Below are 61,985 nucleotides of genomic sequence, written 5' to 3' on the forward strand. Positions count from 1 at the left end.
TCAGGCGACAAAGTGCGAACCAGCCTCACCCTGGCTGGCACACAGCCGCCTGTGCCACCCCCACTGCACAGCCACTCTTCAGGGCTGTCCCAGAACCCCCAGCCCTTCAGAGGCCACTTGAGGAGACACACCGGAGCCTCTGGCTCTGCTGGGCGTGCAGTCATTGTTAAATTCCTGGGCACTACGACCAGGGACGGTGCTCATTCAGGGTTTCATTTTTTCACCTTGACAATACTGGTATTTACTTTTCCTTTCCTTTGTTTTTCTTTCTCTTTTAAAATATTATTTACTTGAAAGGCAGAGTTAGAGAGGAGGAGGGAGGGAGAGGGAGAGAGAGAGAGAGTGAGAGAGGGAGAAAGTTTCTTTCATCTGCTGGTTCATTCCCAGTTGGTTGCAATGGCCAGAGCCAGGAGCTTCTTCCGGGTCTCCCAAGCAGGTGCAGGGGTCCAGGGACTTGGGTCATGTGTTACTGCTTTCTCAGGCATCAGTGGTGAGCTGGATGGAAGTGGGGTAGCTGAGACCCATATGGATGCCGGCGCTGCAGGCAGCACTTGACCCACTACGCCACAGCGCCGGTCCTGTAAGTTACATTTTCTGAGAAAATTGCCCATTTCAACTAACATTTGCAAACTAGTGTAATACAATTAATTCATAAAATCCTATTCTTCCTCCTCTTTGTTAAAGGTCTACAGATTCCTGTGCATTCCTGGTCACAGTTGTCTGTTTTTGGATCAATTTTCTACCAAGGGCTGTCAATACACCATCTTTACATAAATCAGTGTTGCTGTTGGCGACCTCTGCCTCACTTCAAGGGGGCCTTCGGTTACTTTGTTCTCGTTCCTAGCTCCTTGCAATGGGTGCTTTCTCTCTTCTGAGCTCCAACCTCCACACCCGCACGGCTCAGCGGGGCTTTAGCTCTCCCCCATCACTCAACACACATTTCCAGTCACACCAGGTAAACACTTTACAACTGCCATTAGGAGTTTTTAAACTCGACCAGTTATTTAGCAATGCACGCTTCTTCCACACGTAGGGAACTTCGCGGGTTCTCTCCCCTCTCTCTCTCCTCCCCCGTTCTCTCTATCTCTCCCTCTCCCTCTCCCTCTCGGGTTCTCTCTCTCTCCCTCTCCTCCTCGGGTTCTCTCTCTCTCCCTCTCCCTCTCGGGTTCTCTCTCTCCCTCTCTGGTTCTCTCTATCTCTCCCTCACTGTTCTCTCCTCCCCGCATCCCTCTCGGTTCTCTCGCTCTCTCTCTCTCCCTTCTCTCGGGTTTCTATCTCTCTCTCCCTCTCCCCTCTCAGGTTCTCCTCGCTCTCTCTCTCCCTCATCGGGTTCTCTCGCTCTCTCTCTCCCTCACCCTCCTCTTGGGTTCTCTCTCTCTCTCCCTCCCCCACCTCCCCCTCTCCAGTTCTCTCTCTCTCTCCCTCCCCCTCTCCCTCTCAGGTTCTCTCCCTCCCTCTCGGTTCTCACCGCTCTCTCCCTCCCTCCACTCTCGGGTTCTCTCTCTCCCTCCCCCTCACCCTCTCGGTTCTCCCTCTCTCCTCTCTCTCTCCTTCTATGTGCTGTGGTCACAGAACGCAGGCCCCATTGCTGCAGGCGTTTGAGACGGCGCTGGGTAACCGCTCCGTGCGTCTGCGCCCCGCCGTCGGAGACAGCGCTGACAGCCAGGTTTACGCATCGTGTTTCTAACCCGCGGACCACTTTTCTGTGTGTTGCCCAGTCCAGCAGCTTTGCTTGGGCAGGCCCCCGTCTCCGGGGCCGTGCCGGCCTCTCGTGCTTCTCGGCAGTGCCCAGAGCCTGCGTTCGACCCGACAGGCTGGACCTTCCGGCACCGGGGCAGCTCGGCCGTCGGAAGTGGCCTCGCCGAGGCCCCCGCCTCCCCGGCCCCCTCTGTTAGCAATTGCATGGTGCTTCCGCCACCCAGCCGGGCAGCTCGTTAGTGCCTCTGGGATGTCTCTTGCAAATTGCGCTTCCCCGGTTCTCACGCGGGGCGAACTCCTCTTTGTATCCAACGGCGGCGTTTAATCCGCCGGCAGCCGCTGAAGCACCGGGCATTTGCATTGTTTCCACCGCCCGCCTCCGGGATTGTTGCTTGGCTTTCTCCATCCATTTCCCCTTCTAATAACCTGGACAAGGGTGACCGCCGTTTTCCCATTGTTTCATTGTTTGCCCGAGCAGTGACGGCTGGAATTCCTAACGCATCGCCCCTCCGGCCCGCCCCCGCCGCGTGAGCGGTCCGCGGCACACGCGCCTCCAGCACCCACGCTGGGCGCCGCGGCTGCGTGTTCCCACGCGCAGGGACCTGGCTTCGCGCCGCCCGCGGGCCGCCCCGCCGTGGACTCCCCGTCGCTCGGACCTGCCCGGCCTCAGCCGCTCCGCCGGCTTCTCCTCTGGGGAGGAAGCACGTTCCCGGGGGTTGCGGCTGCCACGGCCATGCTCGCACCCGCGCTCTGGAGCGCTGTCCCCGGGACGCGGCCCTCCGACTTGGGCACTCGCACGCCCGAGACTCCCCAAGCCCGTGGGCACCGCTCCCGGCTCGCCAGGTGTCCGTCTCCGTGTTCCCGCGGGTCAGGCGTCGCCCTGAGAGCAGGGAGCCACGGGGAGGTCTAGAGCGCGGGGCCGCGGGGCCCGCGGGGCCGGGTCTGCCCCCGCCGCGAGCCGGGGTCGCAGCGCCGACGTCCCCGACGGGGTGGGCGGCCGCCACGGCGGCCCCGGTGCCCGCTTCCTCCCCCGGCCCCGCCGCTTCCGCCGCCTCGCGGGCCGGGGCAGCGTTCGGGCCACGTGAGCGCCGCACCAAATAAGTCCCGCGGGCCACGGCCCGGGAGGGGGCGGGGCTCCGGGGGCGGGGCCGGCGCGCGGGGCGCGCGCCCGCCCCGCCCCCCTCCCCGCGCGCGCGCCCCCGCTCGCTGGCGCCGAGGAAAACGTTGCGCAGGTTCAAAAATGGAACGTCGGCGGCGTGAGGGCGCGCGAAGGGGGTGTGCGCGCGTGCGCGTGCGCGTGCGCGCCCGGGCGAGGGTGACGGGGGACCCCGCTGGCCCGAGCCTCGCGCGCAGCAGCCGCGGCCCCGCAGCTCCGCCCCCCGGCCCGGCCAGGCCCCGGGCCCGCTCGCCCGCCGCCCCGCATGGAGCTGTCAGCCATCGGCGAGCAGGTGTTCGCCGTGGAGAGCATCCGGAAGAAGCGCGTGCCGGAAGGTGAGGCTGCCCGGGGGCGGCTCCCGGGACCCCGGCGGGGTGGCCTCCGGGACCCCGGCGGGGGTGGCCTCGCGGGCCCCGCACCCGCCGGCAGCGCCCGCTCCACGCTGCGGGCGAGGGGCCGGGGAGTGGCGCGGGGGGGGGGCAGGGCGCCCTGGCTGCTAGGCCCGGGCCCCTCCCCCCACGCGCCCCGCAGCCCGTGCCTCAGTTTCCCCGCCGCGAAGAGAAGTGAAAGTTCCTGGCGCGGCGTGCTGGGGGCCGCGGAGCCGAGGCTGGGCAGGGGCCGAGGGGTCCCGAGTGCTGTCCGCCGCCTCCCACCTTCGTTCCGGACCCGGGGCGACTGAGGCCCCGGTGCGGGGCCCGCCTCGCCTCGCCCCGCGCGCTGGCGTGCGAGCGGGGTCTCGAACTCGGGGCGCGGGGCGCCAAGCCCCTCCGGTCGGAGGCGGAGCTGGGGGAGAAGCCTGCGCCGCCGCTGGACTTCGCCCTCCCGCCGTCCCTGCCCCCGGCGCACACCCCTCTCCCCGCTCCCACCCCCCGGGCGTCCTCGGAGCCGCTCCCCCGGCCTGCGCCCGGACGCTGGGGCCGCGCTGGTCCCCGCCTCGGGGCCGGGCCGCGGCGGCCCGCACGTGCCGGCCGAGGGGGGCTCGGCCCACGCGGGAGCCGGGCTGGGGGAGGTCCTAGCGCAGAGTTGCCTTCCTGGCGCGCACCAGGTGGTGTTGCCTCCGCTCGAGTCCGCAGCTCCCCGCAGGGGGCAGCTGGGGGGGCGGGAACGGAACCGGCTCAAGGTCAGCAGCCGCCTGGCCAGAGGGAGGGCAGAGCCGGGGGGCTGGGCTCGGTGACGGCCAGCCCACCACCCTCAGCTCTGGCATCCCGCCGTCCTGAGTTTGCTCCCCCCGCCCCGCTGTGGAAGGATTATTCCTTGCAGGGCAGGTACAGGGATTACCCGCGCTGGGCGGGGGTGGTGCTCCGAACTTGGGAGCCTCCGGGCCCCAGAGAGCACGGGGAGCCCCAGGGACACCTCCTCTCCCTTGCAAGTGGCCGTGCCACTAATGGGGTCCGTGCTGGCTGGTCTGGGCGTCAGTATCAGAAGAGTGGCCAGGACGGACTTGGTCGGCAGGGGCTTCGTCCGCTGAATGGACTTCAGGGCCCCTAGCTCTGGTGAGGGAGACAGGGCCTGGCTCTGACACCTGGGGGGGGGGGGGGTTGGGCTGGGTGCCTGCAGGTGAGAGTTCTACGGGAGCCTCCCCAGAGACCCGGCCGCAGGGCGCTGGTGCACATGGCTGGGGGCAACTCCCTGGGAGGGGAAGGAGCCAGGGTCGCGCACTGGGACTCTGGACGCCGGATCTTCGACCGTGGGGTGCCTGTTCGCACCTGGGCTCCGTCTGCACAGGAGCCCTGGGGACGTCTGGGGCCGGCGCGGGTCCCACGCTGCAGCAGGGAGGGTGCTCTGGGCGGTCGCACAGGGTGGGGGGGCGGGGGGGTGTCTGGGACTGGGGGACCCCTGTCTCTCTCCAGAGGGCTTTTACTGGCCCTCGAGTGGTGCAGGACAAGTGCGTGTCTCACCGTGTCTGTTTCTCTTCCCAGGGCAAAGTCGAGTATCTGGTGAAGTGGAAAGGATGGCCCCCAAAGTAAGGCTCCTTGGTGTCTGTCCGTCTGACCGTTCTGTCCACCTGCCCGTCGCTGCTCCGTAGGGGGCAGCTGACCGCGCTTTATCACCCTCTTCTCTGGGTCTCAGTGGTCCCCCTGCCCGGCAAGGAGTGCCGAGGGGCCACCAGCTCCCCCCTCCCTTTGTCGCCCTGTGCTGGCAGGGGGGAAGCCAAGGGCCATCACCTTGGCTTCGGAGCCGGCGCAGCGCTGCGTGAGTCCGCAGAGCCGCACGGCCCGAGTGCGCCTGCTTTAGGAGGCACTTGGAGTCCAGAGAGTGGGTTCTCAGCCAGCCTTGTGAGGGAGCTGTGTTCCTGAAGGCTCAGAGAGGGCGAGCAGCTTGCCTTGGGTCACACAGCGGGGGACTTGAACTAGGGCTTCCCACTTCGAGGCCCTCTGTGTGCCTCCATAACCCCCCATCTCTGCCACAGAGGCTGGAGGCTGGGTCTCACCCCCTCTCCCACTGGCTCCATCTCTCGTGCCCCAGGCCCAATTAGGAACCTTCCCACGAACCAATCAGGTCCCAGCAGCAGGTTGTTGGGAAAGGGAACGTGCCCTCGTGGGGCCTCCCCATTGGCCTACAGATGCCCCACCCCCTGGAGACCGACTGCTGGAAACCCCCTCTGTGCAGGGCTGTGCTGTGGGTGCCAGTGGTTTTCTGTTGAGGCTGTGGAGCTGGTATTAGGTCCCGGGAGCATTCCAGGACAGCCCCTTCTGCCTCAGTTTCCTCTGTAAAATGGGCTCAGCAGTCCAGGCCCTGCCTTCCAAGAGCACAGGTGCAGGGACCCGCAGTGGCCCTGGCTGGAGACAGGCTTGTTTACCCGCTTCCCAGGTACCCTGGGAGGCTGACACCCCTCCTCCAGGGTGATCAAAGGCATGCTCTGGCCTGGGTGCAGGTGCGGTCAGGGGAGCCGGAGTGAGGCAGAGGCCCTGACTCCCGGGCACCGCCGCCCCTCGCGGCTAAGGCACCAGGGCTCCGGGGACCGGCCTTAGCTGCTGCCGGTCCCCTTCTCCGTGGCCCCATCTTGTGAAAGGTTTGGTTCTCTAAGCAGAGACCCTCAGTAGCACAAAGTTGTTTCTGCCGCTTTGCTGCTCCTGAGCATCTGCCGATCAGAGCCAGCCAGGAGGGAGGGGGAGGAGCCAGCACCGGGCCTGCATGGCTCTTCTTGGCTTGTGCCCGGGCCTTGGGCCCACCGGTTCCCTAGCAGGCAGAGACCACCAGAAGGGGCCTCAAGCCTGCCCTTGAAAACATACGCGGTGTGTTTGGCACAGCGGTTAGCTCGCCTCTTGCGACACTGCGTCCCACGTGGGAATGCCTGGTTCGAGTCCCAGCGCCTTCACTTCTGATCCAGCTTCCTGCTACTGCATCCTGGGGGGCAGCAGGTGACAGGGCAAGTACCCGGGTCCCTGCCACCCACGTGGGAGACCCGGCTGGAGTTCTGGGCCTGGCTTCGGCCTGGCCCAGCCCTGGCTGTTGCTGTTGGCGGAGTGTACCAGCAAAATGGAAAGTTCTTTCTCTCACTTTGTCACTGCCTTTCAAGTAAATAAAAACAAATAAAACATATATATGAATATTTTATTTATTTAGAGGCAGAGAGAAATGGAGCTGCTGTCACTCCCCGCATGCCTGTCCTAGCCCCTGGCTGGGGCAGAAGCCAGGAGCCAGGAACCCAATCCAGGTCTCCACGTGGGTGGCAGGGCCCTGGGTACTTGAGCCTCCACCCCTGCCGCTCAGGAAGCCGGGCCAGGAGCAGGGCTGGGCGTGGAGCGCAGGTGCCTTATATGAGACAGAGGCGCGTTAACCCCAGGGCAGGTGCCCGCCCCGCGCCTGCCTTTCCTCCTGGAGAGTTGGACTGGGTGACCTGGGCACACCTCCCTCCTGCCCAGGGGGGTTAGGACGCTCAGATGATGGACCCGTGATCGGTGCTGGCTCAGCCAGACCAAGAGCTTCCACCCCCGCTGGGGAGCACACGGAGGGACGCAGCGGCCTCTGAGTGTGGGTCCCGGCCTCTGGGTGTGGTGTGGTCCTGTGCCTTCGGCAGGAAGGGGGCACCGGGCATTCCGCCCTCCACGGCGGCTCCGGGCAGCCTCAGGCATGACGCAGCCCACCCGTGTCATTCTGCAGACCGGGAAGCTGAGGTCCCCGGCGGCCGCATGCCACATGGTATCCACTTCACGCTGACCACGTGCCGCCCGTGGGAGACAGGGTCGCTGCCCCGCCCCACCTCAGGCGCGGGGACCCCGAGGTTCAGCCTGGGGGAGGCAGAAGCAGGGCGCGCTGTGCCTTGCTGGGGAAGAGCCGAAGAGGGCAGGAGCGGGCAGCGGTGGCAGCCTCTGCCCGGCCTGGGCGCTTGGGCTGGGCACTGTGGGCACTGCCAGTCTGCGGGGTGGGGGTGGGCGATTCAGGTCGTCCCCTCAGCAGCCACCCCTCACGTGGTGGGGACTTCAGGCCCCTCAAGTTTCCTGTACCCACACCCCAGGGCGGCCCTCCCCCCAGAGCAGGTGGTGCACGGTGGGGGGGGGGCTGTGGGGGCTGTGGGGCCGGGAGCCTCCCCGCCCCCCCCCCCCCGCGGGGGATGGTAATTGCCAGCCACGGGAGCTGCCTGCAGCCGAGACCCCTGCGTGCCTGCCCAGGACCCTGCCGCTGCCCCTGTGGGTCTGCCTGCCTCTCCCACTTGGGAGAGCTCAGCGATGGCATCAGGGGCCCAGCCGGAACCAGGCCGCCAGTCAGTGCGCCCGGTACCAGCCAAGTCTTGGCCATCTAACTGCCCCACGGCAATGCCACAGGCTGCCTGGCAGGACTCGGCCGCTCCCTGGGACACACGGCCCCAGGTGACGGGAAGGAGCCTGTCTGCCGACCTCTTGGCCATTTCGGTGGGAAGTGCTCCGGCTGAGGCTGGCCTGTCTGAAGTGTGGTTGATGGGCCAGCTGTGTGCCTCCATTTCCCCACCCTGGCGCTAGGCCCGCAGGGCCCGGCCGAAGACTGCCTTAGACGAGGGGCGAGCCTGCAGCTGGGGTTTCTCTGCCAAGGCGGGGGTCGGACAGCGGCAGCGGGGTGGGCCCGGCTTCCCGTGGACCCAACTCGCGCTCGTTCGTGTGTGCTGCGTTGCCCACGGTGCAGCCCCGGCTCTGGGCGCCTTCGGGTCAACCCTTCCAGTCCTCACCACAGCCCGAGGCGACGCCCCCACCCCGCAGCGGTGGGGACGCTCGGGGGTTGGGGGAGGCCTGGCTCTGCAGGGTCGCTGGGGTGGCCGCACCCGCCCCGCGGTGCCTGCATCACAGCTCGGCAGCGCCCCGCGCTCGCCTCCCCGGGAGAGCCTGGCGTTGGCTGGACACACGGTTACCCGCCCCCTCCGCGCCCCCCAGCCCCTGTCCGATCGGGCTTGTTTACCCGGCTTGGGGGCGGGGCGCGGCGGTCACGTGGCCGTGTTTATCTCCGAGCCGGCGCTTTGTCCCCGCCCCCTTTGGTTGGCCCGGCAATCGAGGCGCGTGCCCTCCCCGTGCGTTCGTGCGTGCGCGCGGCCGCGGGGGGGGGGGCATGAAACCGGAGCCGCCTCCGGCCCCTCCCACTACGCGCCCGGGCGAGGGGCGGGATGCTGGGGCGCCGGTGCCCCGGTGCCCGCCGTCTGTTCCCCGCCCCCGGCTGCCAGGTGCGGCCCCAGGTGTAGCCACGGGTTGGCCGCTTGCTTGCCCAGTGACCGTGGCAAACCAGGTGCCTCACCTGTGCACCGTGGGGTGCGACCTCAGAGCTCGCCTCCGACCGTCGAGGAGGGAAGGGGTCTTGCTGTAGCTCGCGCACCTGCTGGTACTGTGGCTGCGGCGGGTTTTTCAGAAATGGGGGCCTTGGCCGGCGCCGCGGCTCACTAGGCTAATCCTCCGCCTTGCGGCGCCGGCACACCGGGTTCTAGTCCCGGTCGGGGCACCGATCCTGTCCCGGTTGCCCCTCTTCCAGGCCAGCTCTCTGCTGTGGCCAGGGAGTGCAGTGGAGGATGGCCCAAGTGCTTGGGCCCTGCACCCCATGGGAGACCAGGAGAAGCACCTGGCTCCTGCCATCGGATCAGCGCGGTGCGCCGGCCGCAGCGGCCATTGGAGGGTGAACCAACGGCAAAAGGAAGACCTTTCTCTCTGTCTCTCTCTCACTGTCCACTCTGCCTGTCAAAAAAAAGGGAGGGGGGCCTAGAGGAGGATAGCAGCTGGCCGGGGGTCAGAGGCGGCCCCTCCCGGGGTCTGGCAGTGGCTAGAGAGAGGCACACCCGCGCCCCTGCCTGCCTGCTGGCGACACCTGAGCCCCGACCCGGGGGGAGACCCCGAGGCTGTGGCCTAAGTGCGGCCTCACCCAGTTCACCAAGCCGCTCCCAGAGCACCTGGGTTCCCCTGTGGTTGCAGGAGGCGGGTAGGGGTGGGCAGGGGTGCTACAAGGCCCTCCAGGCCTTCCCTGGAAGGGCAGGGTGCCCAGGAGGAGAGCGCAGCCCGGGCAGATGGCAGAGCAGGCCTTGCTGCTGGTGTTTGACAGACGTCCCGCACAGCTAGCACCAAGATTTCTTTTTTGTTTCAAAGATTTCTTGACTTATTGAAAGAGATCAGAGAGAGAGAGATCGATCTTCCATCTGCTGGTTCATTCCCCAGATGGCTGCAATGGCCAGGCCAAAGCCAGGAGCCAGGAGCTTCTGCATCCCACATGGAGGGGCCCAGGGAGCTGTCACAAGGAGCTGGATGGGAAGTGAAGCAGCCGGGACTCGAACTGGTGGCCGTGTGTGGGCTGCTGGTGTCCCTGGCAACAGCTTTGCCTGCAGTGCCACAGCACTGGTCCCAAGATGAAGGCTTGAGTTCAGTTGACTGGGAGACGACAGGGCAAGTGTTCTGCCCGGCCTCTGTGCCCTAAGCCTCCCATCTCCCATTTTACCCAGCGCAGCTCTGGTTGGGATCATAAAATGCGGATCCTGCTCTTGTACGTGTGTGTGTGCACGCACTGCGTGTGCTTTTTAAACATTTATTAGACAAGGGGGAGAGCAAGCCCCCACTCCCTGCTTCATTCCCCAGATGCCTGCAGTGGCCAGGACTGGGCCAGGGCCAACGCTGGGGGCCAGGAACTGAATTCGGGTCTCTCAGCTCCTCGAGCTGCCTCCCAGGGCCTGCGTGGGCAGCGAGCTGGAGCCGAGCCAGGAATGGAACATAGGTGTGTTCAGCTGAAAGGTCTTTTATGGTTGTATCTGTCTATGGCATATGATACTGGATTTTCTTCATTTATGGAAGTCATAAAGTTTGCTTTTAAAAATAAAATAATTTGATGGGCTGGCACTGTGGCAAAAGAGGTAAAGCCATTGCCTGTGATGCCAGCGTCCCACACGGGCGTCAGTTCGTGTCCCCGCTGCTCCACTCCTGAGCTGGCTTCCTGCTAACGCTTTGGAAGAAGCTACGGAAGGTGGCCAAGAACTCGGGCCCCTGCCACCTCCTGGCTCCCGGCTTCAGCCTGGCCTAGGCCTGGCCATTGCAGCCACCTGGGGAGTGAATCAGTGGATGGAAGATTCTCTCATTCTGTCTCTTCCCTCTCTAACTCTGCCTTTCAAGAAAATCAATCTTTTAAAAATGTTTTGAGCAAAAACATGGTGACATGCTTTAAAGGCAGGTAGTAAGGAAATAAGGGCAGGGGGCCAGGGGCCAGGGGTCATAGCAGGTGTCACAGGGTGGCACCCCAGAGGGCTGAGCTGTGGGGCTGCTGTCTGGTCTGGAGGTGGTGGAAGTAGCGAGGGGCCTGTCCTAGGGGCCCTGAACCACTGGGTCACCAGAATTTACCAGATCCCCGCTGTGTGCCAGGCCCAGAGTCAAGGGGCCTTGAGACCTGGCTGTGATGGCACAGAGACGCCTGTGCTGAGGAGGGAAGGGGCTGGGGCTGGCAGGGGGGTGGGGGACAGCAATGGCGTGTGCCCCCTGGGCTCTGCCCTCAATACCTCCACGCAGTCAGCCAGCAGAACCCTTCATAGGTGGGACGCTGAGCCCCTGAGCCGTGGGTCAGTTGCTCAAGGTTGCCCGGCTGTCGAGGGGCAACCTCGCAGGCCCGTCCTCTCCCAGGCACCGAGGGTCTCAGGCGAATGTGAGGGCTAGTGGATTAGAATGGGATGGAATGAGGAGAGTTTGGTGTCCCTGGAGCCCACAGGAGACCAGGCGTGGGTCCAGCTCTGTGAGCAGGCCGCAGTCACCTTATCAGGAAGAGGCCCAGGCTTGCCAGGGGTGGCTTTGCAAAGCCAGGAGGAGGCCGGCCAGTGCTGACCTCTTGTTCCTGTCCCCAGGTACAGCACGTGGGAGCCGGAGGAGCACATCCTGGACCCCCGTCTCGTCATGGCCTACGAGGAGAAGTAAGGGGTTCCCGCCAGCCGCGGCCGGCCAGCTGCCCCTGAGGTGTCCTGGGGAGCCGGAGCCCGCCGCTGGCTTGCTCTGGGCAGGGGTCCCAGGGGTGGGGTGGGGCTGGAGGCGTCTGACCAGGCAGGTGGTGGGTGTTGAGCCCAGGCCAGCGGAGGCCCTGCTCCCTCTCCTGTTGCTGGGAGGTGTGGGCTGTAGAGTGGCCCTGGTGCTGCCTCCCGGAGGTGCCCCGTGTGCAGGTGGCCAGGTCAGTGATGCTGTGGTGGCAGCCCGGAGACCGTCTCGCGAGAGTCTCTCGCCAGGAGCAGGCTGGGGAGGCCCAGCAAGGCCGGGAGGGAGTGTGGCCTTGGGAGCCGTGGAGGAGTCTGTGCGTCAGCTGACCACGCCCTTCTCCTACGCCCCCCCAGACGGCCTGAGGCTGTCGCAAACCTTCACACAAAACCGAGTTTCCACTTGGCCTGGTGCAGCCGCCTCCTGAGACAGGGATGAAGGTATCACTGGACAGGTGGGGACACAGGCTCTGAGGAGCTCGGGGCCTGTCCAGGAGCCTCCCTGGCCACTGGCACGGTGGGGCTCCGCCTGGGCTCCCTCCAGGTCGCCACCGCGTTCTTGTGGCTTCTCCCCAGGAGGCTGTCTGCTGCTGATTGGAAGACCAAGTTTTCGTTGTCCCTCTTTGAAAGTCAGAGTGTCCATGTCTCACAGCTTCCCTCTGCTTCCTTGGGTGCTTGGCGGGGCCTTGGTCACAAGGGTCATGGCGGGGGGGCTTGGAATGAGGCGAGGGGGGGCAGTGGGCGGCTCTCCAGGGCCCAGAGTAGAGCCCTCCGTCTGGCCTCAGGTGGCGGCTAGCAGGTGCAGCCATTGCCACCAAGAGCCCCTCAGGCATCCCAGCTGGACACGTGGGGTCCCTGAGAGGTGGGGCTGCGGCTGCCCAACTCCTGCTTCCTGGTGGCCTCTCAGGTGGGGGCTACAGAAAGCAAACGGGGTGAACTGAGACAGGGGGCAGAGAGAAATGCGGGGTTCTGCACACATGAGCACGCACACACTTGTATGCAAGCACTGTGTACACACATGCACACTCATGGCACACATGCATACACATGTGCACCCACGTATACACACATGCACACACCACACATGCATGAACATGCACACAATACATACATGTGCACATGTATGAACACGTGCACACATGTACACATATGCATACACACGTGCACATACACACAGCGCACACACGTATATGCATGTATGCACTCGTGCACACATGCACAGTGTGCGCACATGTGCACACACATGTATACACATGTGCACACATACACAGTGTACGCACAGCGCACACGTATACACAATGCACACTCATGTACACAGTGCACACAGCACACATGTATACACACATGGCGCACACATGTACACACATGGTGCACACATGTATACACATGTACATACACAGTGCACACATGCATACACACAAGCGCGCACACACAGTGTACGCACAGTGCACACACGTGCGCACGCACACACTTTGGCACTGTTCTTTGGAGCCTCTGGTTGTGCTGCCTGGTGTGCAGCGTGTGTGGCCCTGCGGTAAGCATCCTCTGCTGGTGCCCTGGTGCCCGTATGTGTGCGAGGACAGCACCGGGCAGGGTGACAGGTCCACCACGCAGCCGCAGATGGTACAGACGGACAGGGGCCTGTCCTCCCCAGGGGCCTCAGATCCCAGGGAGGGCAGGCTGGGCAGCGTGTCCCTGGCAGGCAGCGAGGCTGAGGTGCAGGTGCCTGCGCAGCTGCCCTCGGAGCAGAAGTCGGGGCTCTGCTGGGGGCCAGTCGCAGTGGCTTAGGGCGGAGCCTGTCTGGAACGGCCCCGTGGCTCCTGCCTCAGTGGCCAGTTTATAAGATGGGAAGACTGGGCTCTGCAAGACAGGTGGGGAGGTCTGGGGCAGGTCTGGGGCGGGGCGCGCCTCCCCCTAGATGTCACCAGCATCTCCTTTTCTTTTGCCGCCTGCCTCGTCCCAGGGAGGAGAGAGACCGAGCATCCGGGTATAGGAAGAGAGGTCCGAAACCCAAGCGGCTTCTGCTGCAGGTAACGCGGCCGGCCCCGCGCCTTCTCCCCCTGCCCACAGGCCCCGCCGCCCCGCCCCTCCCAGGCGCTGCAGGGGACACACATGGTGGTGGGGGGCTGGGGCTCAGGAAGACGCCCTGTGTGGACCGACCCTCAGGGAGGGAGGACATGTGGCTACAGAATCCCAGAGGGCTTGAAGGCTTAGAAATCTGCAAACAGGCCTTCTTGCCCAAAGTCCCAAGCATAAAATTGTAATATTTGGGGATCTTACAAACCAGAAGTGAGGGGAATGCGGGGCCCTTAGCAGCCTGGAGCCACAGCCGCGGAGTATCTGGCTCCCAGGAATGGTCGTTTTTGAGTAGGAAGGGCTGATAGGGCCTCCCAGTGCTGTCTGGTGGGTTCCTGCGTCTCAGCTGTTGGGGCACTGTGCTGACGTCAGTGGTTCACAGTGAAGCAGTGGGGGTTTTGTGGTTCTGGGCAGGTCTCTGGCCTTGTCTGTTGGGGTCTTCTGGCTGCAATGGGGGAGGTAGGAATGCCCACGCTCCCTAATGTAGTGAGCCCCCTGGGGATTCACAGTCGCATGCTGTGGACACGTGGGCCGTGTGCAGTGTGGCCACCCCCGTGGGAGAGCATCCAAGGCTTCTGCACTGTGGGCCTGCTGGGACTGGGTCTGAGGACAGGAAGCAACACCTCCGGGGCAGGTGCATGGGCCACCTGTCGCCGGGGGATGAGTTGCCCCTCACTCAGCAGCTTGAAGCAGCGAGTCGGGGGCGCCTTCCTGGCCTTTGAGTGTTTCCTCTGCTAGTCCGGAGGCCATGCTGCTTTGCTGCTGCCTTGCCTGGCTGTGGCTGGCCGGTCCCTCGCCACGGGGCCTCCCTGTAGGACTGCTGGACAGCCTCACTGTATGGCCGCGCTTCCCAGAGTGGGTGGCCCGAGAGAGGCTCGAAGTCACGCCCCACGCACATGGGCCTGGACCCAGGGCAGTCATGGGGGGACCCCCTGGAGCCAGCTGCTGGGTCTGTCCACCGTTTCACTAGAGGGAACCAAGGCTCGGCCGGGGCCAGCAGCAGGACCCCCCCCCCCCCCAATGTGACTCTGGCAGCTCCTGGGCCCTGGCAGTCATGACGAGAGCCCTGTGGAATGGAAGGGGCGTCCCTGGGCTCTCGACGCCTGTGGCAGAGGAAGGAGTGGGCTTTGACGGAGCTGGGGGGGGGGGGTGGATTTTCCCACCCCTTCCACCTGAGACTTCTCCCATCGCTGTGTTGCCCGGCGCCGCCTGCCTGGTCTGGGGGGGTGGGTCTCTGGTGACAGGTGTGACGGGGTCACCTGGGAGTGACCCGGGATCTCCCAGCATCTTGCCACCAGGGGTCTGTCTAGAATTCATGCGGATCCCTTCCAAATCGGATCAGCAGGGGCGAGGCGGGCCAGAGCCGTGGGTACACGTGCAGGCCGCTGGCAGAGCTGTCCCCGCGGCGGCTGTCGCAGTGCCCACACCGTGGCCCCCGCGTCACACCGCCTTGCCCCAGCGAGCCGGCCCGTTTCAGCTTTGGTGGTCGTTTGGGAAGCGGGGGCCCTTCCTTAAAGTAAAGGTGAAGCCCCTGTTGTGTTGCTTCGCGAATGTGGACTTGCTGTCTCTGGTTTGTGCCTCCTGTGTGCTGTTCTGCTGTGATCAGCCCGGTGGTCCCCAGCCGTGGGCAGATTAGACCACACCCGGGCCCACCCGGCAGCGCAGCCGGGCCGAGGGGAGGGCTGACGGGGTGCTGGGGGGGGGGGGGCCGAGCCGTGGAGCCGTGGCGGTGGGTTGGAGGCGGGGCTGACCCGCCGTGCCCTGGCTTGCCCCCGCAGCGGCTGTACGGCATGGACCTGCGGAGCTCCCACAAGGCCAAGGGCAAGGAGAAGCTGTGCTTCTCCCTGAGGCGCCCACTCGGCAGCGGGAGCCCCGAGGGGGTGGTCAAGGCGGGGGCACCCGAGCTGGTGGACGAGGGCCCCTTGGTGCCCACCCTGCCCTTCCCACTCCGCAAGTCTCGCAAGGCCCACAAGTACCTGCGGCTCTCGCGCAAGAAGTTCCCGCCCCGCGGGCCCAGCCTGGAGAGCCACAGCCATCGACGGCAGCTCTTCCTGCAGGAGTCCGCGACCCCAGACGTCCTGCAGGCGGCCGGCGAGTGGGAGCCCACAGAGCAGCCCCCCGAGGAGGAGGGTAAGTGGGCGTCAGAGCGGACCGGTGCTCCCAGCATGGCGTAGCTGCCGACACAGTCCGGCCGGCTCAGGCCGAGCACCTGCCCTCGGTCTCTCATCCAGCCAGGGAGAACGCTCAGGGCCTGGCCCTGAGCTGGCTGGAAACGCGGAGGGGAGTGGGGGGTGGCCCTGCTGCCGCAGTGCCCACCTGCGCACCTTATTGTCAGCGCGGCCCATGTCTCTGTCTCCCGGCCGCAACAGATGCAGACGCGGCCGACGGGCCCCCTCCCTGGACACCCGCGCTCCCCCAGAGTGAGGTGACCGTGACCGACATCACCGCCAACTCCATCACCGTCACCTTCCGAGAGGCCCAGGCGGCTGAGGGCTTCTTCCGAGACCGCAGCGGGAAGTTCTGAGTCGCCGTGTCTGCTCCTCTTAAACTGTTTGCTTCTGGGCTTGGGGTGGGCACTCCCAGAGCTGGGGAGGGCTCCGGGGAGGGGTCATTATCTTATTTAAAAAATACCGAGCAGAAGGAGGAGTGAAGTTGCCAGCGCCCTCCACCACCCTGGCCTTCCTCCGTGAGGGTGGAGCACAGGGAGGCCTCTGGCCAGGGCTGGGGAGGCCAGCCGTGCTCTGTCACCGGTGCCGTCTCCTGGACAGGAGGGGACGGGGGACGGCCCGCCCGGCTCTGCTGTCACCTCTAGACGCGCACCAGCTGGTTCTAGAAGCTGGAGGAGCTGGAAGGCCCAGTCCCCTCCCTTAGCAGCCCTCCCCTCTTGGGTTGACCCCCTACACCTTTTTTTTTTAGCCTGGGTCTTTGTTGCGAACTTTCCTCTCCGTGTGTGGGAGGTCACGGAGGCCGGCTTCGAGCACAGGGGTGGGGCAGGGAGAAGGGCGGGAGGAAGGGCTTCTCTGCCCCCCAGGGAGCAGCTGCCAGCCGGGCCCCTCTGCTGAGCGCTCCCCTTCCCCCACCACCCGGCCGTGCACGCGCCCAGCACGCAGCCCACTGCACAGGTGTGCACACACTGCCCTTCCGGCTGCGTTCACAGTGACCGTGGGGTCTGCAGCCGTGTCCGCGTGTCCACGTGACCATGGGGTCTGCAGCCGTGTCCACGTGACCGTGGGGTCTGCAGCCGTGTCCGTGTGACCGTGGGGTCTGCAGCCGTGTCCGCGTGTCCGTGTGACCGTGGGGTCTGCAGCCGTGTCCGCGTGTCCGTGTGACCGTGGGGTCTGCAGCCGTGTCCACGTGTCCGTGTGACCGAGGTGTGCAGCCATGTCCAATGGGCCGTGCAAACCTCGCTGGGTAACCCTGACTAGGTGAATGTGAGGCAAATTCCCAGCACAAAGAAACTTGCCACAGCCCCACTCCCCGCCCTGCAGCCCTGCACGCACACACCTGCGGCCGCTCCCAGCTCCCTTTGCTTGCAGTGGCCAGCAGAGGGCGGGGCTCGGCCCCAGGAGGGCCCGCCCTGCCTCCCCTGGTTCTGGTTCTTTCTCACTCAGGTGACTTCACAGCCCCCATGGTTTGCTCTGCACCCCCCATCCCCACCCCCGGGCCACTCTGCATGTGGGTGTGGCTGTGGTGGTCTGGGGGGAGGAGCGTCCCGCCACTTCTCAGGGCAGCCTCACTCCAGAACCCCTCCTCCTCCGCTCTGTCCTCTCCGGCCGAGCTCGCTGTCCCACGGGGCGCGGGCTGTGCTGGGTGGTGGGTGAGGCCAGGCCAGGGCTGTGTCTGCCAGGCAGTGGGCGCAGAGGCTCCAGGCTGGTAGCTGTCAGCCAGCGAGGGTGGCTTCTGGGGAGGGGAGCGGAGAGCGGGGAGGAGGCCGGCCCCTACCCTTGCACTGCTGTCAGCCTGAGGTCAGGGGCCCTGGAGGCCGCCTGCCCCCCCGCACCCCCAGCTCAGCTATGACTGAGACAGGGACGCCCCCCCTTCCCACACCAAAGACGCCTGCACCCTGCTTCCTGGGAGGCTGTCGGCCAGGTCCTGTCGCCTTGCTCCTCAGTCCTAGCGTCCAGGTCACTTCTGTGCTTCCACTGGGGTGATCCCTTCTGGGGTGACCTCATTCACCCCGGCCCCGGGAATGGAGTCCGGGGGAATCGCCACCCACCCAGCCGTGGGTCCCTGGGGAGGGAGGGAAGGGGCCGCTCCGTCTGGGGGCTCTTCCTGCGCAGGGGCTCTCAGTAGGGGTGGGGGTTGCGGGGTTGCTCCAGTTGGCCGTGTTGGCCCGTGGCTGTGGGATGTGGCGGCAGCCTGTCCCCATTCCTTGGACCCACGCCGCGTCCTGCTCCCTGGGCGTTCAGCCCTGCTGTCGCACAGGCTGGCTCCGTGGCCACAGCAGCAGAACTTCTCTCTTTGGAGCCCTGTGGCCCAGGGTCGCGGCCCTGAGAGGCCCAGCTCTGGCTGCCCCTGGGGCTCGTGGACAGTCATGAGCCAGCTGCTCGGCGGGCAGGGCTGGCGGCCACTGGGACCTTCTCCAGCCCAGGGCAGGTGACCCCTGCAAGGGGCTGGGTGTGGCCAGGGAGTGTCCCAACAGGGGCCAGGGTGAGAGCAGGCCAGGTGGACGGTGCCTGCCCACTCCCACCCACAGCCCCCCAGATGGCCAGTACTCTCGGGGTGGGGGTCTTGGAAGGCACGCAGCCCCTGCTTTTGTTTCCCTGGCCCACCCCAATCTGAATGTAGAGACCCGTGGGTGTTTCCCTTTTGCCGTGGGGCTGGGAACCGGGGCCCTGGCTGTCGCTGCCGCCGGGATGATCCCCGTTGCCAACGTCTCCTCGTCCCTTGCTCCGGGGGACAGCGCTAGGCTCCTGTCCAGTGGTGTAGCCTTTGCTTTACACGTGGCGAGTGGTCGCCGGGTCTCGGCGCAGGAGTGCTTCCTTTGCACAGAATGGGCTCTGAGCTTTGTTCAGACTCAATGAATGTACTGGGGCGGGGCGGGGCGCCAGCGGCCGGCACAGCTCTCCGGTGAGTGTGTGCTGGGCGGCCGAGCGGGTGCACAGTGTGCTTCTATTTTTGTACTGATGTTGGTAAGAGACTGTATAGCATCTATTTATTTAGATGATTTATCTGGTAAATGAGGCAAAAATTATTAAACACACAGTAAAGATGATTTTAAAAAGCTCTTGGGTTTCAGATCATTTGCCCCTCAGGTGGCCCCTCTGTGCCGAGGAGGGGCTGCAGCCCCAGCACGGGAGCCTGGGTTTCAGACCCAGGTGTGGCAGTGACCGTGATGCTGAACCATGGGGGAGGCTGGCCCTGGATGCCTGGCCCTCTGGGAAAGTCCCTGGCTCAGGGCCGGCGAACTCTCCCCCCTGCGGGGAGCCCACGGTCGCAAGTGTCCCTCCTCGCAGTCCCTGTGCGGCCGCCCTGCCCGCCGCGCCCCTGCAGCACGTGCTCTGGGGAGCTCTCCCCCCGCAGTGCTGGGCTCTGTAGCTTCCTGTGACCCGGCTTCCGGTCGCTTCGCTGTTTTGCTGCCTCCCTGCTAGAGTGATCTGCTCCAGAACCCCAGGGCAGCCAGCCGCCCAGCGTGTCCGGGACCGTTAGGGAGCAACACCAGCATGCCTGGCTGGACCCGAGACAGGTGGGAGAGCCCTCGGGGCACAGCTGGTGCTGGCGAGAAGAGGCCGTCGCAGCTGGTGCACAGGCAGGAGGCGTTTGGGTGCCGGCATCGTCAGACAGGGGTTGATTGTTGGGAGAGTGAGGGAGACGTCAGCATGATGCCTGGGGGACCGCAGGTGGGGCGCCTGTGACGCCGGGTCAAGTCCCAGCTACTCGGCTTCCGGTCCTGTCAGGAGGCAGGAAGGGACGGTGAGCCTCCTGCTCTCCGGGCGAGGGGACGGGGCAGGTGGGCCCTCCAGCCTCCAAAGCTTTCCACCCGCTGAGTCTGTCTCCTCAGAACCATTCTAAGGCTGATCCCACATCGGTGACGGTCGCCGGCAGAGGCGGGCTCCCGGCCACGGTCTGGTCCGCCTGTTGAGGCTGATGACCCCCCACACACACCTGGAGGGGGTGAAAATGTTGGGGAACGACCCGATCAGGGTCTCTGGGGAGGGCAGAGCAGGCCTCCCGGGCAGGCACGAGATGCCCTGAAGGAAGGGCAGGGAGGGAGCATGGCCTTGGAGCCCACTGGGGCCGGGGTGCGGGCCAGGACCCACCTGGCCCAAGTGGGTATAGCCAGCTTGCCTGAGGCAGACCAGGGGTTCTGAGGCTGCCACCGTCCCTGCTGCTTCCAGTGGTGCCAGTGCCACCATCCAGGGCTGAGCCATCGCACGCCTGTCCCCACGTTTCTGAGCAGGGAACACCCACCTGGCATCAGAGGGCCCCTGGGGCAGGGAGTGAAGCCAGGGCCCGAGCCACGGCTGACGTCAGAGACCAGCACCAGGAGTGTCCGAGGGAGGCATGTAGGGTGTTTGTGGGAGGGCTCTGCGGGCCGCTCTGACAACATGCCGTGGGCTACACGGCTTAGACACAAATGAATTTTCCCGCAGCTCTGGAGGCTGGTGTCCAAGCTCAAGGTGTGTGCAGGGAGAGCTCCTGGGTGCTCACCTGAGGGAGAGAGGAAGCTCGGGGCCTCCCCCTCTTCCTGTCCTGGGGGCTGCACTGCGTGGCCTCTTCCAACCCTAGCCCCCCTCCCCGCTGGGCCCCACTCCAGATCCCTCACACGGGGTTGGCTTCAGCTTCTGCCGTGGAGGACACAGGCTGGGCCTCAGGCAGGAAGGCCCCACAGCACTCCTGAATCTGTGAGAAAAACACGGTGGATGCCGTTTTTAAATGTCTGATTATATATAAGAAAAGTTCCAGCATATACAAAAGTAAAGGCAACAGTCAATGACCTCCATGCCCACCCTCCCCCCCCCGTGATCCTCGCTTTCGCTGGGACACAGATGTGGGGCTGTGGACACTGGAAAATGGTAGCCAGGCGCTGGCACTGTGGCTCAGTGGGTTAAGCCACTGCTTAGGACAACTTTATCCCATGTAGCAGCACCGGTTCAAGTCCCAGCTGCTCCACTTCCAATCCAGCTCCCTGTTAATGACCTGAGAAAGCAGCGGAGGACGGCCCAAGTGTTTGGGCCCCTGCACCCATGTGGGAGACCCAGGTGGAGTTCTAGGCTCCTGGCTTCAGCCTGGTCCAGCCCTGGCCATTCCAGCTTTTTGGAGAGTGAGTCAGCAGATGGAAGGCCTCTCTCTCTCTCTCTCTCTCTCTCTCTCTCTCTCCCTCTCTCCCCTTGCCTCCGTAACTCTGCCTTTCAAATAAATAAATCAAGCCCCCCAAAAAGGAAAGAAATTGGGGTGGGCATTTAACCCAGCAGTTCCAAGGCCTTTGTCCCACAGCAGAGTACCCAGTTCAATCCCTGACTCTGGCTCAGGTAATTGGGCCCCTGCCACCCACGTGGGAGACCTGGATGGAGATCCTGGTTCTTGACTTCTGCCATGGCCCAGTCCCGGCAGTTGGAGGCATTTGGGGAGTGAAGCTGCAGATGGAGTGCTCTGCCTCTGCCTCTCAAATAATTAAATAAATAAATTTTAAGACATAAAACTTTTAAAAGAACATTAAGACATTAAAAATGCTTAATTTATTAACAATAACGGGATGGTGCTGTGGCGTAGTGGGTAAAGCCACTGCCTGCAGTGCCGGCATCCCATATGGGCGCCGGTTTGAGTCCCGGTTGCTGCACTTCCAATCCCACTCTCTGCTGTGGCCTGGGAAAGCAGTAGAAGATGGCCCAATTCCTTGGGCCCCTGCACCTACATGGGAGACCTGGAAGAAGCTCCTGGCTCCTGGCTTCGGATCGGCACAGCTCTGGCTGTTGAGGCTGTTTGGGGAGTGAACCAACGGATGAAAGATCTCTGTCTGTCTCTGCCTCTCTGTAACTCTGCCTTTCAAACAAATAAATAAATAAATCTTAAAACAATGGACCCATTGTGTGTTTTCTTTCTTTCTTTCTTCCTTCCTTCCTTTCTCTCTCTCTCTCTTTCTATTTTTTTAAAGATTGTATTTATTTATTTGAGAAACAGGGTTACAGAGAGAAGGGTGTCAGAGAAAAAGGTCTTCCACCCTCCCATGTGGGTTTAGGGGCCCAAGCCATTGGATCTTCTGCTTTCCCAGGCCATAGCAGAGAGCTGGATCAGAAGTGGAGCAGCCAGGACTCAAACCGGCGCCCATATGGGATGCCGGCACCCCAGGCGGAGGCTTAGCCCACTCCGCCACAGCGCCGGCCCCCTTTTTGTGTTAATACAAATGTTTTATGAAAATTAACTCCAGTTTTCACAATTACTTAGTGAGAAGAGTTGGCATTGTTCTTGCTTCTCCCCAGCAAGTCCTTTAACATCCGGCTTGCCCTGCCTCTGTTAACTCTGGCCAAGACAGAAATTCCACCACACACTGTGCCAACGTGACACACATGTGCCCACATGCCGGGAAGACAGTCTGCGTGTTCCGCACATTTGGGAACACCTTTGGGCCATGCAGCCCTGGCAGGGTCCTGGAGAGCCTCTGGGAGCCGCTGTGCTGCTGTTCGTGGCTTGGAGGGGGACATGGCCAGGCCATGGACCAAGGTGCGCTGGCATCTGGCCGGCCTCTGCCGTCGGTGCCTAGAGAGTGCCCGCCGCAAGGGGGCGGCTCCCAGCGTGCCCGTTCCCGAGGCCTCCTAGACAGACAAAGGCGGAGCAGGCAAGCTAGGGGGAGACAGAAACTGTTGGGGGAGGAGGGAAGAAGAGGCGCCAGGAGGCGGCGGCTCGGGGCATGGATGGAGCCCAGGGGTGAAGAAGGCTGGCAGCCCCCCGGGCCACGTGGGCCATCCTGAGAAAGAGGAAGGGCTCATCCCAGCGTGAGGGGAGTGAGCAGGAGTGGGGGGCTGCCGCCTGTCCCAGAGGTTCCTGCTGGGGAAAGAGGAGGCAGATCTGCCCCAGGCCCCCGCCAGGCCTTCCCATCCCTCCCCTCGCAGCCTTGGGTCTGCTCCCGGCCCCCAGCTTTGCGGGGACCTCGGTGGTGGCCGAGCCTGCCATGCTCGGGCTGCTCCCCAGGGGTCCGGCGTCTCCTGCCCCCTTCGGTGGCTTCCGTGGGTTTCAGCGGCCTCAGCTACGGGATGCATCCGGGCCGCGGGAGACAGCGGGAGACAGCGGGAGCCTTGTGCAAGGAGCGTCGGAGAAGGGCGGGCGAGGTTCTGGTGGGCGGCCCCAGGGCCCTGCACCTGCCGTCCCTCATCACTAGGGTGCCCTGTGCTCTGGCTGCGAGGGAGAGCGGACATTTTTCACCCGTTCTTCTATTTGTCCGCTCGCCCTCGTTCTCATCCATCCGATCATCACTGCCATCACCCGGGCTTCAAGAGAACAAGTCCAGCCCGAGCCTCTCCCTCGCTTCCCTCCTCAAATCCTGTAAAAGCACAGTCAGGAAAATGCAAGAGGCAGCTGATCGTAGGGCAGGGACACAGGCAAGGGCCACCCGGCCCATGACAATGGCAGAGAAGTTTCCAGAAGGCACCAAAGTGGCTGAGGCCGGGGAGGCAGAGGGAGCCGTCGGTGCTGACTGGGCACCAGGGGAGGAGGCCGCGAGCCGTCCGTGGGCTTTCAGGGAGCAGCTACTGATGGCTACAGGAGAAGTGACTGCCCAGCGGCGGATCAGAGGATTAGAGCAAGCCTTAGGGAAACCACCCCTGATGGGGCGTGGGGAGAGGCCCAGCGTCACCGCGGTGACCTGGAAGTGGTTATGGGGACTTTGGGATGGGCCCCTCCCTCCAGGTGCACCTGTGCGTGGCTCACTCACATTGGATGGGTCTGCGTTGTTTAATAGAGTTAATTTGTACGACTTTTTTTTTTTTTCCTCTAAGATTTATTGATTTATTTGAAAGTCAGAGTTACACAGAGAGAGAGGGAAAGGCAGAGAGGGAGAGAGAGGTCTTGCGTCCGCTGGTTCACTCCCCAATTGGCCTTAATGGCCAGAGCTGCGCTGATCCGAAGCCAGGAGCCAGGAGCTTCTTTCAGGTCTCCCACGTGGGTGCAGGTGCCCAAGGCCTTGGGCCATCTTCTACTGCTTTCCCAGGCCAGAGCAGAGAGCTGGACCGGAAGAGGAGCAGCCGGGACTAGAACCTCTGCCCATATGGGATGCTGGCACTGCAGACAGTAGCTTTACCTGCTACGCCACAGCGCCGGCCCCATTGTATGGCCTCCCTTAGAGTTCTTATAAACCGCACCTCTGAAGCCACACACTTCTTGGGGGTCCTCACGCAGCCAGGGTGTGTGGCAGTCGGCACCACTGGCTGAGGACAGCGTCTGTTGCAGTGGCCTTGCTTCTGAGGCCACTGTGACAAAGTGTCACACGCTGGCTGGCTTTCGGCAACACAAGTCCAAAACGTTCTGGATGGAGAGAACCTGGCGGCGCAGTGGCGAGGTGGCCGCCCGGCCGTGTCCTCATTTGGGTCCACTTAGCCAACCATGGACTCTCAGCAAGATGGATGTGACCAATCCCCAACCCGGGCTACGTTCCCAGCCCCCTCTGCTGTCCTCTGGCGGCTTCCGGCCTCTCCCCTAAGACGGGCGAGCATGGTCTTTGTCCTCTTCATCTCCCCACCTGGCTCCCTGGAGCATGGGGGCTACATCCTGGGCCATGGGGGCCGAAGTCCTGCACAGGAGGAAGCTGGAGGCGGCCCAGGACCTGCTGACTGTGGAATGGCCCTTTGCATAAGCGCCACTCAGGGCTGCCGCACTGCACGGCCCCATGGGGGCGCTGTCACGCTGTGGCTCGGCCACCAGCCCAGGGCTTGTTTCTTGCAGGCAATCTTGATTTCAATGAATGTGATTGACATTGGATCATTGCTTTACTATCCAGGAGGATTTCGTGCATAGAAAAAAGACTCGTTCGTGTGTATGGTTTAGCGTTCCACGGATCAAGCTCCTACAACTCTCACAATCAGCTTTCTCTCAGCATCTACACACTAGCAATGTGGTTAACTGGATATCTAGCAGGACTGGGTCTTCTCAACTCCCTCCCTCTGAAACGTGGGCACAGATGCAGTATTTCAGACGGACTGGGATGGCAGCGATCTGATCGGTTTCTGAGTACTTACAGGAAGGCACCAACTGCGATTTAAACGGAAACCTTGACCATGAGTGGAGTCTCTCTTTAACTCGCAGTAATAGGGGCCAGCACCCTGGCGCAGAGGGTTAGGCTGTGGCTTGAGTCGCCGGCACCCCACACAGGAGCCAGTTCGAGTCCTGGCGGCTCAGCCCCCTGCTAATGCACCTGGGGAGGCCGTGGAGGATGGACCAAGTACTGGGGTCCCTACCACCCGTGTGGGAGTGATGTAGGCTGGCAGATAGGATAAAACCGATTAGATTTGTGAGCTGGAAGACCACGCCCCCGGCGTGATCTCATGCCCCTACCTGATCCCGCCTGTACGAGGCCCTGCCAATTAGACTACATAACCACGCCCCCCTGGGAGTAAATAAAAGGTCTGGAACACGTGGGCCCTTCCCTGGTTGTGCCACGGGTCCGTGGGCTTCTGGCCGCTGGCTCTCGGCTTTCCTGTCTACGCTCGCGCTATGTGCTCGTGGCCGCTCTCTGCCTGGTAGGGACCCAACGTGGTTTCTGGACCTGTCTCTCCCCTAGTGAAAGCCTTCACTCCCTGTGTATTTCTCTCATTGAATAAAAAGCTTAAAAACTTACCATGCTGTCTGGGCTACTTGAGCCAGTATTTAGAGTTCTTCTCTGAATAAGAACCCACAGGGTTATTAATATTGAAAATTGTTAATAGCAGGACAATATCAGGAGGTCCAGAGGAGCTCCTGGCTCCTGGCTTTGGCTGTTGCAGCCATCTGGGCAGTGAACCAGTGGCTGGAAGCGCTCTCTCTCACTCGTTCTCTCTCTCTTTCTCTCCCCCTCTCTCTCTGTAGCCCTGCTTTCAAATAGCTTTAAAAAATAATGTTTATTTCTGGGATCACGAACTGATAAGTGTCCCTTTGCCATAGAGATTTTTTTTTTTTTTTTGACAGGCAGAGTGGACAGTGAGAGAGAGAGACAGAGAGAAAGGTCTTCCTTTTGCCGTTGGTTCACCTTCCAATGGCCGCTGCGGTAGCACGCTACGGCCGGCGCACCGTGCTGATCCGATGGCAGGAGCCAGGTATTTCTCCTGGTCTCCCATGGGGTGCAGGGCCCAAGGACTTGGGCCATCCTCCACTGCCCTCCTTGGCCACAGCAGAGAGCTGGACTGGAAGAGGAGCAACCGGGACAGAATCTGGTGCCCCGACTGGGACTAGAACCCGGTGTGCCAGCACCGCAAGGCGGAGGATTAGCCTAGTGAGCCGCGGCGCCGGCCTGCCATAGAGATTTTTTAAAAAATATTTATTTATGGGGCCGGCGCCGCGGCTCACCAGGCTAATCCTCCGCCTTGCGGCGCCGGCACACCGGGTTCTAGTCCCGGTCGGGGCACCGATCCTGTCCCGGTTGCCCCTCTTCCAGGCCAGCTCTCTGCTATGGCCCGGGAAGGCAGTGGAGGATGGCCTAAGTGCTTGGGCCCTGTACCCCATGGGAGACCAGGAGAAGCATCTGGCTCCTGGCTTCGGGTTAGCGTGGTGCGCTGGCCGCAGCAGCCATTGGAGGGTGAACCAACGGTAAAGGAAGACCTTTCTCTCTGTCTCTCTCTCTCACTGTCCACTCTGCCTGTCAAAAAATTTATTTATTTGAAAGGCAGAGTTACAAAGAGGCAGAGTGAGACAGAGAGAGATTTTCCATCCACTGGTTCACTCCCCAGATGGCTGCAATGGCCAGGACTGAACCAGGCCAAAACCAGGAGCCAGGAGCTTCTTCCTGGTCTCCCACGTGGGTACAGGGGCCCAAGCATTTGGGCCATCTTCTACTGCTTTCCCAGGTGCATTAGCAGGGAGCTGGATTGGAAGTGGGGCAGCTGAGACTTGAACTGGCGCCCATATGGGAAGCCAGTGCTGCAGGCAGAGGTTTAGCCTACTATGCCACAGCACCAGTCCTGGTATGGTGATTGGATTTAAGAAATCTTATTGCTATTTTGAACATAATATTTATCCCTATAATCTTTAGATTATGATTGTGAATATAGAGAAAAAGATTTTATATATTCATTTTGTATTTAGCTTTCTTATTTGAGAATCTTTGAGAAAAAATTTCAAGTGTCTCAGATATGCAAAGTAGAAAGTTGTCACCAACAGCCACGGAAGGGTCGCGAACCACACAGAAGGTGTGTATGTTCTTTTCCAGTGTTTATGCTTCTTTGCTTACTGCATGCGTTAGGATTCCAAGACAAAGTTGAATACATAGTAATAGATACCAGCCCTGCACATCCCCAATTCAGTTGAAATGTTTTTTATATTTTGCCATTTATAATATTTACTGTCTTCCATAAAAATTCTTTCCATTTTTTTTTTAAAGATTTATTACAGACAGGTAGACACACACACACACACACAATTTTCCATCTGCTGGTTCACTCCCCTATTGGCCGCAACACTTGGAGCTGCTCCAATCCAAAGTCAGGATCCAGGAGCTTCCTCCGGGTCTCCCATGCGGGTGCAGGGGCCCAAAGTTTTCGGCCATATTCTATTGCTTTTTCAGGCTACAGCAGAGAGCTGGATCTGAAGTAGAGCAGCCGGGACTCGAACCAGCGTCCATATGGGATGCCAGCACAGCGGACGGTGGCTTTACCCGCTTCGCCACAGCACCAGTCCCAAAATTTCTTTTCTACACTTCAATATATTTATTATTGTTTTACTTAATGTTTTAATGACGGAATCCCATGAAAGTCTTTTCAGCATCTACTGGTATGATCACAAGATTTTTCTTCTTTGTACGTAATGAGTTATGCTTATCAATTTCCTCACATGGAATCATATTTGCACTTTTGGGATAGACCTTATTCAGTCATAATTTATTATTCTCTTAATAAATAAATAATTTATAATTTTTGTATCTATATTCATACATGATATTTATTAAAAACGATTTATTTATTTGAAAGAGTTACAGAGAGAGAGAAAGAGAGAGAGAGAGAGAGAGAGAAAGGGATCTTCCATCCAGCGATTCACTCCCCAAATGGCTTCATTGACTGGGGCTGGGCCAGGGTGAAGCCTGGAACTCTGCCCAGGTCTCCCACGTGGGTGCAGGGGCCCAAGCACAGGGTCATCTTCTGCTGCTTTTCCGGGCGTAGTAGCAGGGAGCTGGATCGGAAGTAGAGCAGCTGGGACTTGAACTGGTGTCCATATGGGATGCTGGTGTCACAGGTAGGGACTTAACCCGCTGAGCCACAGCGCCAGCCCCTCGTGATGGGAATGATCTGTGAGATTTAGTACCGTCTCTGCTTTTGTACTACCTTTGTCAGATTTTTGTATTAAGGCTGTGTCCTCACATAAGAATTGAGGAGATTTTCCATATTTTTCTGTAATTAACCTTTTATAAATGTTGAAAGTGTTTATTTTGCATTCTTTAAAGGTTTGACAGAAAGATTTTAGATACATTCGGTCCTCCCGGTTTTTTTTAATGATAGATCTTTATGTTTCTAATCTCCTCCACAATAACGGGTCTATATAAGAATTTATTTCTCCTCTTTTCAAAAACACTTTTTCAGGGGCCCGGCGCTATGGCGTAGCAGGTAAAGCCCGTGTCTGCAGCACCAGCGTCCCATGTGGGTGCGGGTTTGAGACCCGGCTGCTCCACTCCTGATCCAGCTCCTTGCTACATGCCCAGGAAGTCAGCAGAAGATGTCCCAGGCGCTTGGGCCCCTGCCATCTGTGTGGGAGACCCAGATGAAGCTCCTGGCTCCTGGCTTCGGTCTGGCCCAGCCCTGGCCATTGTGGCTATCTGGGGAGTGATCCAGCGGATGGAAGACCTCTCTCTCTCCCTCTCCCTCTCTCTGTAACTCTGACTTTCAAATTTAAATGAATCTTTAAAAAAAAAAAAAAAAGCCTTTTATCGTTCTATTTGCCTTCTCAAAGCTGGGCTGCCTGGATGCTATCATCCCTTCTTTTTTTTTTCTTTCTTTGTTTCTTCCTTTTTTTTTTGGGGGGGGGGTTTAGTTATTTATTTGAAAGGCAGTTGAGAGAGAGAGAGAGGCAGACAGAGAATCTTCCATCTGCCAGTTCTCTCCCCAAATGGTTGCAATGGCCAGAGCTGGTCCAGTTTGAAGCCAGGAGCTTCTTCCGGGTCTCCCATGTGGGTGCAGGGGCCCAAGGACTTGCGCCATCCTCTGCTGCTTTCCCAGGCCATAGCAGGGAGCTGGATCGTAAGTGGAGCAGCCGGGACTCGAACCGGTGCTCACATTGTAGCAGGATTCGTGTACTGACTCAAGACACCAAGGCCTCTTAACAGGAAGCGGTCTTTTATTATGCCGGCATAAGGCCCAGGTGGAATTCTTATCCAGAATCCTGAGCCCTGAACAAAGAAGGTTTTTGTTGTTTTTTTTTTCCCCCTCATATATGGTTTTAAGCCTCTTTGTCCCCCTTAAATGGTTACATGCATGCATGTGATTGGCTGTCCTAATGTTCCATGGCGGCCACAGGAATTGGTGCACTACTGTGCGTGGGAATGGAGTTCCTGAAGATGCTTCAGCCGCCGGGCCAGGGTTGACGTCACCACTCTGTGCCAGCCGGCAGAACCGGAAATGGTGACACAGAAGCAGATAGGGACTACAGCCAAAGCATCAAGGCAAGCACCTCTCATTCCCGGGACAGATGCCTCCCTCCCGCTCTGACCCCGGGACGGCTCCGCCCACTGTAGCCACGTCAGGTAGCCGGGAGTCTAATGAAGAGACAGGGGCCTCTCCGCAGCCGCACCTGTTCTCAAACACCTCGGATGAAGTGGGTCTATGTGGGTGCTCGTTAGACGCTGAGAAGGGACCCGATGCACAGACCCAGGGGCTACCTGGACCCCAGAGTGAATTCCAGCCTCAACAGGGGATTTTCCGGTGTGTTTTTCTCTTGGTGCTGGAGGATTAAAAATTCCTTGTACTTAGTTTTTGATGAAGGAAATAGCTGATTGCCCCCTGAGAAAGTAACCTGGGTTTTTCAAAATGTAAAAGTATCTGTATTTTTTTCAATTATAAAATTATGAACCCACCTCCTCCACAGAACAGAAATGCAGGAAGGGAGAACAAAAGGCCTTGGGGCTGGGGCGAGGGCGGGATCCACCGAGCTGGCTGCTCCTCCGTGCAGCCCGCCCGCCCGCCCCAGGGCCAGCCGGGCTCGTCACTGCTGCCTGAGGCTGAGTTTGCTGGAGGCGTCCTACGAATCGCTCAGACTCCAGGACTGTTGAGAGAAAAAGAGAAATTAGGGGAGCTGTGTTGTGGCAGAGAGTGAAGCTGCCTCCCCAGATCCCAGCCTCCATATGGGTGCCAGTTCCAGTCCCAACTGCTTCACTTCCCATCCAGTTCCCTGTTGATGCAGCTGGGAAACCAGCAGAGGATGGCCCAAGTGCTTGGGCACCTGCCACCCATGTGGGAGACCCGGATGGAGCTCCTGGCTCCTGGTTATGGTCTGGGCCAGCCCTGGCTGTTGTGCCATTTGGGGAGTGAACCAGCAGGTGGAAAACCTCTCTCTCTGTCTCTCCCTCTCTCTCTGTAACTCTGCCTCCCAAATAAATAAATATCAAAAAACAAAGAGAGGGGCTGGCAGTGTGGCAAGGCAGGTGAAGCCGTGGCCTGCAGTGCCAGCATCCGCAACCTATATGGACACCAGTTCACGTCCCGGCTGCTCCTCTTCCAGTCCAGCTCTCTGCTATGGCCTGGGAAAGCAGTGGAAGATGGCCCAGGTGCTTAGGCACCTGCACCCATCTGGGAGATGGGGATGAAATTCCAGGCTCCTGGCTTTGGCCAGGCCCAGCCCTGGCCATTGTGGCCATTTGGAGAGTGAACCAGTAGTTAAAATACTTCTCTCTGTCGCTCCCTGTCTCTCCCTGTGACTCTGCCTTCCAAATGAACAACTAAATCTTAAAAAAGAAAGAAATTAGGAAGCACCCATTGGTGTGAACCCGCAGTGGCTGAGGGAAGGAGACGTGACCGTGCAGGCAGGGACGAGCGAAGGACGGGACCAGGGGCCAGGCAGGCCTGAGAGAGAGGCAGAGAGGGAGGTGGGAGGCCCTGGTGGGAGAGACGGGAAGGGCAGGGGTCTCCAGAAGAGAGGTGGGGGGAGAGAACAGGAGAGGGAGGGGCGTGGGGGCTGGGGACAGCAGCTCCCCTTCAGAATCCGCTGCAGCCGGTTCTTGATGCTGGCGCTGCGTTCTGGCAGCTTCGGCCAGGCCGGGAAGGGCTTCGCTTGGTCCACAAAGGTTTTCCAGCAGTGTTGGAACTCTGAGAGGGACCAGGGAAGCCGGTGAGGCCCGGGGAGGGAGCCGCAGGTGGGGCCTTCCCTTCCCCCCGCCCCTCCCCAGGGCTCTCTTCTCTCCCCCGCATTCTCCCCTCCAGGTGGAGTCACACATCGTGAGCCCCAGCCCCCAGGGGCTCCGCCCTCCTGGACCTGCGAGCCCGGCCCTGCCTCCTACCGGGGAGGCCCATGACAGTCACTGGGACGTGGGCCTTGCACAGCAGGTACAGCCCCTGCTGGAAGTTCCTGCGCCAGTGGAAGTACAGGCGGGAGGCGAAGATCCGCAGGCCCAGGTTGCGGTGGCTGCTGGCGAAGTCCAGCAGCTCCCGCGCGCACCGTGGGCAGGGGCTCCAGGAGAGGTAGCAGGTGAGCTGGTAGCTCTGGGCGGGGTCCAGCCCCATGGACTGGATCTTGTCAATAAGGCAAACTTCTACGTGACGATCTTCCTGGAGAGGGTCCAGAGAGAGAGAGAGAGGGAGGCGTGGATGGCAGAGGCTAGAGGGCTTGTGGCTGGAGGCAGGGCTGGGGACGAGGGGCTCCCCTCCCCCCCTCGCTCAGTTTCCCCAAAGGACCCGAGAGTCCCCCCGGGCGAGAGTCCCGGCGCCCAGAGGAGAGCGTGGCAATGCCCGCCCTGCCTGGCGGCCGAGGCAGCCTGGCCTCCCACCTGCGCCCGCCCCACAGACACCTGGTTGCACAGGTAGCCTCTGTGGAGCAGGGACCCGGTGGGCGTGGCCAGCTGGTAGCACAGGTAAGGCCTCCTGCGTCGGTGGGTCTTCGGCACCTGGCGCTGGTTGTTGAACTGGAAGCAGAAGGTTTCTTCCTTGAGCAGACCCACGGCGCCACTGTGCAGCAGGGAGACAACAGAGAGGCAGAGCGCACTGCCTGCGGTCACCCAGCCTCCTCTTTGGGCAGGCAGGGAGAAGGGGGCAGGACGCGGGTCTGGCAGCAGGGAGGCTCTGCACCTGTCGCTGCCCTACTGTCACTTGTCAGTGTCACTTCCCTAACCGTGGGTATGCACAACGGCGCGTCCCACCTGGGCCCAGGCCCTCCGTGCACCTGGCAGCTGTGTGCTCCGACTCTGTGCGCAGGCAGTGAAGGGAAAAGGCCCTGCGACAGAGACTTTGCCTGAAGGGCTCATCCAGCTTTCGCTGCTCCCAGCTGTCATTACACCCTGCAGAGTATCCAAGTGTTGTCTTGCTTTGTATTGCTTTAAAGCTTTATGTACTTATTTTCATTTTATTTGAAAGAGAGAGAGAGAGAGAGAGAGCCAGGAGCCCAAACTCTATCCAGGTCTCCCACGTGGGTGATAGGGACGCAAGCTCCTGAGCCATCAATGCCGCCTCCCAGGGTGCGCACCAGCAGGAAGCCGGACAGGAAGCAGAGTTGGGGCCCGAGCCAGGCACTGTGAGGGGGGATGGCAGTCATCCCCATTGGCGTCTTTGGTGCTGTGCCCAATGCCTGTCCCTATCTTGCTTATTTTTATTATTATTATTATTATTATTATTATTATTATTTTATTTTTTGCCAGGCAGTTAGACAGTGAGAGAGAGACAGAGAGAAAGGTCTTCCTTCTGTTGGTTCACCCTCCAAATGACCGCTACAGCCAGCGCGCTGCACCGATCCGAAGCCAAGAGCTGGGTGCTTCCTCCTGGTCTCCCATGCGAGTGCAGGGCCCAAGCACTTGGGCCATCCTCCACTGCCCTCCCGGGCCACAGCGGAGAGCTGGACTGGAAGAGGAGCAACCCGGACAGAACCGGCACCCCAACCAGGACTAGAACCCGGGGTGCCAGCGCTGCAGGCGGAGGATTAGCCTAGTGAACCGCGGCGCTGGCCCCCTATCTTGCTTTTTAACCGAAATTAATATTATGCGGCAAAGTGACCTGGCAAAGGTGGGCTTGCAGAACCATTGGGGTTTTTAAGACATTATTTGAGAGCTCCCCTGTGCCGGTTCACTCCCCAGATGCCTGCAAAGGCCTTGGGTGGGCCAGGCCAAAGGTGACAGCCAGGAGTCCTCGATCGTGGTCTCCACGTGAGTGGCAGAGACCCAGCTCGCTGCCCCCCGGGGTCTGTACCAGCAGGAAGCTGGAAGCAGGGGCCCGGGCTGTGGCTAGGGGTCAGGCACTGCCCTATGGGACACGTACGCCTCAGCCACCGGGCCAAATGCTTGCACTGCCCCAGTGCACCCTGCTGGCGTCGCACAGAGCAGGAGACGCACAGAGCTGGAAGCTTTGCTGCTTCCCACAGAGCAGTCCGCTTAGGCACCCTGGGGCTGGAGCTCTGAGGCTGGTGGGCAGGCTCAACCGTCTCTTATTTTTAAAGATTTATTTATGGCCGGCGCCGCGGCTCACTAGGCTAATCCTCCGCCTGCGGTGATGGCACACCGGGTTCTAGTCCTGGTCGGGGCGCCGGATTCTGTCCCGGTTGCTCCTCTTCCAGGCCAGCTCTCTGCTGTGGCCCAGGAGTGCAGTGGAGGATGGCCCAAGTGCTTGGGCCCTGCACCCCATGGGAGACCAGGAGAAGCACCTGGCTCCTGGCTTCGGATCGGCACAGCGTGCCAGCAGTGGCGGCCATTTGGGGGGTGAACCAACGGAAGGAAGACCTTTCTCTCTGTCTCTCTCTCTCTCTCTCTCTCGCTGTCTAACTCTGCCTGTCAAAAAAGAAAAAAAAAAGATTTATTTATTTATTTATCTGTAAGGCAGATTTACTCCGAGAGGGGGGTGAAACAGATGAAGAGAGATCTTCCCTCTGCTGGTTCACTCCCCAAATGGCCACAACAGTCAGGGCTGGGCCAGGCGAGGCCAGGAGCCAGGAGCTTCATCCAGGTCTCCCATGTGGGTGCAGGGGCCCAAGTGTTTCCACTGCTTTTCCCAGGCACATTAGCAGGGAGCTGGAGTGGATTGGAAGTGGAGCAGGCGGGACTCAAACCAGCGCCTATATGGGAATTGCTACGGCACCAGTCCCAAGGCTGAACAGTCTGGCTTGGGAAGCCCCGTGGAGACCGGCCTCTGTCTTTCTGGACGCTGACCTATGACCCAGGGCAAATGTGACGTGGCTGTCTTGGAACCCGCATCTGGACACGGGGCTGAAGCTGAGGGCACTGCTCCCACCACCGTGTCCTGCTTCTGAGAGGCCAGAAGTGTCGCCGCCCCCACATTTCCAGCCCACTCAGGAGCTGCCTCCAACATCCGTTACGCTAGCGCCACCAGGTTCACCAATGGGAATCCACTCCTGACACCCCGGTGCCAACGGGCGAGACTTCCGGTGGGTTTGAAGACAGCGGACGCCGTCTCTGGACTGTGGCTTCGGATTCATTGCCAGTAGCCCCGTGGTAGGGCAACCCGGCAAGACCTCACACAGAGACACCGCTCAAGGCACACACGGCACAACCAGCCCTGGCCCCCGTCCTGGGTCTTGCATTTCCCCCCCAGTTCCCATGTGCTGGGACCCCCACATTGTGGGCCGGCCAGACCGACCCTGAAGGCCCACAGCAGCTCTCACAATAGCGGAGACGCTGGCCGCAGGGGAGCTAGGCGACCTCTGGGGTGTGGGACTCGGGACCCGGGGGCCGGCTGCAGCCCCTCGGTCCAGCGAGTTAATTCTAGTCCAGGCAGAGCGAGGCGCTCGTGTTTGGGGCAGTGGGTTACCCCACGCTCGCGGACGCCAGCATCCCACACTGCAGCACCTGGGTCCGGTCCCGACTGCTCTGTTTCCGGTCCAGCGTCCTGCTAATGCATCCTGGGAAGTAGCAGGTGATCTGGATTAGGATCCGGGCTCCTGGCTTTGGCCTGGCACAGACCCAACTGTGCAGGCATTTGGGGAGTGAACTAGGGAATGGGAGATCCCTCCCTCTCTCTCTCTCCTCCCTTCCTCTCCCCCATGCCCACCTTTCAATAAATAAATAAATAAATCTTAAACTTTTTTTTAAAAGGCAGCACGGCAGAGGAAGTGCTCTGGTGGCCTCCAGCCTGGCACTGGAGCCCCCTTTTCTCACCCAATCTCACGGAAGGGGAAACTCTGTCATTGCATTCCTGCGGCTCTGTTCATCACCAGCCCCAGGCTGTGGCCACCCCAGCTGCATCCCTGGGGGGAGCTGGGAAATGGGACAGCAGGGCTGAGCAGGGTGGGGCGGGGCATGGTGACGATGTGGGGGGAAGCAAAGGAGTCTGGGTGGAAGAGGGGATCAGCATCTGGTCAGGACCCCCAGAGCCAGGCCCCAGATGCCTCCCACCCCTCGGTCGCCGTCCTGGGCTGAATTTTTCCCCCACTAAGTTCAGACGTGGGAGGTCTAACCCTAGCACCCCAGAATGTGAACACATCTGGAGACAGGCCCTTTAAAGGGGTGGCCAAGTTCAAAAGAGGCCCTTGGGTTGGGCCCTAATGGGGATGCATGGGGGCACAGCCAGGGCCTCGTGGCCACACTCAGGTCGGAACAGAGGCCTCAGAACGGAGGGAAATCCGCACCCACCCGTGGCGGCCCCGACTCATTTCTGTCTCTGGGAACTCGAGTCTGCCTTAGGGGACACTTCTGGAATCTTCCGGTTTCCTTGCTCACATCCATGGGGGGGGGGGTGCGGTTCTCAGGCCGTGCTGGAGGGAGCCGAGGGCAGGGGCAGGGACTACAGGGGGGCGACCTCGGGGTGCCGGCCAGCAAGGAAGTGGCTCTCACGGGAGCAGTGAGGGCAGGAGGCCGGAGCAGCGGGGGTCTGGTCGGAAAGGGGGTGGCGGCCTGAGAAGGGCAAGGAGAGGCCGCTCACCTGAGGATGTCCTGCAGGTTGTGCGCCTGGACACAGTAGTTTCGATACAGCATCCGCCAAGGCCTAAATGGGGTTCCGTCATTGTACACAAACTCTTCCCAGCACTTTTCAAATTCTGAGATAAAAGGGGAGACAGCGGTGAGGGCCCAGGGCCAGCACAGGCTCCCCAGTCCCCCCAGGGGCCCTGCAGGAGCCCCCCTCACGGCGTCCCCCCACCCCGCCCCGGCACTCACCTGAGAAGGACATGGCTGCCACCTGGGCCCCCGCGCTGACCAGCCGGAAAAGCCCAGCCCTGTACTCCGGGTGCCAGTGATAGTAGAGGCGGGCGGTGTAGATGGTCAGGCTCACGTTTCTGTGCGTGTCCAGGAAGGCAGCCACCCACTCGGCACAGCGGCTGCAGGGGCTCCAGGACAGGTACCAGGTGACCTGGTACGGCTGCTGGGCAGGGAGCGGCAGGCAGTTCTCGAACCAGGAGAGGAAGGACAGTTCCGCGTGGTACTTGGGAGCCCTGGGCCGCATCTGCGAACGGTGGGGAGGAAGCCGTGGGTCGGAGGCACGGGCAGGGGGTCCCTGGACAGGAGCCCCGTGGGATCCTCCCCTCGCACCAGCCATCTCTGCCCTGCAGGGCCCCTCCCCACATTCTCAGCCTGACACCCATTCAACAAGGAACCCCAGCCCCTGCTCTGGCCAACTTGTCCCCTGCCTGCTGGCTGTGGCACGGGCACAGTGCTGTGTGTCCCACAGGTGAGCCGTGGCCACAGGCCGCTACTGAGCCCTTGGAATGTGGCTCATTGGAACGGAGACCTGCAGGTCATGTGAAATACACAGCTCGTTTCAAAGAGCTGCCTGAGGAAAAAAAATTGCCAGTGATTTCACGAAGAATCTTATAGGGATTCTATGTCGCAATCCTGGTAGATGACATTGGGCTAACAAAGTATTGAAGGTAATTTCACCAGCTTCTCCTGACTTTTTAAACTATGGGTACTAGAAAAATGTCAATTGTGTATGCAGGATCTCCAAAAAGTTTGTGAAAAAATATGTAATATGAAAAAGTGATACATGGATTTAAAAATATTGATTAAAAAATAAACATGTTTTCATTCCATTTTTTTTCTTTCTTTTTTTTTTTTTTTTTTTTTGACAGGCAGAGTGGACAGTAAGAGAGAGAGACAGAGAGAAAGGGCTTCCTTTTTGCCGTTGGTTCACCCTCCAATGGCCGCTGCGGCCGGCGCATCGTGCCGATCCGAAGCCAGGAGCCAGGTGCTTCTCCTGGTCTCCCATGGGGTGCAGGGCCCAAGGACTTGGGCCATCCTCCACTGCCTTCCCGGGCCATAGCAGAGAGCTGGACTGGAAGAGGGGCAACCGGGATAGAATCCGGCGCCCCAACCGGGACTAGAACCCGGTGTGCCGGCGCCGCAAGGTGGAGGATTAGCCTGTTAAGCCACGGCACTGGCCTTCATTCCATTTTTTTCCACAAGCACTTTGAGGGCCTGTGGTGCAGGACTCCTGTCTGTTACGAGGCTGGTAGGTGTTACCGCCCACCCCACAAGTCGCTTCCGCCCACGGAGACATTCTGAGAAGTCTGAGGTCTGGGAGGGGCAGGCGGAGGGGTTGCAGGTGCACAACGCTGCTGGAGGCACTGCTCTCAAGACCTCGGAGGCTGGGCACAGCTGCCACGGGGGTCACCCAAGGGAGTGAGGGGCACGGAGGTGTGGGTGGGTGCGTCCTTGTGGGTCCTCACTCCGCAGTGTGGTGGGGGCAGCAGGACCGGCTGTCCACAGATGCTCTTTCCTGCAAGCCTGAGAGGTGGGGGCAGCCGCAAGAGTGTTTGAAATGATCGCTGCGCCGTTCCGGGACAGTGCTGGTCTCCGCACAAGTCAGACACTTGTACGTGCCATCGGGTCCCGGGACAGTGCAGCAGGGACAGCAAGGCCGGGGTTGTGGGAAGAGCCTACGGCGGCACCGTTGGCTGGCTTAGCTCCTGCCTGGGACGTGGGTAGAGTCTGGCCGATACCTGGTTCATAAAGATCCCCTTGTCCGGCGAGGAGCCCCGGCTGCCTTCCACCTGGTAGCAGAGGAAGGTGTTGTGCCGGCCAAAGGCGCGGGGCAGGTTTTGGAAGTGAAAGTAGAATGTCTTTTGATATAGCCGCCTGATCCAGTTTCTGGGGACACTGCAGAGAGAGAGAGAGAGAGAAGGGACTGCAGATGGGGCTTCCACAGCCCGGACGGTTTCTGCGCCTTCCAGACAGAAGACTGGGGAGCAAGCAAGAGGAGGGGCAGCCCCAGCTCCGGCCCTTCCCGTGGGACACCCCCCCAGCAGCCCAATGTCCCTGCGCGCTCATCCCTCCATCCCATCGGAAAGGAGAAAAATGCACCAAAAAGGGGGGAAAAAAGCCCCTCCAGCCCCAGATCAGCGCTCTCAGCGTTTCAGTTCCGCTCGGCGCTGACGTCGTCTCTGCACGTGCTGTTACATCAGGGGAAGGGGTACCCCTGGCGGGAGGGCATTTCCTGGGGTTCGCGGAAAAACGGAATGAAAAGAGTAGTTTATCTTGCTGCGAAGCAGTTGTGAAATCCACGCAGGGTCTTCGCACGCTATGAATTTCCCAGAACCATCTGAAGATCTCTTGTATCTGAACTCAGGGCCTCCTGCCCCCATCCTGCCGGGGCAGGCCCATCTTGTGGGTGGAGAAGCAGAGGCACAGAGTGGGGGGACCGGCCACACTCCAGAGCTGGCGCGGACACACTCGGGGTCTTCCCACTTGAAGCCACAGCCAGACCAGAGGGAACGCACGGCAGAGAGAGAGTGAGAGAGTGAGAGAGAGCAAGAGCAAGCGCGAGCGAGAGAGCCCCCTTCCCTTACAGACTAGCGGGAAGGAGGTTGGGGCTCTGAGCTACAGCTGGGGTGTGGAGATAGAGGGCGAGCTTGGGCTGGCTCTGCAGCTCCCGCGAGATGACAGTGTGAGCCGGGAGGGCTTTGGGCCGAGGCCGAGCCCGGACCTGGAGATAGGAGGGAGAAGGCTTGGGAGGAGCGGGGAGAGCTCAGGCTGATGGCGGGACCCTTCAGGTAGGGGTGTGTCCAGCCGCCCAGGGCCGTATTAGCAGGGCAGGAACTGGGGCTCTGCTTGCTGTGTGTAGGTGAGAGCATGGATCTAAGGCTTCCTGCCCTTGCTCCATTACCAGCACCGTCCAGGCCAGGCCATGTCCATAGCTCATCGCATCACCTTGCAGGAGTGGGTGGCTGGGATAAGGCTTTCTTTTCTACCTCGCTTTAACGAAAGAGCACCAGGGGGCTGGTGCTGTGGCGTAACCGATAACGTAAGTGCCAGCATCCCATATGGGCGCCAGTTCGAGTCCCGGCTGCTCCACTTCTGATCCAGCTCTCTGCTATGGCCTGGGAAAGCAGTGGAAGATGGCCCAACACCTTGGGTCCCTGCACCCACGTGGGAGACCTGGAAGAGGCTCCTGGATCCTGGCCTCGGATCACTCCAGCTCTGACCCTTGCGGCCATTTGGGGAGTGAACCAGTGGATGGAAGACCTCTCTCTCTCTCTCTCTCTCTCTCTGCCTCTGCCTCTTTGTAACTCTGCTTTTCAAATAAATAAATAAATAAATCTTAAAAAAAAAAAAAAAAAGAGCATTTGCCCTGACGATGCCAGGTCCCCCACTTAACTTGTACGGCAGTGAGACGGTTCTGGAAGGTGAAGGGTGACCACTGAGGCGGTGGCCATGTTTAGGGCCTCTCTACAGGGGTGGTGGCAGACACGGAGTACCCTGTCCCGGGAGCTACGCCCCCACCCCTGCCTGTCTTCCGCCTTGGTGTGCCTGTGACAACAGGGTGACAAGAGTCACCCCAACAAAGTGCACCAACAGAACCCCAGTCGCATCCTTTCCTCCATCCCCCAGCACCCCCGCATGGCAGGGAGGTGCAGCCCAGCCCCAGGATGGGGGACCCCCTGCCAGCTGGGTGGAGGCAGGGGTGGGGTGGGGGCCCGGTTAGGAGTCTCGGAGAGGCCGCGGAGGCCCTCGGGGGATGTTGGGTGCTGCAGAGATGCCCAGAGAGGGAGAGGACCCAGGGCTGAACTGGGAGGAAGAAGAGGAGGAGGTGGCCCAGGGTAGAGGCACCACAGGGGCCACCAGCAAAGATGGTGCAGGGGGTGGGGCTGGAGGGGCATGGGACAGAGCAGGCGGGGCTACCTGTGCTGGGGATTCCGGCCGTGGTGTCCCGGGCAGGCTTGTCCCGGCCCTGCCCTCGGTCCTGGGCGCCTGGACTCCATTTCCTCCTCTCAGGGAGCCACCGTATCGGTGAGTGACCTCACGGCACCATCTGAGTGCAGGCCCCACCTTCTTCCTGCTTCCTTGGCGGGCTGCAGGGTCTGGGGATGGGAGGGCCCAGGGTGGCTCAGCCCACAGTTTCAGACCCACCCCCTGCCCCCAGGCAGAGCAGAGCCGGATTTCCCGGAAGAGACAGCCCCTCGGGAGCCACAGGATTGCGACTGCGAAGTGAAAGAGAAAGTAAGCTGGGGAGAAAGAGAGTTAGAAGCTGCGTTTATCTGGGCGCAAAGCGATCGTGGGTTTTCGTGATGCACCTTTTCCCCCGGCTTGCCAAGGATCCTGTGCAGGCACGGGCGGCGCAGCCCCCAGCTAAACCTCGCCTTTCACTCCACTTCCCACGAAGTTTCCCAAGCACCCTCAGAAGTGATCCAGAGGGAGGGAGAGGGGTCCCAAGGATGCCTCTCCCCTCGTGGACAGGGCAGGCGGGGTCCCTGCCTCCTCACCCCCACCCCTGCCCAGCGAGCTGAATGAGGGGCTCGGTGCTGGGGGAGGGGCGCGCTGGGAAGACACCCAGACAGGGGTGCTCTGGGTCCCTGGTTCTGCGCTTGGCCCCCCCGCTGGGTCTCCGCTGTCCCAGGGTGGAGGAGAAGGCCAGCCATCCCTTGGGACTGCTGGGGACAAAGGCTCCTAAGAGGGCAGCTTAGGACAGACAGCTGCCAATGGCAGAGGCAGGACAGGGGCCCCTGCGTGTGCTTGCCACACGATGCACAGTTGTGGGGGAGCGGGATGTGGAGACCACAGACTCTCTGCCCGCATGGACCCCTCCCAGCTTGCTGTGTGGACCGAGAACGGGCAAAACACACACGCCACCCTCTGGTGGTTGGACTCCATCCGAGGACAGAACGCCCACCGAGGAATGTCTGGAGGAGTGAGCGGGCAGTGTGTCCTTGTCTTCCTGCCTAGTGCATCCTCCAACAGGACTGTGCTCCCGGTGCACAGCTGTGTGCGCCAGAGACAGCTGGAGAGGGCGACGGGTGGCGTCTGGGCGGGGGACAGCGTCCCAACTCCGCCCAAAGTGGACTGACTACCACTGTAGGACTTTCTCAAGGTCAAGTTTTCTGACTGAAAATAGATGGACAAAGGATAGTGACCATGGTAGAAAATGGATAAATAGTTCACTGGCCAGACTAGAAGGAGATGCATTAAAAAAAAAAAAAAAAAAAAGTTTGAAAGGCAGAGAGAGAGAGAGAGAGCTTTCATCAACTGTTTCACTCCCCAAATGCCAGGAGCTTCTTCCGGGTCTTCCACGCAAGTGCAGGGCCCAAGCACTTGCGCCATCCTCTGCTGCTTTCCCAGGCCACAGCAGAGAGCTGGATGGGAAGTGGAGCCGCCGGGACAAGACCCAGTGCTCATCTGGGATGCTGGCATCATAGGCAGTGGCTTAAGAGCTGTGCCACAGCGCCAGCCACCAGAAGTAAGGTATATTTTAGGGAAAACGGTAACGGTGACCCTACACCAAGGAGGCGTCCCCAGACCCAGCTCTGCGGTGGCAGCGAGACACGGAGGACAGGAGGCACCACACGAAGGCAGGCACATCTGAGCTCCACGCCTTCCTTCCCCGGAGACCTCGCCGGATCAACCCGGTGTGGCGGAGCCTCACCGTAGGTGGACAGCATCCTGCCCACCTGCAGGCTGCTGGGAAGTCACGCATGGCCATTTTTGTCAAGAACGCCCCCAACAGAAGGGATGATGCTCACTCGGTCAGTCACGCTGCTTCCTATCATCTATTGCAAAGGAAATGTTTCCTGGTGGTGCGATCTTATTTCTAAAACCTGGTCTGTGCATGCAAGTGTGGGGATTGGGCTTGAAACTGAAAGAGGCACGCCTGTAACAGGGCCCTGTGACACCTGCCATGGCGCACAAGTCCCGAAATAGTGTCTTCTCCCCAGTCTGTGAAAACCAACAGAGCACCTAAAAGATCATCTGCAGAAGTGAAACTGGTGCTTCGAGCTGTGATGACTTTGAACAGCCCTTGTCTCGATGTGGAGGAACTTTTGTTTTTTTCATACAATTTTATATAGTATAGAGTTAACCATATGTGTATAAAGTTAACTGAAAATAGATCTTAGTAAAAAATAAAAATGGGAGGGACCGGCACTGTGGCACAATAGGTTAATCCTCCACCTGCAGTGCTGGCATCCCATATGGGCACTGGTTCAAGTCCCAGCTGCTCCACTTCTGATCCAGTTCTCTGCTGTGGCCTGGGAAAGCAGTAAAGGATGTCCCAGGTGCTTGGGCCCCGGCACCCATGTGGAAGACTGGGAAGAAGCTCCTGGCTCCTGGCTTCGGATCAGCACAGATCCAGCCATTGTGGCCATTTGAGGAGTGAACCAGCAGAAGGAAGACTTTTCTCTTTGTTTCTCCCTCTCACTGTCTGTAACTCTACCTTTCAAATAAAATAAATAAAATCTTTTAAAAAATAAAAATGAGAATAGGAGAGGGAGGAGGGAAGGAGTGGGAGTGTGGGTGGGAGGGCAAGTGTGGTAGGAAGAATCACCATATTCCTAAAGATGAAATGCGTGAGGGGCCAGCGCTGTGGCGGAGCCGGTTAAAGCCCCAGCCTGCAGTTCTGGCATCCCATATGGGCACCGGTTCAAGTCCTGGCTGCTCCTCTTCCAACCCAGCTCTCTGCTATGGCCTGGGAAAGCAGAGGAAGATGGCCCAAGTCCTTGGGCCCCTGCACCCATGTGGGAGATCTGGAAGAAACTCCTGGCTCCTGGCTTCGGATCAGCACAGGTCTGGCTGTGGTGGTCATTTGGGGAGTGAACCAATGGATGGAAGAACTCTCTCTCTCTCTCTCTCTCTCTCTGGCTCTACCTCTCTCTGTAATTCTGTCTTTCAAATAAATAAAAATAATTTTTTAAAAAAGAAAAAGAAATGCATGAGGTTTGTATTCCTTAAATTAAAAGTTTCTGGGAAAAAAAATAGCATCTTCTCCCCACTACCCAGAAGGCCAAGTGCCGGCCCCGCCCACGGATTTCTAACCACACACACACGCACACACACACACTTGCACTGTCACTGGGTGTGTCTCCTATGGTGAGGATTGCTGGCGTAGCTGGGTGCAGGGTAACATGAACACTACAGGGGTCACATCTGTTGCAGAGCAACACCCCCAAACTAGCTGGAGGAGCTGCTACAGAACCCCCAAACCTGGGTCCGCTCGCTCGCGGTGCAGAAAGCCAGCCACTGACACGGGGTGGTATAGCCGGGAGGTGTGCCTGGCACAGCGCAGAGCAAGGAGCCGGGCAGCCACTGCTTACTTCCCGGGCCTCCCGAGGGGTTAGAGGAGAAGGTTCTCATTCCTATAGACTGCGGTCGGGGCTGTGTGGTCAGCTCGTGTCCACGTTCCCGGCTGGTCCACGGCGCTCGTGGCCTTCCTTTGCTTGGTTGGTGAAACTGTGCACTTAGGGAAGGTGTGATGGCCGGGTGGCTCGGGTTGGTCTGGGGGCTGCATGTGAGCGGCAGTCACCTTCTGCCCCCGGCCTGGAATGCCCACAAACCCCTCTGGACAGGACCGGTCAGCAAGGGTTATGCCTTGGGGGAGCTATGGCGCCTTGAGTGCGGGCATCAGAACCCTGCAGGGCCAGCGGGGCCGCTCCCTCCGGTCAGTGAGCTCCTTCCGGTAAAGGACCGGTGGGGACACCGTGGGCCGAGGGGGATGGCGAGAGGCTGGGGCCTGCCTGTGCGCGACAGGGGTCTGGTCTCAGTTCTCACCGTCATCAGCTGCAGGGCGGCAGATTCCCACGGTGCACGCTCTACACACTGCGTCCAGACAAATGATGCTCTCGGGGCCGCTGGGACAGAGCACTGTCAAGGTTACGTGGTTGGCTTCCCCTTTCGCTTGTTCTGTGGGGATGCTTTAACTCTTATCTGGACTGCTCTCACAGGCAGAGTAGAGCAGCCCAACAGGAGCAGGGCTAACCTCGGCACTCACAGTGCTCCGACGCTGGGCTGACCTCGGCACCCACAGGTGCTCGGACATTGGGCACAGCTACTTTGCCGCTAATATCCATATGCTTTTTGGCCAGCGCCGCGGCTCACTAGGCTAATCCTCCACCTTGCGGCGCTGGCACACCGGGTTCTAGTCCCGGTTGGGGCACCGATCCTGTCCCGGTTGCCCCTCTTCCAGGCCAGCTCTCTGCTGTGGCCAGGGAGTGCAGTGGAGGATGGCCCAAGTCCTTGGGCCCTGCACCCCATGGGAGACCAGGAGAAGCACCTGGCTCCTGCCATCGGATCAGCACGTTGCGCCGGCCACAGCGCGCCTACCACGGCGGCCATTGGAGGGTGAACCAACGGCAAAAGGAAGACCTTTCTCTCTATCTCTCTCTCACTGTCCACTCTGCCTGTCAAAAATTTAAAAAAAAAAAAATCCATACGCTTTCTGGTGTGCAGTGGTGCTCAAGATCAGACTTGCCTTCCCTCAGTCCTTGTCTTGTCACTGGATTCGCCCCAGGACGGACGAGCCTTTGGTAACACCGGCAGTCATTCTCCATCAGGCTTCTGGGGGAGGGGCTTCCCTAGGATGCCAGGGTGGGGTCCACGACACCCCTATTCCTCTCAGGGCTTGGGGCCCAGCGCTGGTGGAGGGTGTGGAGGGGCCTGGGCAGGCCTCGGGGGCTCAGGAGGAAGCTGGGGTGCAGGTTAGGGGAGGACAACCCGGGGAGAATGGAGCCGCCACACTTCGGAGGGGCTTTCTTGGAGCTGGGGGTGAGAGGAGGGGGCTGTGCGGCAGGGTGGGATTTGAGAAGGCAGGAAAAGGGCAGAGGGCTGAGCAGAGAGGGGTGTCCATGGGGTTAGGGGCCGCGTGCTCTTCCCCCCAGAATTTAGCTCCCTCTTTTGTTTCTCCAAAAATCCTTCTATAGGATCTGGAAGAAGGGAGGGGGAGGTGGGAGACACAGAAACAGTGATTGTTCTGGGGTTTGTCTGCTGTTTTGATATCACCAGGAAGGGCTGGACAATAGCCAGCTGCTCCAGGGCTCCAGTCATACCCCGGGCACACTCTGGGGTCCCTCTGGGTCCAAATGCCCCATTAGCATCACCCCCAAAGCATCACCTCACATGGAGCCCAGGGCACTCTGGCCACACCTGCCGTCGGAAGACGTGAACAGGTGCACACAGGTTCATGGCGGTCTGAGCTCTGAGCTGGCTCAGTCGCTTCGGGGCACGGTGGGGCCCGATCCCATCCCAGCTGGTGTCTGGAACCGCACAGCCTCGTACCCGGGGTGCTTGCCGGGATAGCAGCCCTGCCCTCCTGTGCCAGCTCTTTCCCAGCCCCGTATCTGGAATGACGTCAATCTTCCCTCTCAACTTTGTTTTCAGTTAAGGAATATTGCAAAGGAAGACAAGAGTACAGAAGGTGACAGCCACGCTGTGTTACAACCCACAGCATGAAGTGGATATTATGTTGCCCTAGATCTGCTACAGATCTGAATTCCTTTGTCTCCAGAGGCAGGGACCATCTTCCCGCGCAGCTGTGGTCCCTGCTCTCCCCTCTCGGCTGATAACCACATCCTAATACGAAGCTGCTTCCTCCTCTTGGGGTGGCTGCTCGGACGCAGGACGCAGGTCGGGGGAGCCCTCTGGTATCCTTGGGGACTCGCTCTCGCTCAGCACCCAGTGGCTGACATTAGTCCACCTGCGCATCTTCCAGGATGGCCCAGAGGAGAGGAAGCCACCTGTGCCCCCAGCTGTCACCGCCCCCCCCCAGCCCTGGTGGGATCAGCCGCTGTGCCCTCCCGTCCAGGGAAGGCTCCGGAATGGACCTCTCCGGGCGGTGCTGCAGCCTTCGTCTGCTTTTAAAAGGCTTTGCTGCTGGCGCCGGGAACACCATGAATTTTCCTGTGTTTACCTTCGACCTCCCACCCTTGCTGAGAGCTTGTCTACTTCCCTAGGTATTTCTGTTCTTTTGCAGTCTTCCACCCTGGTGTGTTCTGTTGTAGTTCAGGGCCCTGGCTCGGACCACAGTACCAGGCCGAACAGTGGCTGTGACAACAGCCTATCATTGTGTCTTTCCATTTTGTTTATCTGAAAGACAGACGCACAGAGAATCTTTTATCCACTGGTTCCCTCTCCCCAATGCTTGCAACATCCACAGAGTTACAGAGGCAGAGGCAGAGGGAGAGGGGAGGGAGAGGGGAGGGAGAGGGAGAGGGAGAGAGAGAGAGAGAGGGAGGGAGAGCTCTCATCTGCTGGTTCACTCCCCTAATGTCCTCAATGGCTGGAGTCGAGTTGATCGGAAGCCAGGAGCCAGGAGCTTCTTCCAGGTCTCCCACATGGGTGCAGGGGCCCAAGGACTTGGGCCATCTTCCTCTGCTTTCCCAGGCCATAGCAGAGAGCTGGATCAGAAGTGGAGCAGCCGGGTCTAGAACCAGCGCCCATATGGGATGCCGGCGCTTCAGGCCAGGGCGTTAACCCACTGTGCCACAGCGCCAGCCACTTACTCAAAAAAAAATTTTTTTTTTTTTGACAGGCAGAGTGGACAGTGAGAAAGAGAGACAGAGAGAAAGGTCTTCCTTTACCGTTGGTTCACCCTCCAAGGGTCGCTGTGGCTGGCGCACCGCACTGATCCGAAGCCGGGAGTCAGGTGCTTCTCCTGGTCTCCCATGGGGTGCAGGGTCCAAGCACTTGGGCCATCCTCCACTGCACTCCTGGGCCACAGCAGAGAGCTGGCCTGGAAGAGGGGCAACCGGGACAGAATCCGGTGCCCGGACTTGGGACTAGAACCCGGTGTGCCGGCACCGCAAGGCGGAGGATTAGCCTGTTGAGCCGCGGCGCCGGCCCCCTTACTCAGTTTTGAATCGAGATCATCCGGGGAGATTGAACACTTTTCCTATTTCTGTGACAGCTCAGCTCCAGTCCTGACAGGGAAGTGAGCGCCCCGCAAAGCCCCAGGGCTGCTGCTTTGGTGTCGCTGTTGGTGTGGACACTAATTTCCTTTTGGAAGATGCGTCACTTCCTGAGCCTCATCCCCTCAGTGTCACTATTACCATTTTTCCTTCCAGAAAGGCGTGCACTTTCCTCACGTCTCCGATCGGTGGGCACGGCTGCGTTTATGGTATTCGCTTCTGACTTCTCACAGTCTCTGTAGCTATGTTATTTTTCTACACATGGAGATGGTTTTTGCTTTTTCACTGTTTGTAGAGATTTTTCAGCTTTATTGTTCTCTACGAAGCACTAGGTTTTGCTTTTGCTAACTCTTATTCATCCTTCTCACTTGTTGAATGCATCACTTAAACATTTTTTCACTTAAACTTTTAACATCCAATTTTCTTTCTTTCTTTTCTTTTTCTTTTTTTTTTTTTTTTTTTTTTTTTTTTTGACAGGCAGAGTGGACAGAGAGAGAGAGAGAAAGGTCTTCCTTTTGCCGTTGGTTCACCCTCCAATGGCCGCCACTGCCGGCATGCTGCGCAGATCCGAAGCCAGGAGCCAGGTGCTTCTCCTGGTCTCCCACGCGGGTGCAGGGCCCAAGCACTTGGGCCATCCTCCACTGCCTTCCCAGGCTACAGCAGAGAGCTGGACTGGAAGAGGAGCAACTGGGACAGAATCCGGTGCCCCAATCGGGACTAGAACCTGGAGTACCAGCGCCGTAGGCAGAGGATTAGCCTAGTGAGCAGCAGCACTGGCCCATTTTTTCATTTTTAATGTATGCATTTAGTGACACCAAAATTCTCTTAAGTATGAAGTGTTCAAAAAGTTCTTGGAAAATCCACACTGTCAAAAACTATGCATGGATTTCACAAATGTGTCGCACCAAAATAAACTTACCTTTAATTCCGTTTTCCCATAACTTTTTTTTTTCTAAAGATTTATTTCTTTGAAAGGTAGAGTGATAGAGGCAGACAGGCTGACAGATCACCCATCTGCTGGGTCACTCCCCAGATGGCCGCAACAGCCCAGGACTTGGCTGAAGCCAGGAGCCGGGAGCTCCATCTGGGGCTCTCAAGTGGGTTGCAGGAACTCAAGAACTTGAGCTGCCTCCTGGCAGGCACCACTAGGAAGCAGAGTGCAGCTGCTGGGACTCGAACCAGCACTCTGATATGGGATGACGGCTCAACCCGCCGGCCCACAACACCGCCCCCCCCCTCACATTGTAAAGTATCCTCATACAATTTTAGCTATATTCCACAAGTCTGATGTTTTTCTCAAAACTCAATGTTTTATAGATGTGCCCGGTTTCCACCAGGATTTTATCTCCGATGTGGGAGTGATGGAGCAGAGGCAAAGGTGCGGCTGAAATCCTGGGCCCCCACGCCCAGCTGTGCAGCTCGCTTAAACTCCATGGAAACCAAGACTCACTGGGCCCTGGGACAGGGACCAGCAGGGCTCAGCCTGTGTGGCATTCTCCAAGAAGCACAGTGAGCGTGCACATTGTACAAGCACTCCTGGGGACACGCTGGGTGGGCAACGCAGGGTGCAGCCGGGGGCAGAACTCTGGTGGATGGGAACGATTTCCTACGGGGTTTCTTCTAGGAAGCTGACATCCAGCAGTGGCCGGGCGGGTTGAGCCATCTCTGTGAGGGCGTGCGCTGCCGGGCGTCCAGGGGGTGCCTTCCTGGGCCGGACAAGTTCCAGGCTGATTTGGGGACGGCCCAGCAGCTGCAGGCTCGGTGGCAGCTTCCCATCAGGGAGGTGAGCCGGCTGTTCCGCTAGACAGAGAGGCTGCCCACCTGCTCCCTCACACCCCCAGGAACCCCTGTGCCCCGCCTGAAACACAGGAAGGGCGTGCAGCCTGGGGCTACCACAAGGGTGCGGAAGAGTTGACGCTGACCCTGAGAACTTGGCTGGGATTGACTGCGTGGATCTGTGGATCAACATTCTGGTATTGAGTCTTCTCATCCACAAACACGGTGTAGCTCTCCCTCTAATCAGGTTGTTTTAACCTTAGTGAGGTTTTGTACTTTTCAGTAATGGATCTTACAAGTTTTCCCCGTTTATTTGAAAAGCACACAGAGACAGACAGAGGGCGAGCTCTTGTCCACTGGTCCACGCCTCCAACATCCACTGTGGCCAGGGCTGGGCTGGGTGAGGCTGAAGCCTGGGCCTCGATCTGTGTGTCTCCCGTGGGTGGCAGGAGGCCCAGGACTGGAGCCCTCGATGCTGCCTCCCGGGGTCTGCCGCTGCAGGAGCAGGAGCCGGGAGCAGAGCTGATGGCAATCCCGGGCACCGATTCGGGACGCAGACATCTTACGTTCGAGGCGAAGTGCCCGCCCTGTCTCTGCAAGATGATTATTTACAAAGATTAATTAATTAATTTGAGAGGCAGAGTTACAGAAAGGCAGGGCGGGAGAGAGAGAGAGAGAGAGAGAGAGAGAGAGAGAGAGAGAGAGAGAGATATCGGACAATGGGAGCGGCGCGGGCGAGCTGACAGGTGTCTGCTGCTTCGCTTCATGGCCGCCCTGCCGCCCCGCCTGGGCTCTGAGGGGAGCGGGGAACCTGAGCGCGGCGCCTCGGGGGCGCAGCATGTGAAGCCAAGTCGGCGGCCAGCGCGGGGCGATCCAGCCGGCCGGGATGGCCACGACGGCCGAGCTCTCCGAGGAGCCTTTTGTGGCAGGTGAGTACATTGAACGTCTTGTGTGGAGAACCCCAGGAGGAGGCTCTAGAGGTGGACCTGAAGCTTGTGATCCCAAAAGATTATCAGAAGAATTTATAAATCACATTCAAGAACTCCAGATAATGGATGAAAGGCTTCAGAGAAATTAGAGCAACAATGTCAGAAAGAAGCCAAGGAATTCGCCAGGAGGGTGCAGGAGCTCCAGAAAAGCATTTCCAAGAACTCATGAGCACATTAGCTATGTGGCAACCAAAGTCTGTCACCTTGGAGACCAACTGGAGGGGGTAAACACGCCCAGACAGCGGGCAGTGGAGGCTCAGAAGTTGATGAAATATTTTAATGAGTTTCTAGATGGAGAATTGAAATCGGATGTTTTTACAAATTCTGAAAAGATAAAGGAGGCAGCAGACATCATCCAGAAGTTGCACCTACTTGCCCAGGAGTTACCTTTTGATAGATTTTCAGAAGTAAAATCCAAAATTGCAAGTAAATATCATGATTTAGAATGCCAGCTGATTCGGGAGTTTACCAGTGCTCAAAGAAGAGGTGACATCTCCAGAGTGAGAGAAGTAGCAGCGGTTTTACTGCATTTTAAGGGTTATTCCCATTGTGTTGATGTTTATGTAAAGCAATGCCAGGAGGGTGCTTCCATGGGAAATGATATATTTGAAGATGCAGCAATGCTCTGTCAACGTGTAAACAAACAAGTTGGAGATATCTTTAGTAATCCAGAAACAGTACTTGCTAAACTGATCCAAAACGTATTTGAAATCAAATTACAGGGTTTTGTGAAAGCCCAGTTAGAAGAATGTAGGAAATCTGATGCAGAGCAGTATCTCAAAAACCTCTATGATCTATATACAAGAACCACCAATCTTTCCAGCAAGTTGATGGAGTTTAATTTGGGTACTGATAAACAGACTTTCTTGTCTAAGCTTATCAAATCCATTTTCATTTCCTATTTGGAGAACTATACTGAAGTGGAGACTGGATATCTGAAAAGCAGAAGTGCTACGATCCTACAGCGTTATTATGATTCAAAAAATCATCAAAAGAGATCCATTGGCACAGGAGGTATTCAGGATTTGAAAGAGAGAATTAGACAACGTACCAACTTACCACTGGGGCCAAGTATTGATACCCATGGGGAAACTTTCCTATCCCAAGAAGTGGTGGTTAATCTTTTACAAGAAACCAAACAAGCCTTTGAAAGATGTCATAGGCTCTCTGATCCTTCTGATTTACCAAGGAATGCCTTTAGAATTTTTACCATATTGATTATGCTTTGGAAACAGGACTTGCCGGAATTCCTTCTTCAGATTCTAGGAATGCAAATCTGTATTTTTTGGATGTTGTGCAACAAGCCAATACTATTTTTCATCCTTTTGACAAGCAGTTTAATGATCACCTTATGCCACTAATAAGCTCTTCTCCTAAGTTATCTGAATGCCTTCAGAAGAAAAAAGAAATAATTGAACAAATGGAGATGAAATTGGATACTGGTATTGATAGGACATTAAATTGTATGATTGGACAGATGAAGCATATCTTCGCTGCAGAACAAAAGAAAACAGATTTTAAGCCAGAGGATGAAAACAATGTTTTGATTCAGTATACTAATGCCTGTGTAAAAGTCTGTGCTTATGTAAGAAAACAAGTAGAAAAGATAACAAATTCCATGGATGGAAAGAATGTGGATACAGTTTTGATGGAACTTGGAGTACGTTTTCATCGACTTATTTATGAACATCTTCAACAATATTCCTGCAGTTGTATGGGTGTCATGTTAGCAATTTGTGATGTAGCTGAATATAGAAAGTGTGCCAAAGACTTCAAGATTCCAATGGTTTTACATCTTTTTGATACTCTGCATGCACTTTGCAGTCTTCTGGTAGTTGCCCCAGATAATTTAAAGCAAGTCTGCTCAGGAGAACAGCTTGCTAACCTGGACAAGAACATACTTCACTCCTTTGTACAACTTCGCGCTGACTATAGATCTGCCCGCCTAGCTCGACACTTCAGCTGAAGTTGAGTTGACCAAGGGAATGTGTTGTACTTCGGCAGACCTCGGTTGACAGAAAGCACAGGCGATTGCTTATGACACAGCCAACATTTTATGGAAAAATGACTGTTTGGAAGTAAACATCAGCCATACTTACTGTTGAGGTTTTATTTGAAATTTGGATACCACTAGATATATTTTGCTTTTTTTCTCCTAAGTTGAATTTTTAATACCATTTTTGAATTTATAAATTTCAAAATCTGCAAAAGTTCATGTCACTGTTTTTGTCCTGGAAAGTGGTGTCAGAAGGCAAGTGAAATGTTACCAGTGTTCCAGTTCTTGTTCTTTGACATGTTCCATTGGGAAATTTTACCATCCCATTTTTGCTTTGGTAACAGGTGAAATACAGCAAAACTGCATTGATTATGCATAAGTTTTTAATGAACAACACTGGTAATTGTTTAACAGATTATTCTAGATTTTTCAAAGGAATTTTTTGCCTTTGTCAAAAGGTTAACATTTAGATAATAATTTATGTAGTTGGATTTTTTCTGATGTACAACAATAATATATTCCCAGAAAAATGTTATAAACTAAAGTGATGAAATGTTTTATGTAGACATTAGGAGTGGATCAGAATTCATCTCCCTTCTGAGTAAAACTTAAAAGTTTACTATTTCTTATTTGGTAAATAGATTTTAAGCCAGTTCTAGCAAGGAGTTAATAAAATTACCTTATTTTACATTTCCACTTAAGACTTTAACTAAAAGACCATATTTATTCATTATTTTAATATTATAAGGGAAATAAAAAAACAGAGGTATAGCATAAACGGTGCATTTGGGAAGTATTGACAATATTTCGCAACAATGTAGTTTTTTTTTCTTTTTTTTTTAATTTTTGACAGGCAGAGTGGACAGTGAGAGAGAGAGAGACAGAGAGAAAGGTCTTCCTTTTGCCGTTGCTTCACCCTCCAATGGCCGCGGCGGTAGGCGCGCTGCGGCCAGCGCACCGCGCCGGTCCCATGGCAGGAGCCAGGTGCTTCTCCTGGTCTCCCATGGGGTGCAGGGCCCAAGAACTTGGGCCATCCTCCACTGCACTCCCTGGCCACAGCAGAGAGCTGGCCTGGAAGAGGGGCAACCGGGATAGGATCGGTGCCCCGACCGGGACTAGAACCCGGTGTGCCGGCGCCGCAAGGCAGAGGATTAGCCTATTGAGCCACGGCGCCGGCCGCAACAATGTAGTTCTATTAAGATTTCTATTTTACTGCTAACCTTGAATAAGATGGGATGTCTTCTGTTTTAAGAATTGGCATTTGGTAGGTAAGATTACATACTCTAAATGTGGAGACAGCTTTTTCATATTTACAGGTTCTGTCATTGTCCTTTTTCAAGGCATTTCTGAAGTTGTTCCTAGCTGGATATAGTTAATTGAATTGGCTTCCTATGGTGACATAATAAATCGCTTACGAAATCTTAAACATCAGTTAAAAATTTAGAGAGGCCATTCTATCAACCCTATAAACTTCTGCAAAAATGCATTTTAAATTATATGTAGTTTTTCAGTTTCCTTTGTGTTGTTCATAGTCTCCTAGGCCTAGGAACAGATAAACTTTAATACTTAATTCATTCTTGGCATTTTTTCTTTAATGGAGGCTTTTTTGGCCTAATTTTGAAACACTTTTTCTTTTGAGAGCCTGATTCTGAATGGTCATCAATTTTACCGAACCTTCCATGTCCAGAGCTAACTAACTGCTGTTCAAGTTACCATCGACTTCATTTTCTTCATTTTCTATTCAGCCCAGTGTTATCAAAGTCAGCAAAGAAAATGAAGTATGCCAACCTTTGTCAAAACACGTTAGGGCCGGCCGGCGCCGTGGCTCAACAGGTTAATCCTCCGCCTTGTGGCGCCGGCACACCGGGTTCTAGTCCCGGTCGGGGCACCGATCCTGTCCCGGTTGCCCCTCTTCCAGGCCAGCTCTCTGCTGTGGCCAGGGAGTGCAGTGGAGGATGGCCCAAGTGTTTGGGCTCTGCACCCCATGGGAGATCAGGAGAAGCACCTGGCTCCTGCCATCGGAACAGCGCGGTGCGCCGGCCGCAGCGCGCCAGCCGCGGCGGCCATTGGAGGGTGAACCAATGGCAAAAGGAAGACCTTTCTCTCTGTCTCTCTCTCTCTCTCACTGTCCACTCTGCCTGTCAAAAAAAAAAAAAAAAAAAAAAAAAAAAAAAAAAAAAAAAAACGTTAGGGCACTGTGGCAGCATTAGGAAGCTGTCTGGATTTGTATTCCTCAGCCAGGGGAGAGCCAGAACACGTTTTGGAGACTGGAGAAAATCATATGCCTGTACTGTTGCCATTTTAGAAAGCTCTGATGTGAATTCAAATTATACCTCTGTTACTTAAAGCCAACAGTTTTAAGGCAGTAGTTTTAGAGGCGATTTGAACTCTTTGTACAGTGACAATTTGTAAAAAAAAAAAAAAAAAACCAGAAACAGAAACAAAGACAAAAAAAAACCTCAAATAAAATACAAGAGAACATTTTAAGACTTCCAAATCAGAGATGTTTCAAATTATTTTGTTTGGACTAATTTTTTAAATGTAAAGCATATACTTGTTGCTAGATATTTTGTTAATTATTGTTTCCATGAAAAAAAAAAAAAGAAAGAAAGAGAAAGATATCTTGGGGCTCCACAGGGACAGGCATGTATGGATGGAGAAGCATCTGGTTGACTGCCTGGCTGCTGAAGGCCTTGGTTCATCCATTATCACCTGCTGTGAACACTTAGACACTGTAGTATACAAGTCAGGAGCCCCAAGATACCCCCAGCGGGCCCCTGTAGGCGATGTCCCCAGTCAGCAGGAAGTAGCCAGAGAGACTCATCGTCGCCCCCTTCCTACCATCAAAAGGTCGGGATGGTAGCTTTGGGATCCGCAACGAGGGAAGGCCTACACTTCCGGGAAAGGAGAGGCCTACTTCCGGGGAAGAAAGTCCTTGTCAAGGTCCCCCCGGGTGCCTAAAGGTCAACCAATGAGGGTCAGACCCGCCACAACCTTTAACCCCCAGGCCCTGAATCTATACAAGGAGCCCTCCCAACCTCTGACGCTCGACTTCCCCGGCCCCCGCTCTGTTGCTCTGTTGGGACCGGGGAACCTCGCCCGGGAGCGGAACCCCAATAAACGCCCGTGAACTAATGGATTCGTCTGCCTGGGGAGATCTGTTCCGCGCCGGACACCTCACACCTAGAATCAGCGAAAGCCCGGGGCAGCCTCCGAGGGCTGCTCTGTCCTGAGACTCCACGAGCGAGCGTCCTTACAGAGCTGTCTGCTCTCCGCAGGTCCAGGGCACCTCCCGACCTCAGCTGCCGACCGGAGAGGCGGCCCGGGATCAGATGAGGCGCATATTTTGAATGAACTTTCCAGACAGCGTGCATTGAGGACAGCAGCAAAATCTCAGGAGTGAAAAGCTCTTAAAGGGACAATAGGACCAGACACTGCATTTAGAATTATTGATTTTCGGCCGATTTACATTCTTCTTTGCTTTGATGGCACATCCTCCAGCTGGCCCTCCCAGGGGGGTGGGTCGCAGGAATCACCCGGCTTCACCGAATGAAAAGAACCCCTGAGGGTTGGGCTCGCAGCCTGGGGTGAGGGAGCTGTGAGGAGGCGGAGCCACGGCACAAGGCCCAGGCGCGGGCACAGGTGGAGGAGGAGGTGTGTGAAGCCGGGAGAAGCCCGCGGGGAGCGGGAAGAGCGCGCGCGCACGGTCTGCTCTCACGTCCCCGGCAGACCGCAGGCACGAGCTGCTTTATGGACAGACGCCCTGGTTGCACATTCCTGAAACACCCATCGCGTCCCTTAGAGGTGGAGACGCGGATGCTAGGCGGGGAGGGGAGGCAGACCCGGTGAGGTGAGCAGAAAATGGCAAAATCCTTAGTTTCTCAGAGGAAAAGCAAACGCAGCATCAAAGGGTGGACAGTAGGTCACCCCTGAGCCAGCGTCCATTTGAACTGAGACATTACTAGAAATTACTAGACACTGTAACGAGCTGTCCTGAACATTTCTCCTCGGTGGCTCTGCTGTTTCCGTATCTGGGAGCTGGACTTTTTCCTAAGAATGCGCTCAGCTCTGGCTGAGAGGGCCACGTCTCTAGATCTGTGCCTCAGTTTACCAGTCGGAACCCACGGAGACTCCTCAGGCTCGGGCGCTTAACCGCGCCTGTTGGCCTTCGGGGGGGAATGGTGTGTAGGGAGATCCAGCAGCCGCGGGAGTGAGTCTGGGATCCCAAGGCGCGTGGCCCCTTCCTGCTCGAAAGTGCGGCACCTGGGTTGGTCCAGGCCACCCACAGCGCACGCACTGCGCTCACTCTGCCCTCCCTGGGGGACGTCTCCTTATCCTCAAAACCCAACCCTGCCCCTCACTCCCGGGGGTCTCGCACTGCGCTGCCGGGCCCCTGTGGCCCGCGTGGGGGACCCCACGACAGCCGCCTTGCCGCGTCTCCCACCAGAGACGCCACAAGACCAGGGCCTTAGGAACAGGTTGGCGACCCCTTTCCTGAGTCTTAGCTTTTTCCTTGTTTTCGCAGAGCCTGTGTGAAGCAGGCCCCCAAAGTCGGGGCCTGGCTGTCCGGCTCGGGACAGCGTGCTTCGTCCATCTGGATGGACTCAGGACGACCTTGGGCCTGGAACACTGCCCAGGCACCTGCAGGGTGGAGCCCAGTGTGTGCCGTGTGTACGTCCAGTGTGTGCGCTGGGCATTCAGAGGCTCTGCCTGGTGTCCGCTGGGTGCCCGCCAGCCCCGCCCTGCCCTGCCCCTCCCAGTCAGGCTGACAACCACACACACCTGCACTCCTCTAAGACAGCTGGGGGCCTGCTGGGTGGCCTGAGGTCACCTTGGGGCTCCCGTTGTCGCGCAGTGGGTGAAGCAGCTGCCTGGGATGCCGGCATCCCATAAGTGCACTGGTGTGTGTTCCAGCTGCTCCACTTCTGATCCAGCTCCCTGATAACGCGCCTGGGAAAGCAGTGGAAGACAGCCCAAGTGCACAGGCCCCTACACCCACGTGGGCGACCTGGGTGAAGCTCCTGGCTCTGGCTTTGGCCTGGCCCAGCCCTGGCCGTTGCAGCCATTTGGGGAGTGAATCAGTGGTTGGAAGATCTTTCTGTCTCTCCTCCTCTCTCTGTAACTCTTTCAAATAAAGACATCCTTTTCTTCTTCTTTTTTTAAAGAGCTAATCAATGAGAAAATGAGATGGTATTCATCCAATTAATATTCAGGGAACGCCTGTGGCCCACCAGGCACTCCAGCGATGGTGACCTCCACGGAGACGCCACCCTGTGCCAGGCAGTGTCACCAGAGCTCTGTGCCAATCGAGGCCATGAAGCTGGGATTCAGATCCAGATGTCTTGCTCCAGAACAAACGTGTTTCATTCGCGAACAGGAGGCCGGCCTGGCACGGCAAACTTGCCGGCTGACACCTGCCGAGGGGCCTGTGCTGCAAGGGAAGGACATGCGAGCGGGGAGGGGGGGAGATTTTCCTCTCATGGCGGTGACTCAATTTGTTGATGAATTGAATGTTTTACTGGGAGCCTTTAGTCCATCTATGTAAAATATTTAATGTCTATATAGATCTATAAATGGATTCCAATCATTTGAAGTATCATGGTAACTAACATACAATAACCTCCCCTTATCCACTTTTTTTTGGTTTTGTTTTTAGTTACCTATGATCCATCGTGGCCCAGGAATATTAGTGGGGAATTTCAGAAATGATGCGTGAGTTATTTATTTTTCTCTGCGGTGTGTCACCACATTTATTCGTTGTTTAATTGGAAAGCCAGAGAGAAAGACAGAGACAGGCAGGGATCTTCCACCTGCTGACTCACTTCCCAGATGTCTGGAACAGCAGGGCCAGGTCAAAGCCAGGAGCTTGGAGCTCCATCTGGGTTTCCCCTGCGGGTGGCAGGGCCTCAAGCATTTGGGTCGTCATCTGCTGCCTCCCAGGACGCTGGAAGCAGAGCTGGGATGCCCACCCCATTTCCTAAGATGTAAATTGCGGGCCAAGGAAACCTGGGGCCACCCCACTCCACCACTCCACCTCCACCGCGAGATCCACCCCGCTGCCTCCCCCCCCCATCTCCGAGCACCACAGGCTACCTGCTGGGGGCGGGGCCGCTGAGAGACCTTCTCATGCCACCTGTCACAGGGAGCGGGTGCTCAGTACCAGCCGCCCTCTCAGGCGTCCACTGAGGGTCTGGGCGCCTGTGGATGAGAGGTGGCCTCACTCCACACTGCAAGGACTCTCCCCACCCACGGGGCCCCACTGAAGTCTGACAGCGCCAGCGGGGCTCAGAGTCGGAGGGAGCGAGGGCGGCAGGGAAAGGGTCTCACGCATGGACCACCGTCTCCCTCTTTCCCGAGGGGGACTGAGCTGGTTTTCCGGGGGCAAACGGGCTGGGGCAGCCTCTCCAGTAGCAGCTGAGACAGCGGCTTGAGAGGGTAGACAGGAAGTTTACCTCTCTAAAAGGCAAAGATTAAAAGATCCAACTGCAGGGCGTGGCAGGGGAGGTCAGCAGGGGGACAGGGGGTGGTGGCTCATCTGGGCCCATCCAGGGTGGGGGAGGGGACGCAAGGCATGGGAGAGGGGAGTCCCATTGGGGCAAGGGGGAGCTGCAGCCGCCCCCACCCATGAGTCGCTCCTCCTGCCAATTGAGTCCAGTACCTTCCATGCCGCGTCAGCCCGAGCTTGACCCTGCGGCTCACTGGCCAGCGGCATACCAATGCGTGCTGTGTGGGCAGAGTCTTGATGACACCTGCTTTGTTTTAAACACCTCTGGCCGTTGCCCCCGACCCCAGTCAGCCTCCAGGGATGGATTCTGGGCAGAGCTCTTTCCAAGCAGGCCGCTGGGCCCAGGACCAGGCTCCTCCACCTGCACCGGCTCAGCTGGACAGCGCCTCTCCGGCAGCCCTGGGATTCCTTTGTTTGCTGGTAAGGAGCTCTGTGAGGACAGGTGGGATGTCTGTGGCCATCTGCCTGCTCCCGGCCCCTGCCACCCTGGCCTGCCCGACAGTCCCCAGCCGCTGTTTGCTATTGCCACACCCAGGGAGTGGGGGCTGTGTGTCGCTGCTCCAGAGGCCAGGGCCAGTGACGTGGGCTGAGCGCTGAGGGGTGAGAGGGGCCCGGGTAGAGGGAATGGAAGGTGCTGTGAGCAGAAGGGGGCCAGGGCGCAGTGCGGGGAGCAAGTGCAGGGGAGAAGCTGGGAGGGGTTGGGAAGGGCAGCCGTGTGCGTGTGCATGCGTGAGCCCGTGCGTGTGTGTCCAGAGCAGGGCTTGTCAAACAGCGCCCATCGCAGGGACCTGCCGGTGTCTCTGGGGAAGGGTCAGTGCATCCGCTGGGTAGAAGGGGAAGTGGACACTGAGCAGGGGGCACTGGGAACTCCGGGTGACAGGAAGGAGGCCTTGGGGGTGCACAATGCAGATAAATCAACCGGAATTAATTATTGCCCATGGGGTTGAGGGCAAAGACAGGAAGCAGCGGGGAAAGGGTCTCGCAGCGGGGGTCCTCATCCCCCACTGTCGGCCACCTGTGCAGCCGGGAAGCGCTGGTGACCAGAGCCCTGCTCTGCGGAGACCATGGGGACGGGCGCATTCCACTGTGGTCCTTGCGGGGTGAAGCGGCTCCCGCCCTCCCATCACGGCTGCTCCCCCTCCCCCACCTCCCTCCCCCCACTGGCATTCTCTCCTCCCAGGGAAGGGTGGTCAGATCTAGCGAAGGCACAGGGTGCTGCTACGTTAGGGCCACTCTTGAGTGAGGTATGATACCGCCATATTCTTCGTGGCTCCCTGAAGTCCCCGGGTGGCAGGTGCACAGCGTGTCACTGCCGGCAGCCCCCACAGAAAACCCTGAATCTCGCCCTCTAGCCAGGATGGAGGCCCGGGAGACCCAGACCCTGGGGCACTGGGGCCTGGGGCACTGAGTGAGGCCCCTTTCTTCCCTCGGGGCTGGGCTAGTGCCCAGCTTTTTGATCATCTGCTCTTGAGCTGGAGGGAGGGCTGTTGTCAGAACCCAGAAACCAAAACCAAAACCTAAGTATCAGGATTAATGACGCAGGTCTCCCCACGCCCTCCCTGTGGGGAGAAATGTCACAGTTTCCTGATTCCAGCCAGAGCTGAGGGAGGCACCGGGTGTGTCTCGGTTCTTAGGGAGGGGCTCCTTTCTCATGGGACTGTCCGAGTGTGTGCATGCGTGGCACAGGGAAGGGGCTTAACATCTGCACATACGACCCGTTCTCTGTCATATCCTAGGCTTCGGAGTCCCCTTGGAACACCGGAGGGGAGCTGCCTGCCGTAATCCACCGTGTAGTGGGGCAGAGGAGACCAGAGACGGAGGAGGGCGCAGGTGCGGGGCCTGAGCCCCGTGTGTCTCCCATTCCCCCTGCTCCTGTGTTCCCCACCAGCCCCTCCGCTGTGGGCTGGAGCCGGGGCGGCGCTCAGCTCAGAGTAAACACCGATGGCTGGTGATAAACTCGCTTCACCAAGTGCACCTGCTGTGGCCGGCAGGAGCCACCAGCAGAACAAAGCCCTTCGGGGAAGGATCAGAGGCCACAGTCTGCCTCTGCCACCCTGACTTGTCCCGGGGGGTCACCCTGAGCTCGGAGCCAGCGGCAGCCGGGGCGTCCCTCCTCCTGGGGGTGGACGCCGAGGCCTTGCGTCTGTGAGGAGCTCCTGTGCTGTGCACACTCAGGGTGGGCGCTCGGGCCTGCACACTGAGCTGGGGGTGCTGTACGAGCTGGGCTGGGAAGGGGTAGCCTGGTTCTGGGGGAGTGTGAGCTCCCGACCAGCGGTGCTGGCCAGAGTGCGGCTGTGTGCTCCTTGCTGGGCAAGCGCTCTCCCGCAGGCTCCCGGGGTCACTTTGCTTACGGCCGATTCTGCTGCCCAGAGCGTCTTTTGTACCCAGCAAAGCTGTCAGGACCCAGGCCTGCTGCCTGTCCCTGGTGTACCTCTGCTGATGGTCCCTCGCGGCTCTCATATAGCTGCCTACCTCCAGACCTCACATCTCATCCTGGGGAGAAAGACCTGCACACCCTTCTAATGGGGCAGCAGGGGGTGCAGACCAGGACAGGGGCTTATGGGGACCCCCGATGTCTTCCTTCTGAGACCCTGCCTGTCCCCCTCCCTCTCTGAGGCCCCAGCCGTGGCCGGCCACCCTCTCTTCTCTGTCCCCAGACTCACGGTCACCGTCTGCTGGTGCTGCCCCGTCCCCGTCAGGCTCCTCCTCCCACCCCCAGCCTGTGTCTCCCGCATCTTGGCAGCTACGTTGGTTGTCCCGTGAACAGTCTACGTGTGGCCTCCGCGGAGTCGGAAAGACAGGACTGCCCCTCCCTGCCCAGGGACCTCGGCCTTGGCGACCAGCGGCAGCGACAGTGAGCGGCCGTGGGCGCAGATGGGGCCATTAAATGATGAGGCCAAGTCCGTGCTGAGGACTGTGTCTGGGACACGGTTATCAACCAAGGCAAATAGTGACTTTACTATTACAGAGAGGGGAATTCTGTCCATCAATGAATCACCCAGTTCAGAAACAATCTATCATCCCACGGGGCCCATGCAGGTCCCACGGCCTGCAGCCCAAGCCCGGGGGTGGTAGCTGCTCCCAGAGCCCCAGGTGCACTCGCTTGGGGACCTGGGGTGAAGACTGAGGCCAAGGGGAGGCAGCTGGAGACCCTGAGGGTCCCACAGGGCACGAGGCACCCAGACTCCCCTCCCCCCTGCTGGAGGCTTTGTGTCCTGACATCGAGGTGGGCTGCTCAGGGAAGGGCAGGCCTGTGGGAGGTGGGTGGGGGTGGGGGGCAAGCCGCGGCCCTTGTCCCGGGACCCCCATGCTGCAAAGCAGCCTGCTGAGGTCCAGGAGGCTGTGCACGCCCTGAGTGTGCAATGTGCGAGTGTGGACCGGGAAGGGCAGCCGGGAGTCAGATCTACGCACACCCCCAGGGCACCATCACCCAGGAAACCACGCGCGACGCAATAGAGAAAGGTCCTCAGCACCAGAGCGGACGAGGTCTGGGGACAGCTGAGGCCCCCAGGCCGGGGACGCCGGGCTGAGCTTCTGCCCTTAAAGCACGCGCTGGCCGGCCTGGGCAGGCACGGAGCCAGGCGCTCCGTTCAGGCGGCCGGGACAGGACTGTCCCCAAGGCATGGGCTTCCTCTGGGTGGGACAGGCGCGGCCTAAAAGGAGGCAGGAAGATGGAGGGGCAGCCCCCTGGGGCTCACGTGGCAGAATCTTCCAGAAGGCAGGTGTGCGTTGTGCAGGCTGGAGGGCCAGGGAGGGGCCGTGGGCTACATCTGTCGCCAGAGCTGGGGCTGGAAGAGAAACATCACCCAGTGGCCGCAGTCCCTGCGGCCGCTTGCTGGGCCGCCTGGGTGGTCGGTCACACGACCTCTCCTGCCTTTGTTTTCTCCTCTGAGTAATGGGCTCAGACTCTCCTCTCTGGTCTTGGCCCTTGGGACGACTGACCGGAGGCAGGGCTCATCACACCCGGGTGCCCTTCTTCCCCCCAGAGCCCAGGACAGAGGCCTGGCAGCTGCGTGTCAGGCCTCAGGCTCCCCCCACGCTGCAGCTGC

The 61,985-nt window shown here is 58.7% G+C and overlaps 3 protein-coding genes across 5 annotated transcripts; 2 read left to right on the forward strand and 1 right to left on the reverse strand.

The window, feature by feature from the left end:
* Window positions 1-3,080: 3,080 nt before the first annotated feature.
* On the forward strand, window positions 3,081-16,564 carry CBX7 (chromobox 7). 2 transcript variants are annotated; one of them, XM_062202827.1, is made up of 6 exons: window positions 3,081-3,179; window positions 4,774-4,817; window positions 11,121-11,186; window positions 13,204-13,270; window positions 15,095-15,446; window positions 15,686-16,564. In XM_062202827.1, the coding sequence occupies exons 1-6, from the start codon at window positions 3,120-3,122 to the stop codon at window positions 15,838-15,840; spliced, it is 744 nt and encodes a 247-aa protein (XP_062058811.1). In that variant the 5' UTR covers window positions 3,081-3,119; the 3' UTR covers window positions 15,841-16,564. The 2 variants fall into 2 exon arrangements, with proteins under 2 accessions (XP_062058811.1, XP_062058812.1); XM_062202828.1 differs by having other exon boundaries at window positions 15,374-15,446.
* Window positions 16,565-28,742: 12,178 nt separating this feature from the next.
* LOC133768350 (DNA dC->dU-editing enzyme APOBEC-3-like) lies at window positions 28,743-39,881 on the reverse strand. Of its 2 annotated transcripts, none has more exons than XM_062202829.1 (8): window positions 39,685-39,881; window positions 37,506-37,662; window positions 35,725-36,010; window positions 35,492-35,606; window positions 31,402-31,579; window positions 30,916-31,183; window positions 30,612-30,724; window positions 28,743-29,684 (listed from the first exon to the last, which is right to left on the reverse strand). In XM_062202829.1, the coding sequence occupies exons 1-8, from the start codon at window positions 39,762-39,764 to the stop codon at window positions 29,661-29,663; spliced, it is 1,221 nt and encodes a 406-aa protein (XP_062058813.1). In that variant the 5' UTR covers window positions 39,765-39,881; the 3' UTR covers window positions 28,743-29,660. The 2 variants fall into 2 exon arrangements, with proteins under 2 accessions (XP_062058813.1, XP_062058814.1); XM_062202830.1 differs by having other exon boundaries at window positions 31,423-31,579; window positions 39,685-39,879.
* A 9,451-nt stretch (window positions 39,882-49,332) lies between these two features.
* Window positions 49,333-52,011, forward strand: LOC133767529 (exocyst complex component 5-like). The gene is given in 4 exon segments (XM_062201950.1): window positions 49,333-49,510; window positions 49,513-49,585; window positions 49,587-50,641; window positions 50,644-52,011. Coding segments are annotated over 4 exon segments (2,064 nt in total). The 3' UTR covers window positions 51,402-52,011.
* The last annotated feature ends 9,974 nt before the right edge of the window (window positions 52,012-61,985 follow it).

The sequence above is a fragment of the Lepus europaeus genome, chromosome 10, assembly GCF_033115175.1.
Source record: "Lepus europaeus isolate LE1 chromosome 10, mLepTim1.pri, whole genome shotgun sequence".
NCBI lineage: Eukaryota > Metazoa > Chordata > Mammalia > Lagomorpha > Leporidae > Lepus > Lepus europaeus.

Excerpts from the sequence above, each read along its gene's own strand:
- CBX7 (XM_062202827.1), top strand. The coding sequence starts at position 3,120 with ATGGAGCTGTCAGCCATCGGCGAGCAGGTGTTCGCCGTGGAGAGCATC. Across the intron at positions 4,818-11,120 it reads TGGAAAGGATGGCCCCCAAA|GTACAGCACGTGGGAGCCGG; the intron begins GTAAGGCTCCTT and ends TCCTGTCCCCAG. Across the intron at positions 11,187-13,203 it reads GTCATGGCCTACGAGGAGAA|GGAGGAGAGAGACCGAGCAT; the intron begins GTAAGGGGTTCC and ends GCCTCGTCCCAG.
- LOC133768350 (XM_062202829.1), bottom strand. The coding sequence starts at position 39,764 with ATGGAGTCCAGGCGCCCAGGACCGAGGGCAGGGCCGGGACAAGCCTGC. Across the intron at positions 36,011-37,505 it reads AGGGGATCTTTATGAACCAG|ATGCGGCCCAGGGCTCCCAA; the intron begins GTATCGGCCAGA and ends CACCGTTCGCAG. Across the intron at positions 29,685-30,611 it reads GGCTGCAGCGGATTCTGAAG|TCCTGGAGTCTGAGCGATTC; the intron begins GGGAGCTGCTGT and ends TTCTCTCAACAG.